The sequence below is a fragment of the Cydia amplana genome, chromosome Z (assembly GCF_948474715.1).
Source record: "Cydia amplana chromosome Z, ilCydAmpl1.1, whole genome shotgun sequence".
Lineage (NCBI taxonomy): Eukaryota > Metazoa > Arthropoda > Insecta > Lepidoptera > Tortricidae > Cydia > Cydia amplana.
Window position 1 is genome coordinate 9,906,058 of NC_086096.1, and position 58,290 is coordinate 9,964,347.

The following is a 58,290-nucleotide window of genomic DNA, read 5'->3' on the forward strand; positions in this document are numbered from 1 at the left end:
TTTCGAAAGGATAGGACTTAATATTTTCTTCTTACAGCTCACTGACTTAATATAAAAGAAATAGACACACAAAGCAGAACAAAAACGTCAAGAAATGTGAGAAATGTGGATCCCAATGACGTTTCGCACCATCCGCATTGATGATAAAAACGCTTACGTAAATTTTGAGTCAAGATAAATATTTCGTTCAGAAAAGGGCTTAATGTCGTAAGCATTAAGTGTCAAATTTGCAAACATAAGTACCAACATTGTTAAAAAATTTAGTCCGATGGCACTAAACGTAACGTATTTACGTCAAACAACGTCAAACGAGAATAATGAACGAATGGAGTCACTTTGGTACACTATGTATTACTGTACAGGAAAACCAATTGAAGTAGTAAATAAAACAAATTTAATTTAATCGGGAGCTCAAATAAAATTAATTCGTGGTTCAAATTCAAACAAATTAAATTTTTAATTCGTAAGTAGTGTAAGTATACGTCTTTAAATACTAATTTCCTTGAAATAAATTCTACTTATTAAATAACTGTGTATTTAAGATCTACATTTACTCATAGCACGGGTGCACGGGGGCATTTAGGTACTGATTGGATTTTTTTATAAAGTCTTAGGTAGACTTTACTTTATAAAAAAGACTACTTTATAAAAAAAAATCCTGTGGTTGTCACTGTGTTCAGACAGGTTTAGCATTTACAGTTAGTCGATATAAGCCCTTATTGGTGGTGTATATGTCGGAAACAGGGAAATGGGCCGAACACACAAGTGCCGTTTTGCCTTGTTTAAAACTGCATCACCCCTATCTCTTGCTATAATTAAATAGCAGTCCACTTTGCACGTCGCATAGGTTTTCTTGGAAATCTTGAATTTAAACATAATATTATTCCTTATGAATTCCATATAAAAATATAAAAAAATATTGACCTCACATCGACTCATTAGATTTTTGTTCCTTGACATCCCTTCTTTGGTACTAACAAATTAATTTATTCAAAACCATATAATTACCACCAGATTACATAAATTATGTAATGCTATCCAAAGAACTAACCGAAAGAAATACATTCCATCCTTTTTCCTTGTTTTATCATTGTTATTTTTACATATTTTAACGGCACATTTCGTAATTGTTGACAACTTCACATTTGAGCGTTTCAAACATAGATTAAACGAAAAAGTAATGCATGATCTGTTTTGACATTACTTTTGTGTGGCCATTTTTGGCGGCTGATTGGGTATCCAGTTCTTTATACTATATCAATGTTACAGCTATTATCAACCATACTTTTGGAAATCTGTAGAATTTGTATTTTAGTCTTTATTATTCTTTATTCCAGTCATTCAATATTATCATAAAAAAATATGTAACCTTTTTACACGCTTGACATTGCCTACTGACAGCCGGTAACATAACTGCCAACTTTTGATATTAGCGATATTAGTGAAACATTTGACTTTGTGTATGAATAAAAATTTATTCAGTTTTAGGCTTGTCTTGGGGCACAAACACTATACAAAAATAACTGATTCAGTATTTGGCAAGTTTTTCACAGCAGTAATATTATTCGAAGTGTTAATTAATTACACACGATGTCGGCTTCATTGGATTCATCTTTGGACCCTATGGAGGAAATCCGCTTCCGAAAGAAAAATGGACAAATCTGGGCAGAGATACAGAAAGAAACGCATTTTACTTTTGATGAAATAGAACGTATGTATGTTTTGTATTCAAAGATTCATTTGATTTAAAGATTCATTTACCTATATTGTCATCGTGGCATGGGTTACACAAGGTGTCAGTTTAGGTAATAAGTCCATGGTCCGTGGTGTGCCTTTCGGCGTACGACATAAAAATATAGCAATAGTAAAATCAAAATATCTAAGAGTACTTATCTATATGTAACATAATCTCAAAATAACAATAATAGGTATACACTTAAAATACAAGGTCAACCTCACATGGATAAAATTAATCTAGATATAAAATAGATGTAAGAGGTATGCAGGTGTGTTTTATAAACAAATATATCAATCAGTAATTTAATGCATTCACTGCCAGGGGGCGTGGCCTAGGAACAAACTTGTATGACGGTCGACGCACATGTGCGTCGGTGGCAGTGAATGTGTTAATAAATAAAATTAAAATAGTATACATCACTCAATACATTTATTAATAAATTAATAAATAGAATAATAAGCTTTTCCTATCAGATACATTTTGAAGGCTTGCTTAAACTCTTTAAGACCCTCCTTACCTCGAATTAGGTACTTACATTCGGCAATTTATTGTAAATCTTTGGTGCCATTCCCAAAACACTTTTCGCAACTAATTTAGTCTTAGATGGCATACCAATCAGCTTATCACAGCGTTTCTCACTAGAAAAGAATTTAAATTGGTCAGGGTTACTCTTTACAAATAAAGAAATCTCGAGTAGGTATATATAATAAACAAGGAAACGTAAGATTGGGTTACACTTAGTTCGTAGGCTAAGTGAGTGCAGTGTGTTTGCACTTTTGTCTCAGGCGATGCCGCAGAGAACCCTATTATTACTATTCGTTTATTCATTTTAACTCTTAATTTATTTATACTGTTTTTTTTTCGTTTCGTTTCCTGGGCAAATTTTATTAGTATTTCTCTTTTACTTGCTTTGTGGTTATTTATTTATACTATGGCCTCAAGAATATATTTAGGCTCTTTTATCTCCATATTTCGGTCTAAACTGGCGTCAAGGATTTCTGGGAGCATGCAATCGAAATAAAATGATGTTAATTTTATTTCCATTTCCCTTCAAAACTCCTCGTCATATTTTATGTAATTCACTTTCATATCTACGTCTGTCCAAACTGCAAAAATGCATGTTTTTCTTTGCGTTCAGTTGCTCTTGGTCCTGATAATGCCAGTCATGTTTCCGGTTCATAATAATATTACTACTTTTATCTAATTTCCAGAAAGTTAAATTTTTTGCTTTGATGGCATCTTCTATGGACCTTAAACAGCGTAAGGGCATTTAACCTCCGCTATTCCCACAAGCCCATCGGGACTTGCCCCTAAAATGGAAGATGTTGATTAACATTTTATCAACCCGCGTTTGGAGACTTTGCCAAAGATGGATGCAGTGAGGCGAAGTTTTCGTTCTTGTCACCACTCGATGGATTCCGCTTGCAGAATAGTTCGTTTTTCCAGCAAGTGGCGATCTTCGGTAGACAATGTTATCCTTTTAAAATTGTCATCTTTGGCAAAGTCATAATCAGCCTGACTTAAATCTGGTTTCTCGTATGACTGACCATAGTTTTTGTCATTGTAACTATCATCAGACTTCTTAGTTGGCCCATTAAATCGTTTTATTTTAGTTGGTTTGACAGTAAATCTTTTGACGTGCCTAATGAATTCAATTTGTTCGGTTTTCTTTGGATTTTTTTGTATAGATATGTGTATGTTTTGAATTAAAAGCTACGACTGATGCGGCGCATCGTCCTGTATAAGATTGTCTATATGTGTAATTTATTCGTTTGCCGCCGATGTACTTGGCTATTATTATACTGTTAAAAATTTCAGCTATGTAGCTGTTATCATTATATATTAAGCTTAAGATTGTCTATATGTGTAATTTATTCGTTTGCCGCCGATGTACTTGGCTATTATTATACTGTTAAAAATTTCAGCTATGTAGCTGTTATCATTATATATTAAGCTTGTTGCATTATTTACAAGTCTAGATACGAATTTCATGATGGAAGCGAATATAAACCCCCCTTCTTTATTTTTCATGGCTGAAGCTAAGTTTTCTTCTTCGTCATCTTGTTCATGTTCGGTTCGTTTTTGACAATAATATCTTTGGCACGACTTATGGTTGCCAAAAACGTGTTCTGGCCCATTCAACAAGTCCTGTTTTAAGTATAAAACTTTTTGTTGGAAACTTTTTTCATTTTGTGCATTAGTATATTGCACCGCACCGTCCGCACCATTTACAGAACGCCTTAACCGATTTATGTTACTTGAAATAGCTTTTAAACAAGGGAACGTAAGAATGGGTTTACACTTAGTTCGTAGGCTAGGTGAGTGCAGTGTGTTTGCACTTTTGTCTCAGGCGATGCCGCAGAGAACCCTATTATTACTAGGTATTCGTTTATTCATTTAACTCTTAATTATTATTATTATTTTATACTGCCTATTTATACTGTTTTTTTTTCTTCGTTTCGTTTCCTGGGCAAATTTGTTTTTCACTATTTCTCTTTTCCTTGCTTTGTGGTTATTTATTTACTATGGCCTCAAGAATATATTTGGGCTCTTTTATCTCCATATTTCGGTCTAAACTGGCGTCAAGGATTTCTGGGCGCATGCAATCGAAATAAAAAGATGTTAGTTTTATTTCCATTTCTCTCCAAAACTCCTCGTCATATTTTATGTAATTCACTTTCATATCTACGTCCGTCCAAACTGCAAAAATGCATGTTTTCTTTGCGTTCAGTTGCCCTTGGGCCTGTATGTGTATGTTTTGAATTAAAAGCTACGACTGATGCGGCGCATCGTCCTGCATATGATTGTCTATATTGATTGATTGTGTTATTAATTCGTTTGCCGCCGATGTACTTTGCTATTATTATAATGTTAAAAATTTCAGCTATGTAGCTGTTATCATTATATATTAGGCTTGTTGCATTATTTACAAGTCTAGATACGAATTTCATGATGGAAGCGAATATAAACCTGCTGAAGCTAAGTTTTCTTCTTCGTCATCTTGTTCATGTTCGGTTCGTTTTTGACAATAATATCTTTGGCACGACTTATGGTTGCCAAAAACGTGTTCTGGCCCATTCAACAAGTCCTGTTTTAAGTATAAAACTTTTTGTTGGAAACTTTTTTCATTTTGTGCATTAATATATTGCACCGCACCGTCCGCACCATTTACAGAACGCCTTAACCGTTTTATGTTACTTGAAATAGCTTTTCTGTATTTAAATGGGTAGATTGTGTTTCTGCTTAATTCGTCCAATTTTGTACAATAATTTCATCGAAAAAATCGAATGTACCAATCAAATTATTGGTGCATTCGATTTTTTCCACTAATAAACTTCCATAGGGTTTTGACTTAATTATAATGCGTATTTGAATCACCGTCAGCTAATAATTTCGAATAGATTAGTGCTCAATGAAGTTTTGAAACCTTCGACCAGAGCTGTCGATTTCATAGCGCTGATGAACCTATGTATGTACTTCTTAAAACATATATACATATGTGCTCTGGCGCTGCGCTTTTTCTATTTTCTGGTCGAGCACATTGAAGCCATATGGTCTGAGAGTGCCAACTCAAGGATTTTGAACTTTCCGCCTCGTATGTTACCTATACAAAAAGTTATCTATGCAAGTGTATGAGAAACTCGAATTCGGTGTATATTTGCACTATGATATCTGAAGCTACAAGTACCTACTTTTTCTCAGGCAATTCTGCGGTCTATGTTCCTATTGATTACTTAAATATAAGCGTGTTATACATATAAGGCCAAATTCGATAAAAGGAATAAAGCAAAAATTTGTTTTAAACTTTCACGAATACTCATAATAGTCATACCTAATTATTTACGAAAACGGGACTTAGTCTAGTATTTGTCATTTTTTTATGAATGGTATCAATCGATCGGGTTTTTTTGAGGATCAAATGTCTTTATGGGACCCATTGTCTTAAAGCAATACAAAAGTCACAAATGATGGTCGAAGTCTGGCACCCAGGTAATTACAATTTGGTGTAAATTGGCATGTCCACGGTAAAAAATTGATTTTTTTAAATTTAGGTATTTGTTTGTCCATGATCAAATGTTTAGGATGCAAGGATTTTGAAAAACGTTTTGGTCCCTTTCTGTGAAACTTATTTCCGAAGATACCTCGGACCTCGGAATTTTAAAGTGTCATGGTGATGATCAGGGAGCGTACATTTCATGCCGATGACAGGCGTATGACGTCAACCTACATACAGGGTGGACAAAGTTTGAAAAGGGCAATGGAATAACGAACGTTTATTTATTCGTACCTAATAATGGAAAATATGATTAATCAATGATTAATCACTGTTATCTAATCAACCTCTTCCGTTTAAGTAGATAATATTGACACTTGAGACGGACATTGAAAGAATATTATCTGACATTGTCACATCACTCACATCAAAGTTTACTCTTTGTCACAAATTGTAGACGTGCGGAAACAACATTTCAGTTAAATTTAATAAGATCAGGAAACTTAATGCTTTGCCAAAGTCGCTATGGAGGCTATAGAATTATTGTGCCAAATAAATCTGTCAGCAAAGTTTGCCACCAAAAGAAAGCAACATCAAGTTACATTTGCAAACAATAAAACACAAAGAACATGAGGAACATAAAGAAACACAGTTTGATTTTAACATGGACTTGACCAATTTCATGATAGCATCGAATATACCATGAAACAATTGAATAACAAAAACTTTGTCGATTTCATACAAAAATGTATCGGGGGGAAATATGCAAGTACAGTACGTATACCCTCAGAATCTAACTTAAGACTAAGGTATTTGCCGAAAAAGTTTGAACAAAGTTTCGCGTCGATACGGGAGGACATTCTTATTTTTTTTATTTCAGAAACTATTATGTTACTAATAATCAAACGTTGATAGACACGTTGTTGTGGCCTATAATTAAAAATAAAATAAAAGTCACTACGTTTCCGGTTACTAAGTCGTGTCACTACGTTTTTTGAAACATCCTGTGTGTTTATATGAATACGTCATTATGACGAAACCGGCATGAAATGTACGCTCCCTGGTGATGATATTTTTAGTATGACGTTAATACATGGTAATGACAAATTATCATTATTACCTAAATAATAATATTTTTTTCTCACTTTAAGTGAAATATTATAGTATATGATTAAAATATAAAATAATAATAATAACTCTCCTTCGGCAGATCCTGTTAAAAGAGAACATAAACAATAAAAAAGCGTTCTATGTCTTTATCGTGAAGGAATTGTCATTACCGTGTTCGAAATATCCACGGTATTCCGTGGTAATGACTACTACGGTAATGATATAAACTAACATTTTGTCTCATAACCCTGAACATTATAGTTAATGTTCCAGAACATTCTTCCAAATGGTTTGTTTCAGAAATAATGGTGATATTTTTCAAGATACAAAAGCGTGATGAGAAACCTGCCGGGCCTGATTTGATTTCACGGTTAGTGTCTATGGCAACATAGAATTTGCATATTTCGGCCTAACTTTACGGGAGTACTTTCGCTTAAAATTTTAGCCTGAATATGTATTATTTTTTATGCCATTAGAGCTTGAAAACTGAAATTGTTGTATAAACAAAACGCGCGCCTTTTTGTTTTCACAATTTGAAAGATAATGACATGCACATTGCACAAGGAGCTAACGTTCGTTTGCGTTAAGTACGGCTACCATCAGTTTGGCACTGACATAAACGCCGTCGAGAACGTAATTTACTTTCTATACATCTCGCTCGTACTCGCATATTAGTGCAAACGAGATGTATAGAAAGTAAATTACGTTCTCGATAGCGAAAATGTCAGTTTTGATACTGTCAGTGACTCATGGTACGGGCTCTGAATGCAGTAAAATCATTTTTGAAATAATCGCGAACATAAATACACTTTCATTAATGATTTATTTTTAATATTTTTTTGTTATTTGATTATTTCTACTCAGAATCACGAGCTTTTTCAACACAAAAGTGGCAAAGATGGCAAAAAATAAAAGAAACGCTTATGGCAAACAGTACTTACCTACTAGGTTTCCTAAGATGACTCATCACTCCTCCCAGGAAGTCCTCCCGAAGATGTTAAAAATTACATATACAACAGAATGGAGAAATGAGCTATTGTTTACAGAGGTCACTTCCGTGACGTGCTGCATACCGGGCTGGGCATGACGGACGCATATATGATGGAGCGCGTCATGGTGGCTCTGGACCGAGGCACGTCGCCCTACGTCACGATGGCCACCTTCGCCAAGGCCATGTCGCTCTACCTGCGAGGAAACCTGGAGGAGCGTATCACATACGCATTCACGGTAAATACTTATAAATAAAAAAATAAATCTAAGTACCTAGTTAGATATACACTCGGGTGCAAAGAAACCGGACCACATCAGCATTTTTATGATTTTTTCTATTTCTGTAAAAACTGTAAACGTGACCGTGACATACTATATAAATTATATAATATAAAAGGTAGGTTTTTCCTCTATAAATTGAGGTGCTTTCCAAAAGCTTTCCGCCACCCTATAGGTAAGGAGTTTTCTATATATATATTTTATAAATAAATTGGTAAATAATAGTATTTTATGCAACCGTTGTTTAAGAGGCAACAGGAGTGGTCATTTCTCCATACAAACGTACTCGACTGTTTCCTCCGTGGGTTTTGAAGCTAGAGCAATGATTTTTTCAACACAGATTAATATTGTCAATATCTGTGTCGGACCGTTTTGCTTTTTTTGATATTTTTGTTTTTTAAGGCGCTAGAGCCCTACAAAAATGGCCAAAATGACCTAATTGACTATGCCGCAATGAGAGGCGTGGTATTCAAAACTGATATCAATTAGCCAAAAAATCAAAACGGTCCGACACAGATAATTTCATAATCATTTAGATTTCTAAATTTGGTTACGATTGGTTAAGTTTTGGAGGAGGAAACAGTCGAGTACGAAACCTCGATTTTTGAGATTTTTACGCAGGATTTTTCGCCTTGTCCTTATCGCACTAGTTTTAGGAGCCGCTTCCGTTAGCGAGACGGGTATATTTACCTAAAATATTTAAATCTCAGCTCCTGTTTCGTCTTAAGAGAGGTCAAAAAAGGCGAGTGGCGTGAGTAACAATTTGAGGCGAAGCCGAAAATTGTTAATAAAGACGCCACGAGTATTTTTTTGACTCAGTTAAACAACGTTGCATACAATACTTTTTCTACGACCAAGCACTTACTTTGAAATAAAATTGTAAATTGAGCAAATATTTTTCATTCAAGAAGTAGCAAAAATGAAGGGGACGGGCAGAAAAGAGTGAATGAATGAATGAAATTTAAAAAAAAACATGTCTATGGTTCACTTATTTGTCAGAGATGACATTTAAAATAAGGTTGGCAACACTGTATTTCATTCAATATTTTTTGAGTGGTCATTACACGAAGTATCGTAAAATCGCGAAAAAGATACTGCGTGTAAGCACAAATTCTTTTTTGGGGAATAGACTAAAGACTTGTCTTGACAACTATAAGGTAGGGTTTTAAAGGTGTGTGCACGATCCTTTAAATGACAAATAAAAGTACGGTAGTAGAAAAATATTTTTAAGAAAATCTTACACATCGAACTAGCCCCAAACTAAACAAAGCTTGTGCTATGGGTACCTACTAGGCGACGATAAACATACTAATACTTACATATATAGATAAATTCATACTTAGATACATAGAGAACATCCATAACTCAGGAATACGTACCTAGTCGGTACTTGTAGGCAGGGTAACTACCGACTAGGCTAGGAGGTCGTTAATTTTTTTTATCATAAGATTCATAAGTCTATGTAACTCAGTGAAAGCATATAACTGGAAACCGCCTTTGGGAACATTACCGTTCAAATTCTCGGGCCAAATTAGCACACATACACAATTACGCCTACATTTAAATAAGACGATACGTTTACAGAGCCTGTCTCTATTACACTAACGTACACAGCTAAGTGTAGATGAAATGCATATAATGTCAATAACTACCAATCAGCGACATTAATCCGCTTATAACCTTCTTGCTGTACGTACTGGCCGCTGAGAATTCGCGGTTCATATTTGATTAGAATATGACTTGGACAGGGATAGGTTTATGCCATACATTGAAGAACCAGTCAAATAATTCACGTATAATAATTTAATGCAGATTAAAAGATAACTAGTTAAAATGTTGTTATGAAATTAAATGACAGACTAACTCAACATAATTAAATATTCATTGTTGTAGGTATAAATGTATTCCGCTATAATAAGTATTTTGTATATTTTATTATCAATCTGTATGGCAGTGCGAAGTCACGTTCAGAGCCCGTACCATGAGTCACTGACAGTGTCAAAACTGACATTTACGCTATCGAGAACGTAATTTACTTTCTATACATCTCGTTTGCACTAATATGCGAGTACGAGCGAGATGTATAGAAAGTAAATTACGTTCTCGACGGCGTTTGTCAGTGCCAAACTGATGGTAGCCGTACTGGTATAGTCTGTCCGTTTTTCTAAGATCAAGTACGCCATAGTAAATGTATGGCGAACTTGATCTTAGAAATCGGACAGGCTATACAGCCTGCAAAATTTACATGGGTAGGTACACGAATCGGGTCAAAAACATTTGAACAGGCGGAGTCACAATAAATCCCCACTTTCAGTTCCAATGGAAATATTTTATATGTATATAGCCGGTCAAGCAAGTTTGTCAGTAGAAAAAGGCGCATAATTACAATTTTGTATGGGACCATAACCGTTCGCGCGCTTACATTTTCTAAATTCGCCGCTCTTTTCTACTGACGGAAATGGCTTGAGAGAGAACCTACATATATGTGACAGTAGAGGGTGGATTAAAATGATCAACATTTTGAGATAATGTGTGTATTTGTTAAATTAATTCAGTGAAAGCGTGATAGAAAAAAATGTATCTACATATAGGAGACCGGATATGATTATCTCACGGGTTATCTCATGAATAGAACATTATATATCTTGCCAGGCATCCACTCAATTTCATGTCTCTCTAATTGGACAGCTTTTTTCCATAGTTCTCTGCGAATAGCATATTGTGGGAATTTGAATGGAAAGTAATGTAAAATGACAATACCAAATTTGATTATTAATTTGAAATAACTAGGTAGTTTTTTTATAGCTCCATCTCATGAAATAAAAAAGGAAAATACAAATCTGTAAGAAGGAATTTATTACTACATTTATAATTACAGTGGAATCCGTTTATTATGACTCCGCTTATACTGACCAACCGCTTACTATGACGCAATTACTGTGCGAAGTTTGGTTTTCATATGAAATTCTTTGTGACAAAGTCGGATAAGATAACTTCGACCTATAAATACTATTTTTATGGAATTATGTCCGGTTATACTGACAAATTCGCTGGTTTTCGTGGCCGGCCCCACATCTTTCCCTGCGAGGACGTCTGTGGCGTTTAAATTGTTTTAGTTTTTACTCTCGGTGAAAGTTGATAATTGGTATAAGGTTAATAAAACTCATCTCTCACAAAATTGTTTGAGATTAATTTGGAAAAAATAAAATAAAAAGTTTATCAACTATGCTTTATATGACATCCGCTTAGTATGACATGTTTGTTACTTCCCTTCAATGTCATTATAAGCGGATTCTACTGTATATAGAAAATACCTAAACCAATCATAAGTTAATAAAATAGTCTACTTCATTTGGCATAAAACCATCCCTATTATCCTCGCAATTTAAAAAGTCGTATGTTGTTATGAAAGTCGTATGCAGTTGTTACGTTTTAGCTTAGAACGGTAGTATTGAAAAAATGTCGTCATGTTTATTCCAAATTTTACTGAAGTTATCTGTTTACTACAAGTGAAAAGTGATTCCACTGTCCTTGATATGAACTAAAACAACTTCTGCACCACTTCACGACACATGAAGACATTTTTAATTACAAAAAAACGTAGTTTTTATAAACCAATTTAGCCATCCGTCACTGACTGTCATCTCGGCCGCACTGAAGTTGCCAATCGAACACTCTGTAAGCACCGCCTACAATCGAATACTTTACGTTGGGTCATAATTGAGCGGACAGAATACTTCCATGGTTTATATGCGTTCACTGATGTAACTAGATTCTGTTCTGTTTAATGCATTACATTAATCGTACTTACATTGTTTTTTTTTTAGGAATATAATTAGATTAATAAGTAATAATTAATATAATTATACACTTTTGGTTCTCGGCAGTGCTACGACTTATTGAGTGAAGGTCACTTACGAAGAGAAACAATGTACCAGCTGATGAAGAAAAGCCTGGCAAAGGCATCCCGAGACGACGACGTTGAAGAGGCAGTTAAGGTAGGTTTATTGTATTCAATATAAACCTCGAAGTAGAAGCAAGTTTATATTATATTTATAACTAAACTAGTTATAATTATAACGTCTGTTAGATAAGATAAATGTGTATTTGCAAGAATATAGGTACATAGTTACAAGATGTCACCTAGGGTGATAATTCTGGTCTCCATTTACATTCAGCCATTTATTGGCGTGCAAAATTCTGTCGCATTTTATAGATATAGTAAAAATGTCAACATATTACAAAAAAATAATTGGCAATCACAACCCTATCTTATACAAAATATAAATACATCAAATTTAATGTCAATTATATGTAACACGAAATTTCAATTAATATAACCTTATCATAATACAAAATCATACAAAGAGTCACAAACAATAGTAGTTTATGCAACAGTGATATAATAAGGGTAAAAAAAGACCCGAGAATTTTAAGAACCAATTATGAGCTGTTGCATACATTACTTTTTCTATGACAGCTGCAGCAAAAAAAAAAAAATATTATTAAAAAAAAAGAGTTATTATTAAAAAAAAAGAGTTATTATTTAAAAAAAATTGAGTTATTATTTAAAAAAAAAAGATTTATTATTGTAAATGAAAACATACCTCTTTCAATCAAGATGATCGGAACTTGTATCTTTAAAAAAAATAAAGCAGTTGTATTATACTCATAAGATGACTGCTAGCAGCAAATGACATTGCTTTAGAGATCACTGTCAGTCATTTAATTGACACATTTAAGTGCTGGAGTAGAAAAATATAAATTAAATGTAATAAAATGTTAATCTAATAGGAATTCCTTTACACTATAAAAACACTTATTAATTAACCACTTAGTAAGTTCTTTCTTAAAGATTATTTTTGGTAATTCTTTGAATTTGTCCGGTAACTTGTTATACATTTTTATGCACATGCAGTAAGAATTTTCCTGTAGATGTCTGTCTTCTGTAGAGGAATGTAAATGCGTGTTCGTGTCTCACTTGTCGTTTAAATACTTCTGAGCTTTTTTTGAACATGTGTGGGTTTGTCTTAATAGTGGTCTACAACTTTCTAAGAACAATGCTCCACAAACAGCACGTATACATTTCTTTTGTAGTCGGAAGGCTCTAGTTATGTCGGCTGAGTTTCCCCATATCAGTAGGCCAAATGATAAAACCGACGCTACATAGCCATGATATGCATTCAGCGCTGTTTCTATTGATTCAATCTGTCGTAGTCGTTTTAGTGCGTATACGAAGCGATCGAGTTTGTTACATAAATAATCAATATGATGTGTCCATTTACAGTTTTCATCCATGATTATGCCTAAAAACTTTGTTGTATCTACTTGTTCCAGTGTTCTAATAATAATAATAATATTCAGCTTGCTCTTCTATACGGTCTTGTGGACCGTGAAGTACCGTACTACAAGTATTCACCTGCGCCAGTTCTCGAGAATGGTCGTGCCACGCTCTATTGGGATTGGTCTATCATCACTGACAGGACTATTGTAGCCAATAAGCCTGACATTGTGATAATAGATCGAGCGCAACGCCGGGCCGTGCTCGTTGACATCACCATCCCCCATGATGAGAATCTCGTGAAAGCCGAGAAGGACAAGTCCAGTAAGTACCTAGACTTGGCTCACGAGATAACCGCCATGTGGGATGTTGATTCGACGATCATTGTCCCGATAGTTGTTTCAGCGAACGGTCTAATAGCGAAGAGTCTCGACCAACATATTGAGAGACTCTCGCTAGGTGGTTGGATCAAGGGCCAGATGCAGAAAGCGGTGATCTTGGACACGGCGCGGATAGTCCGCCGGTTCCTCTCTCTGCAGCCCTGACCACCGGCAGCTTGGGCCTTGCCCCGCTGCTGGCGGCACCCTAAGTTAGGTTTTTTTTATAATGTGTTTATATGTATTTTGTATTGTAAGTGTTTTTGTATTTTATTTTTATATCCATATTATAAAATAACCTAACCTAAGATCAAAAATAAATAATAATATATTTATTGCTTTCATATTGGTGTTTATACAGATGTTCTTAACTAATAATCAGAACTCGGATTTTTCACGGCAAAACAAAACACTATCGGAATCTAGCCAGTGATAGAAACATTATTTTATCGATATCGATAATTCAGTACTAGAAGAAAATACGTCACCAAATAAAATAAATATGTAATAAAAACATTTTTATGAAGTTATACACCGCGGGATTTAATAACCCGAAAGATTTAAACCAACGATTTTAGAGCCTAATTAGAGTATATAAAGTTATATAAGATATAGACCAAAAACCCATAATTTAAGAGATATTAATTATTTAAAAGAAATCACAAGTTAAAAAATCTCAATTCTAACACACCCTTATGCGTGACGTAGCTACCAACTAATTTTACACGCAGACGCACTAACTGCATGGTTATTAGCCAGGTTCACTTAATTAAGTTTGGTATCTATCCTACAAAAAGGTTGCACTACCGAAATTTTGTTCTGTTCTCAATCTCGCGATTTGCAAACTATTTACCTTCACGATAACTGGCTGATACTCGGCTGATAGTTTCAAATTGATGTCAATAAAATGACATATTTCATATTATTATTGATTGTCACGCAAGATAAAATCTTAAAAATTTGATTGATTGTAATTAAATAAAATTCGCCATGCCGCATTATCCTCCGGCTCATTTAACGGATATTCACATTGTGTACGGATTTGGAAACCCGAAGAACTATGTGGTTCCGGCACGACGGACCCACTTCAGCCTAGAAGTTTGTAAATTGGCTAGACGAACAATACCCTGAGAGGTGGATTGGCCGTGGAAGCAACGTCCTATCCTCGCCCGCCCGGTCACACGACTTAATGCCATTGGTTTTTTTTCTATGGGGAACTCTGAAAGATAAGGAATAAGTACTCAATACCAGTGAACGCTGGAGAAGAATTATTAATAAGAATTCGAACGGCTTCCGAAGAAATAAAGAACACTTTTGTAAACTTAAATAATGAAATCCGTTTAAAATTAAATCTTTGTGCTGAAAACGGTGGTACACACTTCGAAAACCTAATTCATTAAATTAATAAAAAAGCGTAATTATTTACCATAGTTGTTTATTTTACTTTACTCAGTATAAATCAACACATCGAGAATTTAAAATAGGTACTGATAAGCATGATCGATATTTTAACAAAAGTTCATTGATTTTAACAAAGTAATCATCCCTTTCCAGCTGTAGTATGAGTTAAAACAATAAAAGGCATGATTTCTTTCGGATATAATCATGGTTAATGGTTTTGGTTACGCCAGTCAAAGGAAAAGATTTTATCGCAAAATTTCAACAATAATAACTGCACTGTACTGTTGTAGTAACTAATAAAGTTTTGATACAATTTCTGGTATTTTGAGGTGCCAATAAATTGAAATAATTTCAACGTAAACATCATCCTAGACATAGGTAACTTAACTTGACACTTATTGTCATGGAACAAAAGTCACTGCATTCGCCGTGCATCGTATGATATCGAAGTGATTCGTGAAATGTCATGCTCGCTCTCTGTTTGTCTACTTGAGATTAATTAAACTCGCTCTCTCTCTGAAGTAAAGGTTTGTTCACAAAGAAGCGGTAAATTAATATGATTTAATTTGTACTGAAATAGTAGTTTAATTAAAACACATATTTGGACCCATGTTGATATAACATTATTTTCTCGTACTGTCGTCAAAAATACGTGGTTTAAATCTTTCGGGTTATTAAATCCCGCGGTGTATATTAGAAACAGACGCAATTTCTTCTTCAAAATCTACGTCAGTACACACAGCAGCACATGGCATTATTTTATTTGTGTAATAGTGATAGGAGTAGATAATCATTAGCTTTTCAACATTCTCTGGGAGTAACACTAAATGTACGTTCAACTTCACTTGACGTCAAGGGAGCAAATTTATAGAATTCATTTTCAGTTCGGGTAATATTTTCAGATATGTCTCTTAAAATTTCGTAATCAGGATTTCGTTCGAGCACAGCTTCAAATTTGCGTATCAGTGGTAAAAGTTTACTCCAGTTTACGTAGCAACGAACAGTATCCAGAATGAGGAAGGATTCCGCAATGGACAAAGTCGAACATTGCAATTGTTCTATTGAAGAGGCTATTACTTCGTAGTTGTCGCGAATGAAATTTAACTCCTGTCGTAATTTGCGCGTTTGAAAACATTTTTTTGCAGCTCTTATAGCTGCCGAGTCATTAGCAAGTATGGAGATGACATCACGTATTTGCTCATAGTATTGAGCGTAATATACCGCAGCAGTTATCCACGTTCCCCATCTGGTGATAATTGGCTCGGGAGGTAGGGGAATGGACGGATATTTTGCCTTAAAAAGGCGTACACGCTCTGGAGATTTTAGGAATATCTTTTTGACATTCGATATCAAGACATCCACACCTTTGAAATTATCTCGCACCTCTTCGGCAACCCGGTGCAGACCATGAGCTAAACACGTAATGTGTTTCATACGAGGAAACGTTGCTTTTAAAATACGACCGGCTTTAAGCATATATGCGGCACTAATGCAAAGTAAAAGCACATTGTTTACGTTATCGTTGAAAGAATTTTGAAACAAAAATTTTAATTGGTTTATTATTAAGTTAGCTATTGTTTCCCCATTGACCTTCTCTAAAACCTTCGACCCCAAAAGATAAAATTGCTGAGAACAATATTTTTGCAAAGATCGAATCACCACGTTTGACACACATTTTCCCATGAAATTTGGTGTTTCGTCGATAGATATCCACAAATAATTGGTTTTGTTTACCTCTCTTATACCCTGTATAGTTTTATTGTACACAAGATTTAAATATCTTTTTCGCAGGGTCGATTCGTCCGGTAAAGACGCCTTAGAGCAGTCGCAACATAAATATTTGTTAAAAAAATGACGAAAATTATTGTTGTTGACTGTTGCCCATGGTATGTTGCATGAAATAAGAAAAATAATTAAATCGAAATAAAATTGATGTTTCGTATTTGGTTGCCCCGAACGGTTATTGTGGCGGTTGCTTTTCAGATGATTCTCAATATTGCATTTCTGCAGTTTTCGATGCATAGCGCACATAGAGCAGTATATAGTAGAGGTCACTTCATTATAAACTATAGGTGAACCAGGATCTATTGAGGGTGCGCCATGTTGCGGAATTTCACTAGAACTAATTTTTTCATACTACACTGAATTGTCACTCTATACATGAGAATAACAGCGCCCTCTTGACAATTATCATATATTACTGGTCAGGCTATAATTCAGGATGATTCTCTATCCACGCTTTGATCCGATCTTGCACATTACTCATTTTTGTTTTAATTGATATCTTGTAATATTAAGTTATTATACGTATATCCAACACGTCGGTTTCAATACGTTGTAAGAAATAAATAATATCTAGACGCAATTTATGTTTTATACGTAATGAAATGACAGTTAAAGTGTGAATGTCATGTGAAATGAAATTTACAGTAGTTTCTATTATTTTCAATGAGGTGGTATAGTTACTTCGTTCTAAGTTGTACATGCAGACCTACCTCTTTGTTGCTCGACTATGGCAAAGCTAAAATGAAAAGTTATTTTATTACTTACCTATTAGGGTAAAATTGCAATTACTAGCCACTGTTAGTTACTGGCCACCTTTAGGTAGATAGATACTGTAAAATGAATTCTGTTAAAGGATGAATAGCATTTATTTACAAAACAACTAATTTGATCAAAAAATGGTTTTAGAAGACTCATATTCTTTTTATGAGACCTATCCAACGACACCCCACACAGTAGGGTTGGGGCGAAAGAAAAAAATTTCCCCCACTTCATGTGTATGGGAGGTACCCCAAAAAAACATTTTTTTTAGATTTTATTGTACCACTTTTTCGGCGTGGAAAATATACATACTCATACCAAATTTCAGCGTTGTAGCACTAACGGTCACTGAGATTAACCGCGGACGGACGGACGGACGGACGGACGGACAGACATGGCGAAACTATAAGGGTTCCTAGTTGACTACGGAACCCTAAAAATGTATTGAGGCAATACCTGTCATATACTCTAGTAATACTCGATATCGATAAAATAATATTTCAAGCACTGGCTAGATTACGCTAGTGTTTTGTTTTGCCGTGAAAAATCCGAGCTCTGCTAATAATGTTTCACAATTCACAATATGACAGCCTGTAAGGGTATTGTAATTTTATCTAACACTAACACATAAAACAATTATAACATACCAATTACAGAATACCTACACAAACAAATAGTAGCCAAAAAAATTGTTTATACTATATGCCTATTTATGGTATTTATTATCATCCAAATATTCTTGTATAGAATAAAAACAATTACTTATTAAATAAGTCTTCAAGCGACCTACAAATTTGTCATATTTTATATTTTACTTTACTTTACTATATTAATCTTCAAATTGTTATCATTTAGCCATGTTATATCATTTATAGCCCTATTTATATCTTCCTCGAACGTTTCGGGATCTTCACACTTAACAAGCAGGGTAGTGTCATCTGCGTATAAGATGCAGTCATGTTTCGTAGAATTAGGGAGATCATTGATGTACATTAAGAATAGTAATGGCCCCAGTATGCTCCTTTGCGGAACTCCTGCCATTATAGGTTTCAGTTGAGATCTACTTGTTACTCTACTTCCGTTTTCAAGTTTTGTGATTTCTACACTCTGGTTGCAATCCCTAAGATAACTGCCCGGCCATTCTTTACATTTAGCTCTCATCCCGTATTTTTCTAGTTTGGTAAGCAAAATGTCGTGATTAACAAAGTCGAAGGCTTTTGTCATATCCAAAAATATACCCACGATAGGAATTTTATTGTTCAAGCTTTCCGTTATTATTTTTAGCAAGTGAAAGCATGTCATTGAGGTTGAACAGTTCTTTTCGAAAACCGAACTGCTCTGGTGTTAGAAGATGATGTCTTGTGACAAAATTATGTATCCGGTTATAGGTACATTGCATGTTCAAATACTTTGGCGATAATTGGTATTAAAGTAAATGGTCTATAATTGCTCAACTCAGTTTTATCGCCTTTCCTGTTCAAAAGAAAGATTCAAAGTTACTAAAGGTGAGTGTAATTATCATTAACCTTTTGGACGCCAATGACCGATATATACGCACCGCAGGTCCAACGCCAAAGACGGATTAATCGGTCATAGACCACAGAGCAACATAGACCTAGGTGCATATGCATAAAGTTCAATTTCAGTTTTGACACTTCGGTGACGTGGCGTCTGAGTGACAGCTTTTGTGTTTGATACGGCGTCGAAAAGGTTAATACCGCGTATAGTAAACTCGGAGAAAACGGCGGTCATCGTTTAATCGCTGGTGTCTACATTTCTTAATAGCAAAATATATAATAAAAGTAATTATTATCAAAAAAGGGCTCCTCGAGGTTTTCATCGATTTTTGACAAGTGTTGAATCGTATCGTATGTCATAATTTTGCACCATTTGCACTACAGATAAAATTATAAGACAAACGGCTATCGGTTTTTTAATCTTTTATCACCATTATTGTCTACCGGATTTTGATAGAAATGAATACTTATTTTTTAATGTTTTTTTTGTTTATATTGTCAAAAAAACACTTTTTTGTATCTCGATTGCTGTGAAAGATCTTACCTTTCGTTTTGCGTGGCTCCATACCATTTCGATGGGGGTTTAAATGATAATGATACGGTGGAAGTCGTATTAAAAATTCACGTCCATGGGACAACGCAACAACAACAACATTTTTTTATGCAATTGTAATTAGATGAGGGTCAATCGGTCCTCGCTAGGAGTACGGGCGGCCAATTGCCTTTAAGTTAAATCTTATGTGTCTGTACTAGTGGTTAGTGGTGTTATTGCGTTATGTGTCGGTTTGATGGTGGAAAAGATATGTCTATTATATACTTATTTATTAAATGATTTTAAATTGTCAATTATATATTTGGTGTATTTTACAAAGGAATCGAGTGTTTCTTCTTTGTCTATCAGTTGTTTAATATTATATGGGATATGGGTCTATGTTAAATTTGCTGCATATGGTGTCATGTGTCGTTCTTGCATATAGGTATCTTGGGCAAATCTTAATGAGATGTTTAACTGTCTGCTTAGTAATGTAGTCGCAGGGACATGCGTCATTATCTATTTTGTGGAAGCGTTTGAGGTATGATTTTGTGTATCCGAGACCAGTTAGAATTTGTTTGAGTAGAAATGTGATTTGTGATATCATCTAAAGTTGGTAGCCAGTTTTTTGTGTGTTTCCCGGTTCTGCTCTCTACATATGTTTTGTTGTGCTGTGTGTACGAGTTTTTCTTTATTAGAGCTTTGTGGTGTGAAAGCGGGAAGTGTCCGTAGTCCAGTTGCTTGTGGAGTGAAGCCGCATGCTTGGCCGCTATGTCTGCCCTCTCGTTGCCATCGAGCGCCTTACTCCAACAAAATTCGATCTCCATTTCCCCAGACTCCCTGATGTTGTTTATTATTTTGTGGACAGCATTTATATTCTGGTTAGTGCTGCTCCGGTTTGCCAGTTCCATTAAGACTGCTTTGGAGTCTGAGAAAATGGTGACCTTACTCAGTTTTTGGGTGTAGCATCTTTGGGATGCCTGATCGAGGGCCAGGCATTCCGCCTGAATTACCGTGTAGCTGCTATGTACTCGCTGGATGTAGGAGTTCCTTAACAGATATCCTCTTATCGTATGTGATATCTGCGGGTAAGAATCTTGTGATGAGTTGTCGCTTCACTTCGTGGATGCTACCTCCATCACTTTAAGTGGGAGTGGTGTTAGTCCGGCCAACGCAATCGATACAACGGTAAGAACTGTGCGAAATCCGCGTATGATTAGTTCATCGATGTACCTAATAATGGGTCAGGTTTATGTTTTTCGACCAGACCGTATAATTCTCCTTTTTTCAATTCTTCTGCCCAAGGAATGTTGTTGGCTGTCAACCAATCCCTAATTTCTTGTTTATTAGATCCCGTATTAGGAGCTTTATATACGTGTATGCTTTGGTTGCTAGTATTATCAAACACACTGACACTTGGATCACTTGGATGGTCTAATGTCGGCAGCAACTTTTGTGAAACCCATCTTGGAAAAGTTTGCAGCGTTCATGTCGTCATGATAATCTGCTTGTTTTGATTTCGTACTAGAAACGAGAAGAGCATTGTCTACAAATCCCGTTTCTGGTGCTAGTGTGGACAATTTATAAAACGTTTGCCTTTTGACACTTTTTCTAACATTTGGACGTACCGTCGTGGCTACTTAGACAGTTTCAGACTGATAAAAAGCTTTGGTAACTGCTATCAACCTTCTTGTTAAGTTTGTCAATTAAAGTAAAAATGTCTAAAGTAAAAGTGTAAGAAATGGTCCCATGAAAGTCAACTTAATAGACCCATTACAGCTTTATCTGTTTGTACGTCTCCATTTTGTAGACGACTTATTTTTCCCAGCCTGCGTATATTGAAACCAGGCTGTAACTTTTTTTGGTTTCGGCTTGTTTCTATAAATTTAAAACTCGCGTTTTCGTCCATAATAGACGATGATCACATTTAATTTTCTATTATACTTAAAACAAACTACACAGCGGCTATTAATAGAATGATAATAATCAATTACGACAATTCTTAACCATTTGAATCTTTAATCATAACTTAACTGCCATTGAGTGGCCAGTAATGTTATAGCGGAGGTTATATTAAAAGTACGCTCAGAAAACAGAGATGATGGTATTTAGGGCAGGCAGAGGCCCGGACAGGATGTGGGTTGTAAATCGTTTTTTTCTACTCCCGTACTTTTATTTGTCATATAAAGGGTCGTGCACACATCTTTAAAACCCTACCTTATAGTTGTCAATTTGTCACATCTGTTACACGTACCTATCTATTTTGAGACTTTTGGGACGCAAAGTATAGTTAACAAAAATTATGCGCTTCAGGGTCGTTTATATGCCGACACCGGGTTTTTATCTTCACCAAATAGATACACGCATCAAGTCCTCTTAATAGAAATCATAGATAACTTGAACAGTTCCAGGTTTTAAATACTTTACGCCATTAATTTGCTCTCGTCTGTAATGACATACAAAAACATAATTCACACATCTTGATCGGATGTTTTGTTCCAGCCTCCATGTGACTGGCCTCTGTGATCTTTTAGAGAACCACCACTTCGCACCTTTTTTAAGCCACATCAATCTTTTTAGGTGTAACTTGAAAAGTTTTGATGTCACAAATTGTGTATTAGGTACTTATCTAGTAAAGCTTTTGGCTTCTTTTTCCCTGTCTTGTTTCCTTTTAACATTTTGTATATACTTTGTATATACCCTTGTTTTCGGAGTTTCTGTCACCCAACTTACAGTACCTTTGGTGATAAGTGCCTGTGAATAACAGTTTCATGTCGTACTTAGTTAAGAGTCCGTTGCAGAGGGTAAACTTTAGATTCTTTCAAATTAGGCAGTACCCCATTAATGTTGGTACGTGTGGTGCGTAATTTGGTTCCAGTTTTTTTTTCATTTGTGCAGTAATATTCTTCACATTCGCTATGGTCACCGAAAATATGATTGGGGACTGTTGAGTACTTATGTTATTTTGCAGTTTCTTTATTTTCTCAAATGTATGCGAGTTTTCTGCATTTCGAAATCTTACTGCCCCTTTAACTGTACCTACGCTTTCTCCGATCATCATTTAACAACCTCCGCTGATCTAGGGGAATCGATGTATCTTTCGTTAACGTCATAAGTTTCCCGTTATAGTTTCGCAAAAGGTGATTGGAGCACTCTATCTTTTGTACAGTGGCGGTATTGTAAGGTCTTGAATCTAATATATTTTTATATGTACTGGCGTCACCATCTGCAATCAATTGGGAGTAAATCAGATGTCGGTATTTTTCGGACTGTTTAAACCCTCTACAATCGCTGCTTGCTCCATGCTTGTCGATCGCGACTCGCGAGGAACCTAATAAATAAGTAAATAAATAAACTAAAATCTTTATTTTCAGGCAACTATTGGTCCATAGATAAATACGTTAACATACATCAAGATACCTTTATGTAGTAATTAACTGGAAAATGCAATTACAAAAGTAACCAAATTATACTGTGTCTTATTGAGCATTTATGTTTAGGTGCTTCTTTTTAATTATGTTTCAGTAAATATCATCAGAAGTCTCACTAACGCCCTCAACAGTTTATAAAGGGCATCTTTTACTTGATTGAAGGGGATTCTTAGCTATGAGTAGAAAAAGGGTGGTCGGCATGTTAAGAGCTTAGAGAATTAACGTCTCGATGGAAAGATGGCGCTAGCGGTCTAAGGATTGCGTGTAGAAGTTGCAAGAAGATTGTGGTTAGGTACACATGAAATTATATTATGCTTTGTGTCTTTGCGTATCTTAACTGTGTGGAAAAGGTAAAAACACTACTGGATAAACACTCGACTTTCCTAATATAATATTATGGCAATGTAGATTCGAAAGAGCCGCTCAAGATACCCGTAGTACCTAACAATGAGGCTCGGAAAACTGCAAGTTAATTTCACGATAATTAAAAGAAATGCGTTTGCGTGGGATAGATTGAACTTTCATGATACTGGAATTAGGTATTCATACTAAGGTATACGCCAGATGCCTTAGAGTAAAATAAAACAAATTGGTACATTTCCGGAAAGTCCTTCTAATATGTTATTAGCCTGGACCCTAAAACTGCCGGGAGAGCATCCCTATAGTGCCTGAGTCACAAGGGCTTTTTCTAAAATAAATATCGAAAACCCGATTTTTCAAATCTGGACGTTCTTGGGCTCATTCTACTCAGAATCGACAGCACTCTCCATCCTACCATTAAAAAAAGATGTCCCAAAATGTCCATTCCATTACCTCACGTTTTTAGTATGAGAAAAATTTTCACTTGTATGTAACGTGACGTAGTGGAATGTACAATTTTCATACAAAATTTTGGGACATCTTTTTTTAACCCTTTACCTACGGGTGTCAACCAGAGTTGCCAATAAGGCAACACCGCTGCAGTACGGGTGTCAACTATAGTTGATCGAAGTAATGGTCGTGTTAAACATTTTTTTAAATCAAAACGAGACCTTGTGGCTTGGTAATAGCGGTCAAATTATGCACTGGGAGTAGTATAGATACAAAGAAAAAAATATCATAATATTTCGGTAGATGGCTCTGACATAAACATAATTTTAAAATTACCGCTTTTTTGCTGGCCACCGGGGTTGACACCCGTACTGCAGAGGTGCTAAAAATTGAACTCAATATGGCGGACAATAGTGTTGTTTTAAATTTCATTCGCTTGTTGTCGATATGAGAGTACGGCATGGCAGTGTTTGGAGTGTTATTTTTAGTGTTTTTTTACCGTTTTTGGTTCAAATATTGGAATTTAACATGTTATGAAATCATTATTAGGTACTATTGTACCTATCTAATAATAATTTCACCAAAATCATAAGTTTTACATTTACTAGGTTATCGATATATCGACAAATGTGTCGATAGACGCACATCACTTTTTTCCATAAGTGGCAAATTGTTTTTTATGCAACGTTTTAAGTGATTGATATTTATGCATTATTTTCATAATTATCGTTATTGAAGTGTTTATTTGTGTTAAATTTACTATAAACTAATGTTCTTAAACTTAAACTTGTAAAATCCGCGAGTAGTAACTTAAAAATCTTCAATTTCTTAGTGACTAATATATTGCTTGATAGCAGAAAAAATTGCGTATTATTACTCCTAGTGATTATTTATTGATTAAACACATTATACTTATTGTGTGTGTGAAGTTTCAACTTAGAGTTAGACTGAAAATGAATGAGACTAATCACGAATGTGACTAATAACGAATGCATGAAAAAAATGAGACGAATAAGTGAATGAGACAAAAATCGAAAGGGAATAAGAAAGAATGAGTCCTAGGAAGACCGTGACGAAAAACGAAAAAGACTTGTTAAGAAAGAGACAGGTTACATAATTGTACTTAAGACGATAGGGACATATAGCGATCGAGACGAATAAAGAATGAGTGACGAACACAGAATGAGACGGACATAAGAAATGAACGAAAAACGAATGGGATGAATTACGCTGATACCGCTATATGTAATAATAATAATGTATGTGAGGGAAGCACAACGTATACAGAAAAATATGAAGTTAAAGACTTCAAGCGTTGCTCATGCTGATGGTACATTTTTTGGAGGAATATAATGTTTTTTTTTTGTCAGACATTATTGAAGTTAGCGTTTTTGTTTTATATCTTTTAAGTTTAAACAGTAATTTTTAGAAGTTTTTCAGTTGCATCGTAATCATATAATTTCAAAAAAGATGTAACGGCCGCTTTACACCTATTCACTGTTAGCTGAGTTAGGTTGATATTTATGGAGATCTTGTTGTATAGAAATGGGCCAAGGAAAAAGGCAAAGTCATGGGCAAAGCTAGTTCTACTAGGTGGATTGATAAAAATTCGATTTCTCCTTCTTTCAGAAACTGCTGCAGATGGCGCTTTCTTGTGTTGTTTTAGAATGACGGACTTTATAAATAGTTGTCTTACCGTTAGAACATTAAATTCCTTATATATAGCGGCTGTTGAGTATCTGAAATTTTTAAATGTAGCTACCTTAATAACTGCTCTTTGAGCTCGTTCAATTGCAATCATGTGAGACTTTTTGGCACCTCCCCAAGCTTCAATACCGTATGTTATGATGGACTGGCATAGTGAAAAATATACATTCTTGACAACACCAGGATCCCTTAAATGCCTAATTTTTTAAATATATGCATTAGTTTTCTTACTCGAGAACATAAATAATTAATGTGGTAGTTCCATTTTAAGTTTTGATCTATATTTACACCAAGATATTTTACAGTATTAGTTGCTTCAAGTGTGTAGCAGTTGCAGGGGGCTGCGTAAGTGTCTGAACAAGTGTGAGCTTGGAGACAAAAATTAGAAGGTTGCATGGAGTTCTTTATGCTAAAATTAACATATTTTGTTTTGCTTAGATTGAGAGATAGGGAATTATGATTGAGCCAATTCATAACATGACACAAGCCTTTTTCTGCAGTGTGCTTAACATCATGCCATGATGGTCCATCAAACATAAGTACAGTATCATCAGCAAAGGTCACAATAGCTGCATTTTGGAGTTTAAGGCGACAGAGGCCATCTATATATATTAAAAATAAAGTAGGGCCAAGAACGCTACCCTGCGGTACCCCGAATTTTACCAGCGTCTCATCACATTTCTTTATTGAATTCAGCGCCAGTTACTTTAAATTTTTTTAAATGATAATATTTGTTTTGTAGGGTTTGTTTAATTTCAGATGTATACCAAATCGGGTAGATGTATTTTCCTATTGTAGGTGGTGGATTTTTTTTTAATGGAACATTTTGGGAAATGCATTCCCTTAATTTAAAATAGAATTCTTCGGTTGCTGCCTCCACACTTACCGAGTCTAACACAGATGTCCAATCGGTTTTGGCTATGCTTTCATAAGTCACTCCATGACACACACACACCGAAATTGTCTTTCAAATTGACGGAGAATGACACAACATGTAAGTAGTTTATCCCAAACCCATTTTTGGTCCCATAACAAATTTGTGTCTGTGTCTCTGTATTTGGTTAGTGTGGTCTATCTTAGTTTTTTATTATTAACAGTATGGCACTGATGCACGAATGACCCTCTTTCTCTTTTACATAGGTTAACAATATTTTACACATTTTGGGCGTACTTTTCGTGTAGGTACGTAATATTATAATTAATAGTACATTATTGTCGAGGCTCGGAAGTAGCTACTTGCTGGCTGAGGATTCGTTTTAAACAGACGACCTTGGGAGTCCGTTTAATTGAATCCGAAGCCAGAAAGTAGCCTTCCAGCCGAGTCATATATAGTGCTTTTCTCAAAAATGGTGCAAGAAAACAACTAGTAGTCGAATATCAATTTTATTAAAAATAGACGCTAGATATTTATTCAAATTTAAATGTCATGTTAGTACAATTATTGAAAGTCAGATTCACCGACTTTCCAGGAAGATTGATATTGGTTGTTTGAATTTCTGCCTGAGTATTTGCTATCGATGTTGGCGGATTTGTGGCATGAAAGTCGGCACCAGACGTGGTTTGCTGTATGAAATGCTTAGATGTATTCGGTTGTTGTGAACTTATTGGAAATGAATGGCTGGTTGGCTGGGTGTAGGCATCATTCAATTGAATATTTTTTTAATTTGATGATTAATGTCTCTTTTACTTGTTTTAGACTCTTCTATACAGGGTGACATTTAAGTCGTGATCAGTAATATGTTTTTCTAACTCCATAAATAACGAGCAATTTAATGCCCCTACTCTTACTAAAATCAGACAAGATTTTTTTTATTTTTTTGTTTATTTTTTGTCATTTATTTTACTTTTACAAGTGGCAATGTGGTATTTAAACAGCTTTGTAAGATATTTCAAATGAAAAATTAAGTAAATTTTATTTCTAACTGGGACGAATCACAAAATTGATGTCAATGACAGTTCCGATTCAAAGAGACGATTCTATTTACTAATTTAAATATCTTAATAAGCCGTTGTAATATCCTAAATCCACTTATAAAAGTCAAATAAATGACAAAAATAAACAAAAAAATTAAAAAAATCTTATCTGATTTTAGTAAGAGTAGGGGCATTAAATTGCTCGTTGTTTATGGAGTTAGAAAAACATATTACTGATCACGACTTAAATGTCACCCTGTATATCCCTCGGAGACTCTATCAGATTTCCACCCTCCGTGGCGTTTTAGTGATATTAAATTAGCTCCAGAATTAGCTAATAAAGTAGCGGATGTGCGTCGGAAGCAATGACCTGTAAAGCTATCGATGGTAAATTGAGGAAGGTAGCGATTTCCTTAGGAAACTTCGAAATTTTGTGTCTTCCTAATACTTGGTTATGGCATTTGCCATTTCTGTACTGCAAAAAAAAATTGTCAGAGCTTGTTGAAGCAGGCCGTAATGCTTGGTACTTTTGAATAACTCGAAGATATTCATCTTTCACAACGAAAACTCTGACTATTTTAGTTTTCGTATCGCGTAATTTAATCCAAAGTTCGTTTTCATGACGGGTCACATCTTTCATTGTTAAGTTGTATAACTCCATACAACGGCAAGCGCCATTCACACCTAAAATGAGTGCCACCTGCAACAAGAAATAGGTACTTAGGTAAATACTTTGAACTAAAATAAACTTTGATAGTTGATAGTTATTACTTATTAGATGGTTATAAATAAACACTACATCATGTTGATAAAATGACCGTAGTTATGCAGAAAACGACAAACTCAATTTTTTTATCAATGCAGAATGCGACCAAAGCTACTGAGTTAGGCTGTAAGTCACTTTGACAAAAATAAAAAGTTGGTCGCTTTCTACAGAACTATGGTCAAATGAAAGTAAGAGTAGGTTTACATACCTTTGTCACTAGATACATTTCGTCCGGACCCTCATTCATGAACGTCTCTATATTTTCTGTTGTGAATACTTGAGATTTTTAGCTTTTATATCCATCGGACTTTCGTTTTAGCAAGGCAGTTAAATTTGAGTAACTTTTTATATTAATATTATGCTTTATATTAACTGTGAATTTCAACATCGAATATATCGCCCAAAGCGTGGATGGCATTTTAGTTTTCGAAAGTTCGTTGAAATATGTTAAGAATATATTTTCTGAAAATGAAGAAGTGTGCTTCTGTTCTTGCCACTTCGTAAAGTTTTGGTACGCTTTTAGATATTTGTCTTTAGATTTCTCCGGAAACAAATTATTTATTAAGTACCGAATTCGGCTCTTCTTTTAAATCTCGAGGTGTACATTCCATGTCCTCGTCACTTGTACTAGAACTCATTTTCTTCAAATTATAATTTTCAGTTTCAAAATATATCTTAGAAGCAACCTTACGTATTTTCACAGAATAAAGTAAAAACAATTGAAAAAAATTGCTTTGCCGCCTTTTTTTTATAAAAAAATTTAAGTGTATTTTTCTACCAAAAATACGCCAACCTATTTGAGACACCCAAATAGACGCGGTACCAACATTATAATATTAAGTAGTGATCACATGGTTGGCTGTTTAGTGGAGCAATGCTTTCATTTGGTATGGCCATTTCAATTTTTAGTAGTTTGGATAATGGAATTTGTATGCAACATTCCAGTCCCGAAATCGAGACTGGCAGGCTGCAATATGTTTTTACCAATTTTTTAACCGGCAACGTCGACTTTGCCGTCCATTTTTGAGAAAAATATATTTTATGTAAGTTTTTATAGAGTTAGACCAAGAAAAGTCTGCAGCGATTTTGATAGCCCACGCAGTGCAAGTGTTATTTATACGTCATAATTTCATAGAAGTTTGACGTTTAAAATGACACGTGCACTGCGTGGGCTATCAAATCCGCTGCAGACTTTTCTTGGTCTGACTCTACATACCTAAAGTCCGTCAACCAAATCTTGTCAGTAGTAAAAGGCGGCAAATTTGAAAAATCGCGGGTTAGCAACACTGTGTTCAAATAATTCCAAAACGCGTGTCATCTGTGTTTTATCTGTGGAATGTGAATCGTGAATGACAGCCGTCACCTTATTTGATTTGTTTTCATTTGGTTTTCATTCTGAATCGTTTCTGTTTCAAGAGATATTTCTGCTGTCACCATTAAATACCAATACATTAAATAAGAATAAGCATAGCTAAGGAGCCTACAATGTACAATCATGCTCGTTGATGGTAAACATTACTAAAAATTGAGGTTACCTATGAGAAGTACTGGAAGAACTCTTTCGAACGGGATCCCTTTGTTTCCCACATAATTATTGCTTCGAATTTCGATACTCAGAAATTGATATCCATATGATTTATGGACATAATCATCAATAGTCATAATTTTTGTTAAGTACAACGTTTCATAGTTCTAATATTAATGATCTATAATATTAAACACTATAATCACAAAAGTTATAAAACTGATGAGTATAACATTCAAAGATCTATCAATAATTATTCAGAAATATTTTAAGGCATATATTTCATCGTACTAATGGTCGTTAATCATATATTTTTAATGTCATCCCTTTGTTTCCCATAAACATACTGTTTGGAATTTCGATTGTCAGAAAATGATATCCTTATGATTTATGGACATAAACATCAATGTTTATAATTTTTGTCAAGTATAATGTTTAATATTTATAATATTAAAGAGCTATAATATTAAACACTATAATCATAAAGATTATAAAATTGATGAGTATAACATTCAAAGGTGTAGGTATCAATAATTATTCAGAAATACTTTCAGGCTTATATTTTAACGGACTAATAGGTCCTTAATCACACTCGTTGGCGGGACGAAATGGCTTAATAAGCTACATGAAAAATAAGAATTGGCGGGGAAATCAGTAAGCCAAACAAAAAAAAAACCTGTTTCCTCAGGTAGGTTCGTTAGTTACCTTGTGTCCCTCAGAGGGTTTTAATGACTAAAGTGAATTACGTCTAAGAAACCAAATCAATAACTTCCTTCATATTATGTCATTATTACTCTACTCTCTCTACTATTAGATATTTGAAAGTTCATTTCATTATGATTTTTCGATAATAATTATGTCTTATTAAAGTTATGATGAAAAACGTTATGAAATGATAAAAGACGATTTTACCTAATATAAATTACGTCTTAAGCGATCAGTATAGAAACGAATTAGAACAAAAGAAACTTATTTCCCCATCAGGTAGGTTCGTTAGTTACCTTGTGTCCCTCAGAGCGGAAATAGGAGCCCCGCCTAGCGGGGCTCCGTCGACTCGTTGGCGGGACAAAATGGCTTAATAAGCTACATGAAAAATAAGAAATGGCGGGAAATCAGTAATCCAAACAAAAAAATCCTGTTTCCTCAGCGAGGTTCGTTAGTTACCTTGTGTCCCTCAGAGCGGAAATACGAGCCCCGCGCACCGGGGCTCCGTCGACTCGTTGGCGGGCCGAATTGGCTTAATATGCTACATGAAAAATAAGAAATGGCGGGAAATCAGTAAGCCAAACAAAAAAAACCTGTTTCCTCAGGTAGGTTCGTTAGTTACCTTGTATCCCTCAGAACGGAAATAGGAGCCCCGCGCAGCGGGGCTCCATCGACTCGTTGGCAGGAAGAATTGGCTTAATAAACTACATGAAAAATAAGAAATGGCGGGAAATCAGTAAGCCAAACAAAAAAAACCTGTTTCCTCAGGTAGGTTCGTTAGTTACCTTGTGTCACTCAGAGCGGAAATAGGAGCCCCGCGGACTCGTTGGCGGGACGAAATGGCTTAATAAGCTACATGAAAAATAAGAATTGGCGGGGAAATCAGTAAGCCAAACAAAAAAAAATCTGTTTCCTCAGGTAGGTTCGTTAGTTACCTTGTGTCCCTCAGAGCGGAAATAGCTCCGTCGACTCCTTGGCGGGACGAAATGGCTTAATATGCTACATGAAAAATAAGAAATGGCGGGAAATCAGTAAGCCAAACAAAAAAACCTGTTTCCTCAGTTAGGTTCGTTAGTTACCTTGTATCCCTCAGAACGGAAATAGGAGCCCCGCGCAGCGGGGCTCCGTCGACTCGTTGGCGGGACGAATTGGTTTAATAAACTACATGAAAAATAAGAAATGGCGGGAAATCAGTAAGCCAAACAAAAAAAACCTGTTTCCTCAGGTAGGTTCGTTAGTTACCTTGTGTCACTCAGAGCGGAAATAGGAGCCCCGCCGTCGACTCGTTGGCGGGACGAAATGGCTTAATAAGCTACATGAAAAATAAGAATTGGCGGGGCAATCAGTAAGCCAAACAAAAAAAAAACCTGTTTCCTCAGGTAGGTTCGTTAGTTACCTTGTGTCCCTCAGAGCGGAAATAGGAGCCCCGCGTAGCGGGGCTCCGTCGACTCGTTGGCGGGACAAAATGGCTTAATAAGCTACATGAAAAATAAGAATTGGCGGGGAAATCAGTAAGCCAAACAAAAAAAAACCTGTTTCCTCAGGTAGGTTCGTTAGTTACCTTGTGTCCCTCAGAGCGGAAATAGGAGCCCCGCGTAGCGGGGCTCCGTCGACTCGTTGGCGGGACGAAATGGCTTAATAAGCTACATGAAAAATAAGAATTGGCGGGGAAATCAGTAAGTCAAACAAAAAAAACCTGTTTTCTCAGGTAGGTTCGTTAGTTACCTTGTGTCCCTCAGAGCAGAAATAGGAGCCCCGCGTGGCGGGGTTCCGTCGACTCATTGGCGGGATGGAATGGCTTAATAAGCTACATAAAAATAAGAAATGGCGGGGAAATCAGTAGGCCAAACAAACGCGTGTATGTAAACAAGTAGGCATAATAATGTTATAGCTAACTAATCACGTGACTACCTAAGATTATAACCTGCGAAAAAAGTCCTTATAACAATTATTATAAAGCAAGTTTATTTGCCTTCAACATTATGTAATGGTATGGTAACATCTGGACATTCTGGACTTTGAATATAATGAGTAACAAATTTTATGGCTAACAATAAAGATGACCTACAAAAAACGGAAATGCAATTTGTAATGTTTAATTTTACAACTAATGATAATATGACTAATAATAATTATGATAGAAAACGTTACGGACTAAAAAAAATCGGAACATAATATTTATGGAAAGCAACACAGACCTCCTACTTATCATTATAACCTGCGATAAAAGACCTTACAACAATTATTATAATCAAGTTTATTGCCTTCAACATTATGTAATGGTATACCATCTGGACTTTGAATATTATGAGTAACAAATTTTATGACTAACAATAATGATGACCTGCAAAAATCGGAACTCCAATTTATATTGTTAAATTTTATGACTATTGACAATATAACTAATAAAAATTATGATGGAAAACGTTATGGACTGATAAAATCGGAACAAAAAATTTATGTGAACCAATAGAGACCCCTTTCGAACTCTTTCGAACTTTTAAGATTATGTTCAGTTTTTTTGTTTTAGGGTTAAAAGGCATAAATAAAATTAAAACGTATGTCTAAATCTATCCAACAAGACCATAAATTGTGCCCTGGAAACCGTCCATAGACCTACATGTCTAATATTTTCAGCAATCAGTTGTGACTATTTACAAAGGTAAACCTTTTAAACAGTATTAAGAGCCTTGATTATATCGCCGTTCTTTCGCAATATCTACCTAATCCATACATGTTTGTTGCAGGATTAAATCTTGCCCAATATAAGGCGTTCGTAGTAGGTAGTATCTCTTCAGACAATACTTACCTATGGCGGTTTATGTACGTGTACAACGCAACCAAGTCGAAAAGTGACCCTTATGTTATTTACCTTTAAATTAAATAAACACCCAAATATCAGTTGTTTTATTTTTAATATGTATATTGTACAATATATACCAATCAAAAAAATTACACAGGTATGTCATATTCATCCAGAACAGTACACTAATTTACATTAACAAGTGGCATATTATAGATAGGGATACATAGATAGGGAACAAAGAGAATATAAGCACTGATAGGGAGTTGTTTTTAATATCTTCAAATTTGTTCATCATTTTGATTAACATTGTTTTAACATCGCTTTTAAATTGTCCGTCCATGTTTCAATTCTTTTCAATAAACCGCGAGTGACAATTTGAATTGACGTACGCAGGGCGCGCTCAGCGGAAAAAAAAATCTTTTGGTTCGATGTACATTGCTGCTTTTCTTAGCGCAATACTGCTCTTTGAGTGTTGCCCTACTTTAGTTTGCTTTACATTGCTACTGACAAGATTTGGTTGACGGACTATATAAACCGCTTATTGGCAATGAGTATAGTGACAGAAATAAATCATTTATTATTAAACTTCTAAGCAGTTTTATATAGTTAGGGAGGCGAATAGGGGAATTTTCGGCAATACTCGAGCGTGGCAGTTTAAGATATGAGAGATACCTTAGACCTAATAGAACAACCTTGTAAAGTATTTAGCTCTATATGTAGTGACACGCGCCTAGGATAGACGATCAGATTAGTAAAAAAAAATGGATAGTCTGAAATACTCGAGCGCGTCAGATTAAGATATTGGGGGTTGATTTTAGTGTTTAAAGACTAAATTTAACTAATCTGACGATAAGTCCTTGACGCCGCCGAGTTATAGGGTCGCGAACTTGTAAAAAAAAAACGTTAATCCGGCATTCTCGAGCGCGATTTTTTATTTTTTTATTTTGAAGAATATAATCTAAAACTTACTATAAATACAAAATCTGCCGGTTTCCGCATGACCGGAAGTGTGGAGGAGCCATTTCGTCTTCCTAAGAACGCGTTGCGGCATATAAGTCGCGAACGATACATTTTACAAAAAAAAAGTTTAAATAAACAAAAAAGGTAATTTTATTTTACACAAAAAAGGACTCTTTACATTTTTGTCCAAAGTTAAAACTTTTTGACTTGAAGCATCATAAAAACTCAAACTCCCGGTCAGATTAAGAGAACCCACCAACATTTTTGTCAGATTAAAAAAATATGCTTTCAGGATACCGAGATAAACCTCCCCTATGAAAATCTGACGCGCTCGAGTATTTCAAAAAGCTTTTTTTTTTGCATTTTCAAAAATTCATCGTAATTTATCGTCACGCCGAAATCGTCAGTTTTTTTAAAGGAAGCTTCCTTGGGGCCTACTTAACACCCCTTCCGAAAATCTGACGCGCTCGAGTAAATTTTTTTTTTTGCATTTTTGACTACTTTATATGCCTACCCCCACCACGCAAACCGGCAGATTAGTATACCGTTGTTATCAGAGTAGTGATGGGTAGGACATCAATTTAAAATGAGTTTGTATGTGTACCTCATTTTCTAAAATGAGGTGTTACAATGTCTTACTTCAAATGAGGTGAGGTACTAGCATATTTTCAGCGTCGACTATTCCATTAATTCCAACGGCGACAAAAATATTTAATGTATATACATATTTATGTATTCATCACTTCCTTTATAAATAAATAAATAGTAACATTTAATTGGAGTGCAATTCTGGAGGTTAAGAATAGAACTTTTAGGAGAAATTTAATTTTAGAATCAAGTAAAATGAATAGAGGAGTGAAGTAAGACATTTTTGCGGTACGAAGTACTGCGACAAATTAACAAAATGAGTGGTACAAATGAGGTGCCTCACGAGTGAGCGACTCAACACTATATCAGAGGCACTCGGGGCATACGTAGTATGAATATCTGACGCGCTCGAGAATGCCCAAGTAACTGTTTTTTTTAACATTTTTGAAAAACCGTACACGCCAAACCCACCGCTAAAATGGTTTTTGCCATACGAGCTTTTCTTTTCGAAATTATTTTATCTTTCTATTTTGATAGGTCTCGACGGCGCCGTTGAATTACGCCATTTAGCTACCTCGCCTCCCTAACTAATAGCCAGTAATAATAAAACTATCAAAAAGGTTTTCTTACATGATTATCGAAGTAAACGATTATAATTTTTTCCATGTTTTCTGGTGTCGAACTTCTTCGCCTTTGGAAAAAATCCACTTCAGTTGACTAAAAGACTTTTCAACTTCTCTTCGACTGATGTTATCTATGGGTGCGTATCGGAAATATGGAAAATTATCAACTGTTCCACGTTTGTCATTTTGATTAAGCTCCACTTCTTCACAATTAAGTAGTTGATTCATTTTCATTACAGTTTTGTATCATGAATTTTTGTTTATGGCGGTACGAAATTTACGATATAATATTTCCTTGCCCTTTATGTGCTAACTGATTTTTGATAAATTTGTTTGTACATTTTTACGATATTAATACTCGAGTCTAGTGCCAGTGAAGTTGACTCCAGTTTTTTAATCGATCTTTGAATTGTACACAAATTTTCTGTAATAATGATAAATCTTACTGTATATTTGCTTTATTAATTTCTCTTTTTGCCTCACGTATGGATGCAGCGTCTGTTTCTCGAAATGTATTTATGACTCGTTTTAAGTCATTCATAGTTATTTACGATACAAGTGCGGAAAGTAGGAAATTCGCAACGAGTGGTGATAAATTAAAACACAACCGAAGGGAGTGTTGGATAAATTAAAACACAACCGAAGGGAGGCCAAGCCACATATGTTGACTAAGGTGTAGAGTTTGTCATGTTAGGGCTTGCAGAGTTAAGCTTGGCTCTACAAGATATCTGATAACTTTTTGACAGTCCGAGCCTTGTGGTTTCGTCTTGGCAACATTTTACATGAAATGTTTTTCATGGGATATTGTTTACTGGAATGATCCCAGACATTTTGTTCGTTGTAGTCACAAAACGGTAATTTGCTGCAACGCAATCAGTTGTATTTGATTAAATACTGTCAGAACAATGACGGTTTCTCACTCGCACCTGTTACAATACTCATCGGTCCTCTGTGGTTGACACATATTGACTTGGCATTATGCTGGCACTAAGCGTTTTTGGTATTCTGTGAAACTGGTGGCTTGTGTGTAAAAAAAATACATTTCGCGAATCGCCAAATCAAAGTTCGCGAAGTTGGTACTATGCTACGAAACGAGTGAACCAATGGCTAAAGTAGACAACGTGCTCAAGTAGACAGATCGGGAAAGTGGACCGTTTGGCAAAGTAGACAGACCGGGAAAGTGGACCGATGGTAAAGTGGACACATCGCGAAAGTGGACCGTTTGGTAAAGTACACAGATCGCAAAAATTGACCCTTTGGTAAAATAGACAGATTGGGAAAGTGGACCGATGGTACTGGAGGGGTTCAACGCCAACGACCGACTAATCGGTCACAGACCACAGAGCAATATAAACCTACGTACATATGCATAAAGTTAAATTTCAGTGTTGACACTTCGGTGACGTGGCGTCAGCGTGACAGCTTTTGTGTTTGAGACGGCGTTGAAAAGGTTAATAGAAAAATCAAGGGCAAATCGCCTAGCGTGTAATGGGTATGTGATGAGGAGGGATGAAAGTCATGTTCATGTGACGAGAAAGGAAATATAAAAGGAGAGGCAAACCAAGGAAAAGTTGGATGGACAGTGTCAGAGACGATAATTTTATTATGAAAATAAAGGACATATGAATGGTACAATGACGGCCGACAGAGAAGTATGGAGGAAAAATACATGTTGCACTGACCCCAAGCCAATACGGACTGCATTTGTATAATTCAATTTACATATTACTTAGTTACCTAACCTTGCATTGTATTAATTTTGAAATTACGTACTTTTTGGGAAAATGTAATGGCGTATTTTTTAAGTAACTATCGGTCAACATGTTGTATAATTATAATTAATTATGATCTCTGGTTAAAATTTGTACTGTATAAGGTAACAAAATTTATTTCCAAAATATGGTTTATACGGTAATCATTATATGGGGTGATTCATGAGATGTGAGCAGGACCGAACCTACACACTCAGTAAATAATGTTAATGGAAATGGTGGCAGGGCTGTGCCCCCGTCAAGTCGAGCAAAACAAAGAGGCACGAGGCCGTACCATCCTTTTCTCGAAGCGATTCAGGCCATTTTCGACGTCCTGTAATTTTGTGCTGGCTGAAGCTAGAACCCTGAATTTTCAGTGACATATAGGACATGTTTTAGATATATTCTTAAAAACATTAAATCGGAACTTGTACCTAGTTTAAGAATTATTGTACGTCAAAGTTCCTTAGTTTCGACACTGACACACTCATTAACTCACCTACGATCATCATAATTCTAAGGCACTTCTAGCATACCCACAAGCTTCACATTTTAAACATAAGTAGTTCTCAGCTTATTAAGCCATAGAAAACCTAAAAATATGGCAATATCAGTCACGTTTTAAAGATCTAAGAACTGCATAAGTAAGTTTGTAATCCCATATAAATATATGCTATTACAAAGTTAATGTTGTAGTTTCTACAAATAGTAGATAAAGGTACACTACGATGTACGATGTGAGTATGAATAAAGATGGGTATGAGTACCAGAAAAGAAGGACTGTCTACAAAAAGAGATGAGATCCCATCAAAAACATTACAAGTAAAAAGGTGTAAGTCTCGCAACGCTTCTACTACAAAAAAGTTTTGAGATGTAATGTGAAACCAAGTCGGTTATTTTAATCAGTGCCAGGGGGTGTTAAAACCGTATCAATAAGATATCTTTAATTTGTAATACATATAATGACTTGGCAATCGAACTTGCACTTCGCCGCTTTAAAAAAAAATTGTGGATAAAAATTATTCAAACCTGCGGCAGCTACGGACGGACTAGTCGTGAGCCTAAGCTCCATAAAAAACACAACTGCCCCGCTGCTGGCGATCTATCCAATTTGTGTTATTTTTACCTTGTGTTTTTACCAGTTTTGTTTGTTTATATACTGACATATCTTCCTTGCAATCAAATCATAGACATTAGTTTTAATTATCTAGACAAGTAGGTCCTTATAAAATGAAACCTCTTTAGATATCTTCGAATGGCTGTTGTTGATGAAAGGTATTATACTTCGATTTTAAATATTATATTTTACAAGTTCCAGTTGGTATTTCGCGTTTGTGGTATTGTAAGTGTTTGGTATATTGCGTAATCATTATCAAAACAGGCCCTATAATTAATTGCTTTAAATATAAAATAAAAACAAAATGGGAAATGTAGTAAATAAGTCATACTAGATTCGATGTTCCTTATATAGTTTCTATTGTCTAGGAGAGGACACTGACTTCTGTAACACAGGTCTTTACCTAGCTCAGAAGTCAGGGACTTCAAAACCCACTTAGTAACTTGTTTTTTTGTCAATAAAAATATTTTTATTTTTTTATTTTTAATAAATAAAATCGCCAAACACCACAACACGTCAGGTTGGTATTTCGCGTTTGTGGTATTATGTGTCTAAAGGCTCCTCATTAATCAAATTTCAAATTTAAATGACGTAATCGGTCGGGAGCCGACGGCATATCACTCCAATGGCTAATGACCAGTCAAGTGATCGTTAATTTTCCAGCAATTTTGGTGCAGCATTGTTGGTTAAAAGCATATGTATGCCCTACTTTAGGTGGAATAGATAATTAGGGTTAATAACGGTAATTAACCTTAACCAATCCTCTCCCTAGAAAAAAATTGAAGAAAATCCTTTATTTTTACTATGCTGCACCAAAATGTCTGGAAAATTAACGATCACTGCTAATGACTGCTGTGCTGTGCGTTATCCTATATTAATTTCAGCAGACGGTTAAAATACTTGATAATATGACAATAAATAAACATAATGTTTAAAAAAAAGCATTGGGGGGCAGTATTTGTAGAAACGTACTTTTTAATATTTAAGTATTTTGTTTGAGTCTTGGACGATAATATGAATATGTATTAAAGCCGTTATGATATTCGGCCATTTTAAGAAGGAAACAATGTGACAATTATGCATTTTGGACCAAAGTTGTTTTAAAGTTTAGGACAAATAAAAACAAATATGATATTTGGGTGCAATGCTTTGGTACCAAAGCGTTTTTATATATGTCACATACCTACAACCATTTTGAAAATGCACTTCACGTCAATTATTTTACGCTCATCCATGTGTCGATTTTGGTGGCTAGGATTTGCAATCTGGATTAAATAGTATGGAATTATTCGGATTTCCCGTAGATTAGGACCCTGATTACAAAACCTAGTGGAATACTTACAGGTGCTCTGGTGTTGCGGGGGTGTCCATGGGTGGCGGTAATCGCTTATTCATGTGATCGTTTGCCTCCTATATCATAAAAAATGACAATTCTAGGAATACCTTTTTTAACGAGTCCGATTTTATAGGAATTCGTCGATATAATGTTGAAGAGAATGGACGTAGACCTGGACGGGGTGATCAACTTCCAGGACTTCCATACGGCCGTGGTGAAGACGCCCTCGCTGTTGGAGAGCCTCGGCTACTGCCTGCCGGAGCGCACGGCGGTCTACTCCTTCATCGCCACCTGGTGCCCTTTGTGGGAAAAAATGTGAACAATTTCAGATTGTTTAAATTGCATTTTGATTTCAATTCCAAACATTTTAACCGCCAAAGTGGCTTATTAAAGTGGTATATTTTTGAACTGTAAAATTTTAAATTACATTGACATTATATTTAAATCGAAACTACCTACAAAAGAAAAGTATTTGTTATTACAAAATAGTGTGATTCTAACGTTATGAAATAACAAACGCCTGAACTTTTTGCGTGTTATACAATGATAACCGGCTTTTAGAGTAGTTATACCATCGCCCACACTTTTAACTGACAGTGGATCTATCTTAAACTTGGCTAGTTGTTTATCCACTTGCTAAAACTCAGTTACCTACGTTTCAATCATTTACGTCAGTGAAATTAGACCAAAATATATTTCTCATACAACGAACTTTGTTTAGGTATACAATTTAATCACGACATCCCAAGACACGAACCTAGACAACGTCGAATGAAAACTTAAATAGGTACTTATTTAGAATCCGATTTAGTCTTGCTAGAGAATATTATTGTACATTTTCATAGTCTATAAGTACTTACGGATTTAGCTTAAGCTTCCCAGTTAGAATTTCGACAGTTCAATGAAAACAAACTGTTAATATTGCTTTAAGCTACTCCATTTTGTAGCCAATTTAGTTTGGTGAGAAATATATTATTAATGTTGTTACTACTGTACCAACCGTCATTTAATTGCTTATTGTTTATTCTAGGTCTACACTTGCCCTTTTTTAACCGACTTCCAAATCTAAAAGGAGGAGGTTATCAATTCGGTTGTTTTTTTTTTATTTTTTTTATTTTTTTATTTTTTTTGTTTTTTTTTTTATTTTTTTTTATTTTTTTTATTTTTTTTTATGTTTGTTACTCCATATCTCCGTCATTACTGGACCGATTTTGAAAATTCTTTTTTTGATTGTATGTATATTCATACAGATTGGTCCCGTTTTTGTCAAAACCCAGTTCTGATGATGGGATCCATGAGGAATCGAGGGAACTCCTCAAATCTTAAAGGCATACATATAGTGATTTTTGTGTTTTTATCAACAAATCAAGCATATACATTCAGAAACGTGACATTTGATGAAGTGGAACTGCTGATGATGATCAGAACAGAACTCTTCAACGACGCATAGTTCACGTTTGGCGATTTGTCCTCTTCGTTATGTTTGTTAAGCAAGTTAAGTTTTTAAGCCACATTTTTGTCAAGCTCGAGTTCTGATGATGGGATCCATGAGGAATCGAGGGAACTCCTCAAATCTTAAAGGTGTGCGTATAGAGATTTTTGTATTTTCATCAGAAAATCAAGCATATACATTTAAAAAGTAACATTTGAGGAAGTGTAACTGCTGATGATGACCAGAACGAAACTCTTTAACAACGCATAGCTCGCGTTTGGCGATTTTTTCTTTTCGTTATGTTTGTTAAGCAAGTTAGGTTTTTAAGCCATATTTATGTCAAGCTCAAGTTCTGAACATGGGATCCATGAGAAATCGAGGGAACTCCTTAAATCTTAAAGGCACACGTATAGAATTTTCTGTATTTTCTAGTGTCCGACCGAAGGTTCGGTTTCGGTTTCGGTTTCGGCCAGTTTCGGCCAAAAAATCATGTTTCGGCTGTAGTTTCGGTTTCGGCCAAAAAACGGCCGAACCTTTCGGCCGGGCCGAAACTTACGAAATGGTACTTCGGACAAAGACCAAAAGTTGGGGAATAAGTAGGACAACAATATTAATACCTACATATACTGATTGATGTATATTAGGTACAGACATTAATTGGTTTATTATAAAACACAATTCCACTAATGAGGGCGCCACTGGACGGTTGACGTAGTCTTAAGAGGCTGTCAATACCTATAAGTGAATGAGATAGCACTGTCGCATGTTACTGGGCCCTGGGCAAGATAATAATAAGAAAACTAGCCTCACTTTTTACCTCAATTTACCATTGGTTTGTGTTTCACATGTCCTCTACTTCAGCTTAGCCTTTGGCCTCGCTGCGCCATGCTCGGCCTGCGGTCTCGCTTTTGAATACAATGGACATTGGTTGGAGTCTGTGCTCAACTACTTATCCTGAAGCCTTAAGCACGGCTTTGACTTCGCATGAAAGTTCGCCTCATTGGGGCACTTCGGACTTTTCGGCCCAGGTGAAGATCGGTACCCGGCCTTGCAATATTGTTAACAAAAAATTTCGCGCTCGCTGCGCTCGCGTTTTTGGTTGACCCTGTATCTACATGTTAGCTTGACTGGTGAATGAATACAGTTAGACCAAGAAAATTCTGCAATGATTTTGATAGCATACGCAGTGCAACTAGTGCAAATGTATTTTCATAATTTCATAAAAGTTTTGACGTTTAAAATAACACTTGCACTGCGTGTGTTATCAACTTATCAAAATCGTTGCAGAATTATCTTGGTCTAACTCTAGTAATTTTCATAAAAAACTGCTTAAGTAACATAAATTTCAAGGACATTAGGTGTTGACAGCCCCATAATATGTGTGTAAAAGCGGTTTTATGACATTTTTTCAACGATTTTAACAAGTCTACAAAAGTTTCGGTTTCGGTTTCGGTTTCGGCCGAAACTAGAGCCAAAGCCGAACATTCGGTTTCGGTTTCGGTTTCGGCAAAAAAACATGTTTCGGTCGGACACTAGTATTTTCATCATAAAATAAAGCATTAACATTAAAAACTGTCGCATTTGATGAACTGGAACTGCTGATGATGATCAGAACAGAACTCTTCAACGACGCATAGTACATGTTTGGTGATTTCAAATTTTGACTTTGACTTGGACTGGGACCCGGTCTCGGATCCAGATCCGGACTCGTACCCGGATCCGGTTCGGACCCGGACCCGGACCTGGACTCGGATTCGGACTCGGACCTGGACTAGACCCAGACTCGGACCCGGACTCGGACACAGACCCGGACCTTGACCTGGAAAACCACCATGATACCTAAACTAAATAAACCACTATGATTACCTACCATAAAATGTAGGTATAAAGTATGATGAGGCCAAACCCCTCCCGCTCAAACCCCCGTACACCGCACCGCATGCGCCGTTAAGTGGGTTAGGTTAGGTTTGAACTGCTATCCTCACAGAACCGAACAAAAGTGGGTTAGGTTAGGTTAGAACCGCGAACCTTACAGAAACGAAATGCTTCCTTTTCTACATAGCGCACCATCTACAATAATCTTTCACCGGGCCGCATAGAAGTCGGTTTTTTTTTCTTAAAAATTATTTAAACTCCGTTAACATTATTGAAAATATTTTTACATATTTTGATCTTTATTATAAACCATAGCTATGCCCCTTCGTTTGACTTTTATTCATTTTAGGGTTCCGTATCTCAAAAGAATACCTATATTGTACGGAACTTTCGGTGGGCGAGTCCGATTTTTTTTTAAATATTAGGAGCGGAAAACAAATTGCACGCACTATTTTAAATGCTTTTAACTCTTGTAACAATTTAAATATCAATCAAATTTAACGAAAGATCCTAGCTGTCGTTGATATAGGTAGGTACTCGTAAACATTAAATTGTGTCTAAATATTTTCAGTGAGGAAAATAAGGACAACCTACGTTTATATGAAAAAGCGATTACGCGCGGCGCGGTCCACTTCCGCCTTATGGGTTTAAAAAAAATAACACTCCATATCGCTCGTCCATTGAAGCTCGTGTGTGAAAATAGAATTAAGTGATTGGCCATCTCCATAAAATTTCCATGTAAAAGTCGTGGCGCTAGGGCGCCTCGGGATGAATATGGATCTTGGCAATATAGGGTGAACATTTTGAGCTGTTTGTTCTTTTATTATTCATGGCCGAATTCGGTTGCAACGCTATTAAATTGATCGTTTAGTCACGTTCACTGATACAGTTAGTTATATAAAACAAAAATTATTATTTTAATAAGTCAAGCCATTTGGGCTCTGCCGAGAATAACAGTTGCTTTAGTAATAAAATTGACTAGGGTCAATAGGGATGATGACACATGTTGAATTTTATAACAAAATCTAGTAAAATAGAGTGCAAATGAGCAATTTATCACAATAATGTGGATATTAAAATAAAATACGGAAATGTTACAAAAATACAGGAGTTGAAAGTCTCAAAATGTAAGTTTTTTTAACTTCCAAAAACGATAAATGTAACCTAAGGGTACCATTCGATTCCTTACATTTGATCCAAAAAAATATTGTAAAGCAACTATATAGGTACATAAACGCAATATTTCACGGACAAAAACGCGTTTTTTTTGTTTTGTCCATACTACAAGATGGGATCTCAGTGACCTTGACGTCATGTTCACTTAACCTTTTGTGAGGGGGGAGGACTTTGACTATAATTTGTGACCTTTGTGTTGCTTTAATGTAATGGGTCCCATATAGACATTTGATCCTAAAAACAAACCCGATCGATTGATATCATAAATGAAAATTAGTCATGTAGCCTATTGGAACTTTTTAGAAATTTTTGTTTACTCTGCACTTATTTTTCATCTAATTTGTTTGGTAAGAGGCTTTAATGATAAATAAAAAATAAAATTCATTTATTTCGAACAATAAAGAATCCATATAACGTATACAATATTATATCTAAATTACATACGTACAACTAATCGACATTCTTTTTTTTATCGAACCGCATTGGGTTCGGCATTAGGTCCGACAGTGTTGAACTGTTGACGCTGTTGGCTTGTTGACGCAGATCTTTTATAGGGTTTATGAGCTTCTGTGTAGCTCAGCTAGTAACAGCTACTTCACGAATCGTTGCTCTAACTATTAGGTAGATATAGGCGTTAGATGTGCAGCTCTTGGACAATGAAGATAAAGTTAGACTGTCAGTCAGATGGTTACTAGCTTAAAGTTTTAATGGCGTGTTAGATACGTAGATACTAAGTATACCTACAATATTCATCGCTGTTTCCAGCTAAACTTGCAGACAAGGCATTTTAATTAATATCATTTGAAAGCAAGCAGGTTCGCTATGTAGAATATTTAATGAAGTGTAGATACGTATATATTTAATGTCAAATATTGTTGTACATCATTACAAGTATATTCACCTTGTGTAAAAATATTTTAACTTATTTAAAGAAGGCTTAAACTTGTATGCCGGCCCGGTAACGACAACGTATGAGTAGAAAATTGTAATAACGCAGTTCTCAGACTCCGTTTTCTGTCAGCAACAATTTCCGGTACACAAGCCGGCAGCCACGAAGGCTGCGAGCCTATTATCACGACAAAATTACCACCTAACGACTCTTACGGCTGGTCTCCGATGAAACGACTAAGCACGTTATCACTACGTCTCCCGCTCTTCGCAGACCGAATTGAATTAAGGACTACAATAAAGCCATCATGTCATCAAGTTTTCTGCAGCGCATTATATTTTCCGTCGATAAATGAAATTCGCCCAGTATACTTAAGTATCGTGTTGAGTTCCACGGTTGAGGGGAGGCCCACGCGACGGTTACTTACGATAATCTTTATGCGACGAAGGGCGGGTTCTTGAAGTGAACATATGTATATTATGACGTATATGTATTTAGTCCGCTACATATAACGTAAATAGTTAAGGTGCGTTGGGATAAGACGGAAAGGATTTTTGATGAGATGAGCAGTGTTGTAATATTGGAACCACCCTAAACCCAAATATTTGTGTTGCAAATTGAAAATACCTGCACTTGTGTGTAAAATTGTACATAATTTAACACAAACTACCTACTAGGTAGGTTTATAGTGTTAAATGATGTAAAAAAAAATATTTTATATATGAATACATGTAGTTTTTATTTATGAATACATATTCATAAATAAAAAATACTCTGATTCAGTGCGAGCTCCCGCTGTGCTTTGTTTGCACTGCAAACTTTGCAGGCCGGAGTCAAGGCACTGCGAAAAATATTGCTGAAATCGATTGCCTGCGGTGTTGTCGGCTTAATTGTTCTATGTAACCGTGATGTCATTTTAACTAAAACACAATGAAAATTATTTACTATCGTTAAAATTTAAAAAGTCGAAATTTAAAACTGCCGGTGTATTGTGTCATTGGAGCAGTGGAGCCACTTGCGTATGCTTGTCAATTACAGTAAAAACAATAACTTCTTCGTTAGAGTCTGTGCGGAAAGAGAAGAGTCGTGGAATGTATAGGGCCCAATACGTACATTCCACGACTCTTCTCTTTCCGAACAGACTCTACTATGTCATGCCATGGTTTATCTCACACAAATTGATGCGTCTACATACAGACAAGTCGTGCGCACAAATACACTAATCGAATGCAAATCGTATGTGGCCACGACAGGACATCAACGCTGTGTAATAACGCCGTAGCAGTAACGCCGTCACAGTATAACGCCGGCTGCAGTCGTTATCCGAGTGTCACCTTAGTAAGGTACTGACTGTACGCCTTATCTATATATATAAATGCAAGTGTCCTGACTGACTGACTGACTGATTCATCAACGCAGAGCCGAAACTACAAAAGATAGAAAGTTGAAATTTGCACACTAGGTTGCATTATAAAGTGTACAATGGATAAGACGCAATTTTGAAAAATTCAACCCCTAAGGGGGTTAAAAAGGGGATGAAAGTTTGTATGGGGTGCAAATTTTATTTTAAGCTAGGAACTTGAAACTTCGTAAAAAGATATTATATTAAAATACAAGAAAACTAATTTCAGCGTTTCTAAAAATTCATCCCCTATGGTGGTGAAAAAGGGGTTGAAAGTTTGTATGGATATCAAAAATTTTTTCGAGCGCGGGTCTTGAATCTTTGGATTTGGGGATATTATTAGAAGACAGGAAAAGTAATTTCAGCGTTTGAAAGTTTGTATGAGGTTCAAATTTTATTTTAAGCTAGGAACTTGAAATATCGTAAAAAGGTATTACTTTAAAACGGAAAAAAACTAATTTCAGTGTTTTTGAAAATTCATATCTCAAGGTGGTGAAAAGAGGGTTAAAAGTTTGTATGGAGATCAAACATTTTTGTGTGTGGGGCTTGAATTTTTGTACAGGGGCATATTATTAGAATACAAGAAAAGTAATATCAGCGTTTTTAAAACTTCATCCCTTAAAAGAGTTAAAAAGGGGGTTGAAAGTTTGTAAAGGGTTCAAATTTTATTTAAAGCTACAAACTTGAAACTTCGTAAAAAGGTATTTCATCAAACTAATTTCAGAGTTTCTGAATATTCATCCCCATGATGGTGAAAAAGGGGTTGAAAATTTGTATGGAGGTCAAACATTTATTTGAGTGCGGGACTTGAATCGTTGTATAAAGGCATATTAGTATTACAATACAAGAAAAGTAATTTCAGCGTTTTTTAAATTCATCCCCTAAAATAATTAAAAAGGGGTTGAAAGTTTGTATAGGGTTCAAATTTTATTTAAAGCTAGGAACTTCAAACTTCGTAAATAGGTAGTTAAGTAGTAGGTTTTATTAAATAGAACCCATGAAAATCTTTTTATTCAGTTAGGGGCTTGAAACTTCGTAGGTTGTGAAAGACAAGTCTCATGTGTTGTATTGTATAATATTAATAATTAACAAATGATTAACCATCCTACTGCGATCTTTTGCTGCATAATGTTGTAAGATAATGTAGAATATATAACCACCAATATACAAATACACGCGTACGAAGTCGCGGGCAACAGCTAGTTTTATATAGGTACTACACACCACGAGAGAAATAAAAACAAGAACATAACCCAAGCATATTCTTTATATCTTAGGTACCTATTTATTACCACCTTCGACGATGAGATAAATAAATCATTACAATTGTTTACCTGACGCCATAAATTTAGTTTTAGAACAACAGAACTAACTTTTTAAAGTCCAAACTTACTTTCGCCCGGGCGAGATCATTATCAAATCTGAATGAAGGACGACTCGACCTTGAAACCCTGACCTAAAATGTAAATATAGGTACCACAATACATGTTAAACAATGATTACAAGGCGTTCTCTTAATAGACATTCGTTAAACTAAAACATACTCATTGTCATTTTAATAAATTTGTTATTTAAATTAATATCGGTTTTATTTTATTTAGCGAAAGATGTAGATCCTCTGTAAGTAAATAAATTTGTAATGTAAGTGTTCGCTCAGTATGTTTATAATAAGCTATGATGGGGTGATTTTAGGCAAGGTGATGGTGGAGGACGAAATCGGGGTGGGTGGCGGGGGGAAAGGTCTGAGTGAGGCAGCGTTGAGTACCCTCACTGTTTCTCTGGGTCGCTTCGCGGGCGCACGCTCCTAGCCCCGACAGTTCGCTCGCGACCGTGCGGACGAACCGCAATGTAGTTTCACCCACAAGTAACAGAACAAGCCTCAAACTGTTTTCAACTTTTTCAAAAGTTGTTAAAAAATTATCGGGTGCCCCAGGAGACGCGTCCCAGGCTGGCAGTTCAGGTGAGTGGTCGGAGTTTATATATGTGGCGCGTACTCCGTCGGCACGCCGCCGCCGCGAGGGCGCAGACGAAGAGCGTAAAAGTTTGTGCTCAGCGTGAGGCGGCCGCGGTGGCGTCGCAACAGGTAGGGCGGTATCGAGCGAGATACGCTCACTTTTACTTTTCGTTTAGGCAGCGTGATCCCGGGCTGGCCCACAACCGCCATTTTATCTCGTCGGCCGTTTAGCCACAGTGTGACACATTTTTATGCCATCGCTAATAGGCTCTTGGCTACGTACGAGGGGCCTCACAAATAACGGTGATTAATTTATAAACCCCATTTTTGTGTCAGCACTTTAAAGGACATGGGATAACTGCAAAATGTTGAGTAGGTTATCTATTCTTTTGAAGTGATCTTCTGATTGTTTAGTAGATAGATACCTAGGTTATAATAATTATAATTATTTCTGTAACAAGTATTAACAAAATATCACTTTTTATTATATAGGTCTAATTCTTACACGTTAGAATACCTACTATAAAATGAAATTGCACTGCGAATTCAATTTTAAATTTGATACAATTGTGAACAAAATAGTTAAAAATATATTTTGTGTGGAGAATATTAAATAGGGTAGGTGCGTTAGTTTTCGTCCACTTGACGAAATTTGAATATAAACCTACATTGCTGCACAAATTTGGACTTATTTCAATCCTTAATGTTGAAACAATATATTTATCTACATAAAAATGATATTTCGCAAGTAGCAAATTATATATGTATCAAATATGTTATTTGCTAATCTGTCAAGTGGACAAAAACTAGCGCAATGACCCTACGTCATTAAAATCAATAGTGATTACTAAGTACGGGTCCTTAACTTAAAATACTATATAATATTTGCTTCAATGTCGATATGGAAGCACGTCGAGAAATTATTTTTTCCTCCCTTTCCCCCCCCTTTTATTTTAATACATTAAACCAGATGCTTTCATAATGTGATCGGGTTTCTATTGGTGTAAGGGTTTCAAGCAATTTATTAAAAATACAGTAAAGTCCAGTGAAAATTATATTTATTTATTTCAATGCATATCACAGGAATCTCCCCCACACTTACAGAGGACCAGTACAGGGAAGACCTGACTTCCTACAAAGGCATCGTCCTTTAATGCAGCTGCGACATGAACACTTCGTCAATTCCCTTACGGATGCTGACGTTTCTTTGCTCGTACTCCAAAATGGAATCCAAATACCATCTTATTTCATCCATCCCCAGTTCTCAAAGTTCGGATATTCAGGGTTTGGTATCAGACTCTGACCCCAGATCAATCCTGCTTGCAAATAAGCTCGTTTTGTATGCTGTTCAAGAGCACCGAGTGTTGGTGGCAGCCTATCCATGGCCCGTCCGTTGATGAATAATGCTTTTCTAGCTTGGTTAACGTCTTCTACGTCGCTAGTTTTGTCGTAAGTCAGGATGACATATCTTGCCAAAGCATCCAATTGATGGGTTTCAAATACTCTGGTAACTTCAGGGAAGGAACTCCACGTTTTCCAAAAGTACTTCTTTCCCTTTCCACAAAATCCTGATACAGTATCGCACCCTGTAAATGCGTGAAAAAATAACATGCTGCTGCATTTTTCTGGGCCGAGTTTATTTATAAGTTGGTGAATAGCAATAGTACGTAAAGCTTTCCCAGTTCCGAATGATATCCAACATTTGTTCAAACCCATTTCTTTAAGCCCGCTGTATAAGGAAATAGCTACAACAACCACATCTGTATCAACCGTTCTAATTAATATTTCTGTGTGACCATGCTGCACGGCGTGCGAAACATGGAGGAAGAGTCTGGTATCAGCTTCTTTATGTTTTGACTTAAGGGAGGACGTCTCTACGGTGGCATCGTTACACAAAACTTGTTCCCCTTTGGTTGCAACAATCGTTTTCGCATGTTAGACCTGCTGGAGTCCATCAGCCAGGAAGTTGAAAAGTTCAACTTTGTTCTGTGACGAACGAAGATTTTTGCCAGTTTTTTGGAAGTTTACCTGCTGGTGTGACTTTTTGACGAAATCCTGTAACCCCTCTTCTCCCGTGTATGACTCTTGAGACTGTCTTCATTATAAGCATCAAAAACGATATCAACTCGATTTCCAATCTGGTTCGCAACATAATTAATAAATGATTTGCGATAATCGTCAAATGTAACGTTTGTGCCCGGTCTTATCATTTGAACTATAGCAGGCCCATCTAGAAACGATGAATTGCAGTCTACGAGATCTTCGTTAAATGACTCGTTTACAGTACTTTCATTTTCCTCTTCATCTTCTTCGTCTTCATATTTGTCTTCAAAACATTTAAGTAGTTCCGATTTTGCCACATATCTTATATTTCCCGTCTCAGAGATGGACGGAGGAAACGGCTGGTTTTCGTGTTTGAAAAAGACATTTATATCCCCTTGCCTATGCTGACAGGCGATGTACAGTTTGGAGAATAAGGCGGCGTCGCTTTTCCCTATTGACAGTTTAGTGGCTTGTTTTGATTTATAAGAAGCTGTACCTCCAAATATGTTGATATTATTTCTCTTGATAGGGTCGAAGATAGAAAGAATAGGAGAAACATTATTTGCAATAATCCGTTGTTCCACAAATTTAGTGTATTGTGTATTTCAAATATCGCGTCACACGGTCGCGCGCACCTATTTTAGGTGTTTAGTAGGTACACGTATAGTACTTATCTTTAGTAAAAAGATTGCATTTTTTAATAAAACTTTAAAGTAACATGTACCTACATATTTTGTAAACTATAAGTTCTATCAACATACGTCCAAAGACAATATTGTAAAGAATTTAATAAGGAACATATTGATCTTTGACAGTTTTCTTATAGCTGTATTACCCGTTTTCATAAAAAAATAAAAAATAAAACACAATTTGGCACATAAAAAGGGGGGGAATGGGGGGAAAAAATAATTTTTCGACGTGCTTCCATATCGACATTGAAGCACATATATGACAGCTACATTCATGCCAAGTTTCATGCTTTCTTCAGGATCGGACCATAAAACTGATTTTTGTTAGGACATGGAGCCGTAATAGGTAGGTACTATTTTTAGTCCTCAGTACTATTAAATTCACGTAATTATGTTAGTTAATATCATAAATCATAATGACGCATGTCTATTTATTACGAGACTCTCTAAAAATGCGTACGAGTAGGTATCCCTAATTTAAATAAGTTATTTGAGATTTAGGTAGGTTTTACTTCATTACAAGATTTACTTTTTTATTACCACGGCGCATGATTTTTTACTACGTTTGTCAAATTCCTTTTTTAATTTTTCATTTCATGTTCATTTTCATATTTTCATGTGCATGTAAATCTTGGGTTATTCCCACTAGTTACCACCAAGTTGTTACCAGTGGTAACTACTGGGAATTTTTTTCCCACCTTTTACCACTGGTAACTACTGGGAAAAATTATTCCCAGTAGTTACCACCAACTCGGTTTGGTTATAATTCATTTAGATTATTTTTAAGTGATTTTATTCGGTAATTCAAAATCTCACTCTATATTTATACTATACTATTTTATACTGTTTTTATTAGTATTTAACCCTAACACAATTTTGGTGGTAACTACTGGGAATAAAAATTCCCACTAGTTACCACCAAACCGAGTTGGTGGTAACTACTGGGAATTATTTTTCCCAGTAGTTACCAGTGGTAAAAGGTGGGAAAAAATTCCCAGTAGTTACCACTGGTAAGAACTTGGTGGTAACTAGTGGGAATAACCCATATTAATACGTTTATTTATGTATAACAACCCTTAACCGCTTACATAAATGAAATATGAGCATATACTCCGGCATCTATGTATTACGGGACGTGTTCCGAGGAATTCTGCGGATTAATCCCTGCCGCCTCTTTCTGCCAGCGCTCTATGCGACAACATTTCCATCTTCACCACTTAGATGGTTGGCACTGTTGGCGGTCCCCAACTGTGCGTTTCTCCAGAAACTTCCTGCCTCACACTAAACTATGGAATGATCTGTCGCCTACGGTATTTCCAGACCGATACGATACGACCTTGAAACCTTTAAGAAAATAGCGTAATTTCACCTTAAAGGCCGGCAACACACAATCCCTCTGGTGTTGCAGGTGTCCATGGGCGGCGGTAATCGCTTACTATCAGGCAATCCAGCTGCTCATTTGCCTCCGATATCATAAAAAAAAAAATACTGGTCAGCAAGTGGTCAGCAATATGTTTCTAATATTACTGTAAATATTACAAGTAGTAGATCTCTTGCCTATTTATTTTGCTTAAGTTTGATAAATAAATAAATAAATAAATATTAGAGGACAATTTACACAAATTGACTAAGCCCCACGGTAAGCTCTAGGCTTGTGTTGTGGGTACTTAGACAACGATATATATAATATACAAATACTTAAATACATAGAAAACACCCATGACTTAGGAACAAATATCTGTGCTCATCGCACAAATAAATGCCCTTACTGGGATTCGAACCCAGGACCGCGGCTTCACAGGCAGGGTCACTAGTTCACTACCCACTAGGCCAGACCGGTCGTCAAGTTGATAATTTGTGTAATCGCATTTTGTGGTCAATTATTGGAAATAACTTTTGTTTGATTTTTTTTTTATCTTTTATTCTAATTAATAAAAAAATAACGTTAGAGCATTTCTGAGAAGTAACCCTATAGGTATGTGGGATTTCAGGGTTTGTCCAATGGCTAAGGTCACCCTGTATAATACAAGTAATATCCGTAATATCGATTTGTTGAACCTACAATTGCTTTCAAAAGCCCACGGTTATTGCATTTTCCGAAGCATTAGAAGAAGAGCCGGAAGTCATAGTTCCACGTCATTTTATATTAGTAAAGCTGATAAAACCGATTGTTGTAATAGCTAGCTAAATAGCATAGTTTATGTTTTATTAACCTAGCGGTAAGTAGGTACATACTTGCGACTTCCACTCCGGAGGCCGCGGGTCGTATAGTTACTAAGTAAACGAATGTAAGAAAATTTACCAGTTGAGATTTAAAAATATCTTGAACTTGCACGTCATTCTACTTTGGCATTATAACAATAAAGTGTCTGGATTTCTACTACAGCAAGATAAAATATGATAGTATGTTCCATATTATTATAGTTTGTTTCTAGAAAATCGTGTATTTTTTCCTAATAAAGCGAGCAAATTATTGAAAAATTTAAAGAAATTTATATAAAAATGAGCAGACATCGCCATTATTTGTACCTAATTATTTTAATCCAACCTTTAACCGATTTAACCAACTGACGAAGGTACGTCTCAGCCGTCATGATTTTTCTTTCGAGATTTTTTAAAATTAATATTGTGAATAGCTCTCGCTTCTTGTACACTTCCTCTTTTGTTATTATAATATCCCTTCGATGCCGGTCTGGCCTAGTGGGTAGTGACCCTGCCTGCTAAGCCGATGGTCCTATGGGTTCGAATCCCGGTAAGGGCATTTATTTGTGTGACGTATTCCCTGCAGTCTTACCGCGTAGTCTTACCAGTTGGACTACTGGGAATCTCCTTCCCAATAGACTTACTGGTCGTAAGACTTCGCAGATGTCATTTTCATCCCATTAGTTTTACTCTTTTAAAATGTATAAATCATAGACCTCATATTTGATAGACAGTAGCTTTATTAAATCTAAGAAGAAAAATAAATTAAATGCATTTTTTTCTAATGACAAACAATAACAAACTCAAAGACAAGTACAGTCGAGTTCATAAACTATTTAAATGTAAATCTATTTTTATTAAATAAATTTTCCCCGGCCTCAGGCCCCACTAATCTAGAAGGTTTTCCCTCAAAATCCAAGTAGGCTCCAAATAGTTTTGTTTTGATGATTTATTTAATGAAGAGTCACATTTTCCGAAAGTTCAATCTAATTTGAAACTTTAATCCATTTGTTAAGGTTGAAATTCTATTGACACGTATGTGGTCGATATATCGTACTATGCCTGGAAAAGTCTATCAATAACCTAAGTCTATGTTGACTCTTATGTAAGAGTAGGACTATTGGGAGTTTTGTTTTACTGGTAAGTCTACAGGGCACAAAATTCCCAATGGTCTTACTAGTGAGTCTATTGGGAAGGAAATTCCCAGTAGTCCAACTGGTAAGACTACACGGTAAGACTGCAGGGAATACGGGATTTGTGGTGATGAACACTAATATTTGCTCCGGAGCCATGGATGTTTTCTATGTATATAAGTATGTATTTATCTATATACGTATGTATATCGTCGCCTAGTACCCAATAGTACAAGCTTTGCTTAGTTTGGGGCTAGGTTGATCTGTGTAAGATGTCCCCCAATATTTATTTATTTATTTATTTATAATAGGAAGGTAGGTACCTATTAATTGAATTGGCAAATGTGTTAAATAATTAATTACTTATTCTCGTAGATTGTGGTTAATTTGACCTAAAACACGCAACAAATGGGCGTGTAGCTCCCTTGAGTACAAAATTAATGCAACAGAAAACCTATGTACTTGTGCTAGCCTTTCAAATAAACACATTATTTGGTTAAGTAACACCAGATACTGCTTCGTGTAGCTACAAATATGGGTCTTCCTCGCGTTGTCCCGGCATTTTGCCACGGCTCATGTTAGCCTGGGGTCCGCTTGGCAACTAATTCCAGGAATTGGCGTGGGCACTAGTTTTTACGAAAGCGACTACCATCTGACCTGCCAACCCAGAGGCTAAACTAGGCCCTTATTGGGATTAGTCCGGTTTCCTCACGATGTTTTTCTTCACCGAAAAGCGACTGGTAAACACAAATGATATATATTTCGTACATAATACGAGTAAGTACTCGTAAGTTCTGAAACACTCATTGGTACTCGTACGAGCCAGGGTTTGAACCCGCGACCTCCGGATTGCAAGTCGCACGCTCTTACCGCTAGGACACCAGCGCTTTTAGCTACAAATACCGCCTATTCCACCTATCCCTACTGCGATATCCCCACCAGTGTGGACATATGGAATATTTTTCCATTTAGTTCTACTGGTAGGGATATTATTCCATTTATCCCTACTGAAATCCACTGCGGTAGGGACTCGCGGAATTATTTCCAACAATCTATACTGACTGTTTACCTGGTGGGGACTCGCGGAATTATTTCCAACAATCTATACTGACTGCCTACCTGGTGGGGACTCGCGGAATTATTTCCAACTATATTAACAGGCATTTATATATAACGAAATAATAGAAACAAAACCAAAAAATAGTTTTATTTATACACAGTTAACATGTTACCTCAGTTACCTTAACATATCTGGGAGACCGAGCTTTGCTCGGAAAACATACAAAAACTCAAAAAATTGCGTTTTCCCAGAGATAAGATCTAGCTAGAACGATTTTTCGCCCCCGAAAACCCCTATATACCAAATTTCATCGAAATCGTTAGAGCTGTTTCCGAGATCCCCGAAATATATATATATATATATATAAATAAACAAGAATTGCTCGTTAATAGGTATTAGATAGATAGATATCTAAGAAATGGCCCACTGTTATGTTTCCTGCCACTAATTGGTTTTGGGCATTCTCAATGAACTGATCTCGAAGTATGTACTTCATTCCTCTCTTTTTAGGTGCCTTTTTTGTACGGTAATTGCCAAATAGGTGTTTCTATTAACAACAAATTTTTTGTACAGTTTTTTTAAAAAGGGCATACAAACTAATGTTTCTGTTATTTTTATCGTTTATTTTAAAATGCCACGCTTCTGCGTAGTTATTGGTTCTGTGTCTATATCTGAATACACACCACTGTGCGATGAAGTTATCATTTTTGAGCCAAAATGTTTTAAAATAATGTTGGAAATCTTCCATTTTCAGTTCTCTTCTCATTTGCGATTCAATATAAGACCACCCTCCCTTGATTTTGTGAAAGGGCAGCAATGGTAACGCAACTGATAGTGATATTATACGTCTCATTTCTTTATTTTTAGTTAATTTTAGCTCCTTGCCCATTTTCCATATAGCTTTTGTAAAATGATAATAACATCCGTCTTTTTTAATGCCTGGTAATACGTCCTCCATGGCCTTGGTAATAGCTGGTTCAAAATCTGCCATTATTTGCGTAGGATTCCAAGCTGGGATTGCAGATTTAAGAAGTTTAAACATGATTTTATATGTTTCTGTTTTCTTGTCTGGCAATAATGCATATATCGTCGGAATTATTAATGTTGACTCCATTAAACTTCCAAGATCGCAATGCATTGTTACCAGTTGGGTAAACGGTTTAGGGCAGATTTTGAATGTTCCGTCTAGAAAAAAAGCTTTACGCTCCATCAACAAATCACTCAGCCCCAAAAATAAATATTCGTACGCCATTGTGATGATAATCAGCAATGAGGAATTTGTGATATGCAGGAGGTACTTCTAATTCTTGCAAGTTGTTGAAAAACATTTTCCTTGTTCCTGCAACTTTGTTTCTGTGCTTGTACATTGCTGATTTAATATTTTGGAATTGCGGAATATTTCCTACCAAGTCTAACCCGTCGTCTTCAATCCCGGCGACGATGTTTTCAAATATTGTCGGAACCGGAATCTCAAGGCTTGCAGCAATTTCTTTTTTACAATTACTTAGGCGTATGCCAATTTCATTTTTCGCTACGTCTTTCAAACACCATGACGAATGAGCCACTTCTTTTAAAATAGTCCGCTCCTAGAATAAAAAGGTTTACATTACTTTACTTATAGGAAGCGTACAATTAACTTATTGAGTCAAGCAGACAAACAATTAAAAACCGACCAAGTGCGAGTCGGACTCACGCAAGGAGGGTTCCGCACCATCAACAAAAAATAGAGCAAAACAAGCAAAAAACGGTCATCCATCCAAGTACTGACCCCGCCCGACGTTGCTTAACTTCGGTCAAAAATCACTTTTGTTGTATGGGAGCCCCACTTAAATCCTTATTTTATTCTGTTTTTAGTATTTGTTGTTATAGCGGCAACAGAAATACATCATCTGTGAAAATTTCAACTGTCTAGCCATCACGGTTCATGAGATACAGCCTGGTGACAGACGGACGGACGGACGGACGGACACAAAAAAGCGGTCCCGTTTTTACCCTTTGGGTACGGAACCCTAAAAACCATAACGAAATAAGATGAAACGGAGTTCATAAAAACTTACTTTAATTGTTACCAATCCTACTTGTACTTTTAGTCTTTGCACACTTCCAGTACTCGGCATCTTTGTAGATTTTTTTACGATGATATTGATAACCATCGATAAGCCTAATACTTCGCCCCGACCCCTTTGTAAATTATTATTTCCCTAGGCATTGTACATAAAATGCGTGTTTCTAATGGTTTCTATAAATACAAATTTCCATTAAACGATATGACATCTGTCAGTATGTGAATTATATTATTGTTTATCTACTTTTAAATGACGTACTTGTATTACTGGCCATATTTCTCTATCAGCACTTACTTGAAACCTTTTTATTACCTACTTATATAAATTAGAGTGTTTATTTCGCGTCATCGTCAGTTAAGTCTAATATGTAGAGTAAAACTGATATCGGAAATATCTAAACATACATATATTAACTCTTTTGGCCCTTACTTATTTGCACTAATCATGAAAAACCTGTTGAGATGGGTTGGGAATCTAAATTTCAACTTTCTAGCTATCACGGTTCTTGAGATACAGCCACATGTCAGACGGACGGACAGATGGACAGCGAAGTCTTAGTAACAGGGT

The 58,290-nt window shown here is 35.8% G+C and overlaps 1 protein-coding gene across 1 annotated transcript; it reads left to right on the forward strand.

The window, feature by feature from the left end:
* Positions 1-1,547: 1,547 nt before the first annotated feature.
* LOC134661471 (calaxin-like) lies at positions 1,548-40,121 on the forward strand. Its single transcript, XM_063517581.1, has 5 exons — positions 1,548-1,711; positions 7,143-7,212; positions 7,889-8,069; positions 11,999-12,109; positions 39,936-40,121. Exons 1-5 carry the CDS (start codon positions 1,591-1,593, stop codon positions 40,119-40,121), a joined length of 669 nt encoding a protein of 222 aa, XP_063373651.1. The 5' UTR covers positions 1,548-1,590.
* Positions 40,122-58,290: the final 18,169 nt, after the last annotated feature.

What these genes read in the sequence shown, in the direction of transcription:
- LOC134661471 (XM_063517581.1), top strand. Translation starts at nt 1,591, where the DNA reads ATGTCGGCTTCATTGGATTCATCTTTGGACCCTATGGAGGAAATCCGC. An exon ending in GGGCCTGATTTGATTTCACG is followed by an intron (nt 7,213 to 7,888) that starts GTTAGTGTCTAT and finishes TATTGTTTACAG; the next exon opens with AGGTCACTTCCGTGACGTGC. An exon ending in GTATCACATACGCATTCACG is followed by an intron (nt 8,070 to 11,998) that starts GTAAATACTTAT and finishes GGTTCTCGGCAG; the next exon opens with TGCTACGACTTATTGAGTGA.